The sequence below is a fragment of the Photinus pyralis genome, unplaced genomic scaffold (genome assembly GCF_008802855.1).
Source record: "Photinus pyralis isolate 1611_PpyrPB1 unplaced genomic scaffold, Ppyr1.3 Ppyr1.4_LG4, whole genome shotgun sequence".
Taxonomy (NCBI): Eukaryota; Metazoa; Arthropoda; class Insecta; order Coleoptera; family Lampyridae; genus Photinus; species Photinus pyralis.
Window position 1 is genome coordinate 40631775 of NW_022170511.1, and position 72089 is coordinate 40703863.

A 72089-nucleotide genomic window follows, 5' to 3' on the forward strand; every position below is an offset into this window, starting at 1 on the left:
TGGAAAGTGATTAATTTAAAAGAGAAGTTATATTGGTTGATGTTTCTGAACTTTATAATAAGTGTTAATAATGACAGTGATGATTCGGGTTTGTCAATTTCATCTGACGATGATTCGGATTGTGAACTTTTACAAACGTAATGAATGTTCACTAAATGAGTATTATCACCAATTGGATATTATTGTTAAGATGTTGTATTTATTTTAAATAAATGTACACGTGTAGCTTACTACAATTAGCACTATAATTTCAAAAAGAAACCCCACCGATTGGACATATGCCGAAAGGTAGGCAAGACGCGTAGCGACCAAAATTTGATATTGCACGCACACACAGTATAAATCTCGTTTTCCTAAGAATATTGCACGGATCCTTCGTGATCATGATACAAACGCACTGCATCAACATCATATAGGCCAAAATGATAATTGGAAACGAATTCACTTCCTGTTGCAACTTAATCTCCGTTACCATTACGCCTAAAACCATGCAATTAAAATTAAAATGTTGAACATAAACTTTACTTACTTACGGTTTTTTTGATATTCTGCAAGCCAGCAATGAATTCACTGCAGCACATCATGCCAAACAAGGTAAACATAGTCCCAAATTTGAATGGTGTAGCTCTATGTAATAACTATTTCAGGAATAACAATTACGGACGCGTCTATAATTATGGTAAGCACTAATGTTATTCGTATTCAATTGATAACGCAATAATTATATAATATTTAGTGAAAAAACCGCCATTTAGTTAGATTTGATTTCGCGCGATCGTGAAATGTGTCAACTGTCACATGACTTATCTGGGACGCGCTAAGTTTGTTTTAAGCGTCCGATTCGCGTACGACATAGTTGTTAATGCGATAAAAAGAGATAGAACACGTATCTTCTTGGTTAGAAAGTAATGGAGAGATGTACAAATTTCTTTGATATGTTTTTTAAAAACCGAGGTACGTTTGTTAAGGATGGCTGTATCTAGGTATTTATATATCTATGTTTTTCCCCATTATTTCTATGTTTTTCCATAAAGTCCCTAGATTACTAAAGTAGCGCGAATAGCACCCATTTTGGCTCAGTTTGTGAACCGCGAAATTTGAAATTGAACAGTTGGAAAGTATGTAATATAATGTATGTATTTTGTAGTCGCTCCTGGATTGTGCGGATACTTGGATAGGGCAAGTTTTGTGAGTGTATCGTTTAATAGCCTCTTAACATCACAAGAAAAATATAGTTGCATCGTTTTTTCAATCGTTTCTCCACTCCACATAAAACCCTTGTGTATACCCAATTCTAAATGTTTTAATTGACTTTCATTAAAAGTATTCGAAAAATTGTCTTCACTTCTGAGCAATTTCTTTTTCGGTTTCTGTTTTCTTGCAAAAGTGCCTAGATGCGCTTCTCTAATGAATTAATGGTTACATCAGTACTCTCCTGATGTACAGGGTGGCCAACTAATAATGCGAGGCACTAATCTGAGAATCTATCCATTGTAGAGGCTTGCGGTAAAAAAATTTATTACTAAAACGGCCACGAGCAAAATCTGGAAAATATTTGATGCGGTTTTCGCGAGCTTGTTTAGGCATCATTTTGCTACTTTTTCATGAAAAAAAAAATCAAATCAACGCATTTAATTTTTTTGAGAAAATTGACCATTTCTGTCGGAATGTCGAAAAAAGCCCTCAAGCGGTGATATGTGAAACTAACAAAACTTCAAATATTATAATATTTGTAGCCGAAGAACAACTCTTTTCAATTAACCCGAGTTTGTTAAAATCGGCTCAACCGTTTCGAAGATACAGGGTGTTCTTTACGGAAACCTTTGAATACCCCCCATCACTTCCTTTTTAGAGATACAGGAAAAATTTTCAAACAAAAAAGGTTCCGATTATCGTCGTCTTCAAAGACCGGACATTTTTGTTATGTTAATATAGCGGAATTCACAGAAAAATCACTTTTTTAGATTCCAGATTGCAGTTACGCCCCCTAGCGGCCATTTCAGAAACTTAAAAATATTTTCCAGGTTTTTCTCATGGCCGTTTTAGTAAAACTTTTTTTACCGCAAGCCTCTACGATGGACAGATAGTACAGATACAGTAACCTCGCATTCTTATTTGGCCACCCTGTACACATAACATACTATTATAATACAAAATAACAAATGTGAAACCTGACACTAGGTGTCAAACGGCCATTTTGGCTCAATTAGCAGTTTGTTTTTGTCTAATAAACTGGCCTAATGAATCGCGTTACTTTAGTCATCTGGGGACTTTATTTTTCTCCATAATTGCCAATTGTAAGTATAGGATAAGTGAAAATAGCATTGCAAGTTTAGTGATCATTACGGTCCTCACAGTATGCGCATCGAAAACGTTTAAAATTCGCTCCTGAGACATCTGTTCTTCTAATTTTAGCCTTGTAGAGTCTTTGATAGCTTTCAAGTGTATTAAAAAACCTATAATTTCTTTCAAAAGCCTTTTACAGAATTTTTAACCTTTTAACCTTCATGAGCGTTAGTGATCTTTAAAGTCAAGGGCTTCTAAGAGACACCAACAAGATCTAAGGGTTTCCAAACGCCTTGAAGTCCGCTCAAGGCTTTTAGAGTCGTTAAAACATTTAAAGAACCGCTAAGAGTCCTCTAAAATTAGTAAATCTTTTATGAATATTTTTAAATATCGCAAATAGTTTTAATGAGCTTCGGAGCTTCCAGGAGCACCAAAGAGTGCCAAAAGAACTTCTGTATGCTCTTAAGAACCCCTTAAGAGGTGAGTCTAAAGAACCCTTAAATCGTTTCAACAATATTTAAGTATCTTTAAAAACGGTGTACGTATTTGATCAATCTTTGTGAATATTTTGAGGTTCGTTTCATCTTTAAGGGCTTTTAATACTGGTTGCAAGTCCGGAATTTCTACGAGTCCTTTTCAGTATCTAAAAGCCTTTAAGAGGTCTTAAGCGCCGTATTCAGCCCAAATAGTCTGAAAAGAATATACTTCAGAGTCTTCCGACTTACAAGGCCTTGCAAGTTGCAACGGTTAACTTGTTACTTTTAAGGAATTTAAAAGTCAGAATTCACAGGGGGGGGGGGGTCGTTGGTACTTCATATATTTGTAAATTACAAATAAATTAATTAATTAATGCATGATGGTTTATTTATGTCATCAGTTCTAATAATTTTGTGTTGCGGAAAATCGAATTTGTGCACTTTTAGCTTAACGCCATCGCAGAAATATTTCAAAAGTGCACTAAACGAAAGCACTCGTAGGCGATTGGATGGAGGTATTTAATGCCGTTTAGTGGCTATAATAGGCAAACACACTGATTACGTTGCTTGTTAACGTTAATTTTGTGGTTGGGCTCCTTTCAAACTTTATTAATAGACAATGCTCAATCGTCCATCTCGGTTGAGTAACATTAAAGAAATTAATTGCGGAAAGAATGGGCTTGAGCTTTTGTTAGGATTGAATTTGATATAAATTGAAATGAGTTAATATAATCCAAAGATTAATTAACTAGTACTTTGCAACCCTAAAATCCTTATTGGAATCGATACCACATCCACACTAACTAAATTTACAGGGAATGTGAAAATTTCGCGCAATATATTACGGTAAACGCTAAGCCAATATTATTCCCATAAAGCTTCTTTCTTGAGCTTATTAAGTTCAGGTTCTGAGAGACTCGCATCTCCGCCATAAAGCATTCTTCTTTATGTCCAGCACACGGGTAGGCATACAATAGCTCTGCTACGCTTCCGGCAAGCAAATTGCAATGGTAGATTCTAGATGTTATATAATAGCTTCAGAGGCGTACAATGTTGAAAGTTAAAAAGAATAAATTCATTATTCATTTTCAGACGTTTATATTTATCTTCAGAACCGTTTCCAATACTTACGTTGGTCTCACTTTAACATTCTCACGGATAGCGCATTTTGCAGTAATTCAAATGCGGAAAAGATTAACTAGTTACGGCACTGGAAAACTAGGAAACAATTTTACACCTCTCACGAGAGAAATTTCCACTCCCGTTTAAAATTGGGAAATTCTTATCAGTTTGTTTATCTTAGTCAATAATGTAAACCGCCCTTATTTCATGACTTTGGCTGATTTATTTAACAGCGCTTATCAAAGAATTCATGATGGATAAAATGACACAAGCTCAAGTACTTATAGTTTTCCTACGGAAGAAACAGTGAAGCATGTCTGACAACTCACGTGTTCGGGGCCCAAGGGTGTTGTAACACGCCAGCGCCATCGCGGCCTTTCTGAAATAAGAATAATAAAGTCGACTTATGGAGCGCAATTACACAAAATATATTCACGGTTTTTTATAGCTCCTTGCGGCCAAACAATTGCTCCATTCTTTTATTGTTCCGAAGAGAACAGAGAATTGATATGTAATTGTTTTTTTTTGCCGGTTATTACTTCCAATTTTCTTTTCATTTTCTAAAAGGCTGGCACGCTCCTTCCTCCAAGACTCGATAAATTTCAATTGCCCCCCTACACGTGATAATTATAACTTCCTACTATAGTCGAAACGCGAAAATTGGCAGAATTCGATTGCCGCGAGAAAATAACATTGCTTTATGACCAATGTAAAAACGAAAATAAAATACACGTCCTGATATTTTATTCATATTTTAACTAACAAATTAAATTTACAAGAATTCTTAATTTGCTTTTTATTGACTAGTATTGAGTTGAAAAACATGAAATGAATGAATGAGTGGCAAATAAATATTAAAGTTCTTCGATCGTTTCTGATCTTGTGTCTTCGTAGGGAATATTTAGGGCCTTTAATTTCTGATTAGTGTGTTTATATAGTCTATAAGTTTGGTTGATTTTTCGAGATTTTGGATAAACTGAGTGTCTGAGGTCGATCACTTATTTAAGAGTTTATTTAGTTTTAAGATACCTAATGAATACCTTTTTAAGGATAATGGGTTAAAAATTTACATTAAAGTTTGTCACTTTAATGTAAATGTTTAACCCTTTAACAGCTGGAGTAGGTACAGATAGAGAAATTTCTCTGAACAATGCAGGCTGTTTCACACAAACCGTTAACTATCGAAGGAAAATATTATCATGATCATTTGAATCATCATGTGAATAGCACATTTCTTATTTTAAATAGAGCACCCTAATATTGTATAGCATTTTTGAAGTCTATATAAAAATCTACGTCGTTTAATACCACATTTCCCTATACCGAGCATCAAACGTTTTCAAATTATTCAAGATTTTTCACAATTTTTGACGTTTGAGTACTTTTTTTGGGCACCCTGTACCTATATGGCTCCGTTGACTTGAATTTCAAAAAGTCTTCTATAATCAACCATACTGACGTGATGCTAAATGCGAATAATTTAAATTTTGATCACCTTTCTACAGGGTGTCTTAAAATTAATGGTCAAGTTTAATAACTTCGAACCGCTTCAATCGAACCTTTATAAGAAGTTGATTTTTCCAAATGAAACTTGCTATATTTTTTGCACTTTCAAATATCGAAAAAAATTCTACATAGATCAATTATTACATTACCGTCAAGGGGGACAACTTTTTAACCAAAAACTACTTCACCCCCAGGGTAATTATGTTAAAAATTTTAAATGACAAGTGGTATCGAATTATAGCTTGTTTGAAAGCTCTTTCGAAGTCCATTATTTTGACGTTTGATTTTTAAAATCGGTCGATTCGTTTTCTGTCAGTTACCTTTGTGACAATCTTGGGTTACTAAAATTAATTTATTGATTCAGATTTTCTAAAATGGTTTACACTTCGGTTTACACACTAGCCGAAAGAGTGGAAATTATTCTAATTTTCTCGAAATCGAATCGACCGATTTAAAAAAAATCTAACGTCAAAGTAAAGTAATGACTCTGGGTGGCAGAGGATGAAAGGGGATGCAGTAGTTTTTGGTTAAAAAGTTGTCGCCCTTGACAAATCTTTTGAGGTGTCTCGGCGTTCTTTCCTTTTTAATCCAGTAATTTTCCATAAATCCGTGGTGGGAAGTTTTCAAATGAACACCCTGTACATCAATTACTGTAAGATAGTGATACAGTCTTGTTCGCTTGTATTCCAGAGAAGGATTCTCAACGAAATGACCACAGAAGTAGAGAACCATCTATACGACCACTAAATGAAGAAAACAACAAGAAAATAAATTTACTATGTACACGTAAAGATTGTTCCATAGTAGGAAGGTATAGATCACAAAAAATTAGTTTGAGGACGTAAGAGATATTAACTGTTAAAGCTGAAGGACAACGGAACACTTAAAAAATTAACAACAATTTACATGGAGACGTGTCCGTTCAAATAATTTATTACTTCGCTTCATTAAAAAATAACCTAATTTCCTTTTTTAATTGTCAAAAATGAGAAAAATGGGAAAAAGATGGAAACGCTCGCCGGTTCTTTCGCATTATTAATGTAGGCATTATACTAGCACAGACAAAAGAGTATTTTAATCTGTGATACTAGCATCTTTCCTTTTTAAATGTACCTAAGTTTGTTATTTTTATGTTGTGACACAATTAAAGTCGATAAACTCGGCTTTAACGGGTGCTTCCACCTATTTGACGATTTTCCGACCGCCCTTTTAACGTGCCGGTAATAGTTTCGTGGTAAACGTTATTGCTCTTCGCTAACTGCATTTTTGTTCAAGCACGTGTATCACGTTCTTAAAAAGGAACAGTTTATACGTGTCGGGGATAAAAGCTCTTGTTATCTACTAGTACGTAAGTAAATAATTCGTGTTGGTGGGTAATGCATCTTGTCTGAATGAGTGCGCGAAATAATTTAATAACGAAAATGGGGTTGCGGGTAGTTAACTGTTTTAAAACGGTGCTTTTGAACTTATTAGTGGCGCCTCATGTTTATAAAAGATGACTTATTGTTGATTACTGACATTTCCATTTATTAGTTATTTTAAACAGTATTATCTTATTTGCCTTTTACGATTGTAAATAAATAAGTGCACAACTCACATTATCCTTAACAATGGAATATGTAGGAAGTACGCCTTACATATTGCTGTGATATCACGCATAATTGCAGTAATCATAATTATTTTATGTTTATCAGAAAGACTGATTACCAAGGCAAGGAATAATATGCACTTCAACAGGTAGAAATATGCGCATATATATGCACAAAAATAGTGATAACTATGCATCAAATATGCATGATGTTCTTTTAAAATGCACAATTTTTCCACAAATTTTGGTATTTAAAACAACAGGTTGCAACAACTTCCTAGTATATTTTTCCAAAAAAAATGCACAAAATATAACTAAAAACTAATTAATTTCAACTTAAACTAAATAACTCTTAATCTTTATTTTTTAAGGTACTAAAACAATGTATAATTAAATGTTTTTCGCAAAAGTTTCTTGCTTTGCAATTTTATAATAGACCAGAGACAAAAATTATTTGGAAATAACTACACAGGGATCAAAAATGCTTGAATATGCTCTTGATAATATTTTATGCACGAGGGCACTGAAATATGCAAAATATGCAAAAATTAATTGGGTTATTTGAACTCTGTTCAAGTTGATCAGCACAGATCCAAAAGCACACACATGGCATATTATTAATTTAAAACATGCATTTGCATAAAATCACTGCCTTGCTGATTACATTATAGATTATTTGTCGTCGTGTTTTATTTGAATTTAGGCCATTATATATTATTGCTTTTATTTAAATTGATAAGACATTGTAAAGTGATAAAAGTGCAGATACAAGAGAGTTCAGTTCAGTTTAAGTATGAAGGCGGTCCCTTTTGCCATGTATTCAATAAGTAAAACGCCCAGTCCCAAAGATAGTTGTCATTAATACAAAGACTGGGTTTTGCATACCTTGGGAACGAAGTCACCTTATGGACCCACCGTTTTCATTACTGTTTTGTGTGTGTGCGTGGGGGGGAGGGGGTCTCGGTGAAAAACCCACGTTCCGTAAGAAATACTTGTTGACGTGCGGAGAAGCCCGCACACACACTTCTTTCTTTTCATGTGTACATATTGTTTAATTTTGTAACGTTTTTCAAACACTCGAATCGTGAAAAAACAGCACATTATTACAAAACAAACAAATTAAAAATTCTCCTAATTTCACCGCTTGTCCACATTATCAACCCACTTCGTCCCGAAACCACCAGATGCCGGGCCAAAGATCTTGAAAGAAACGACACGTTGCAGCTTTACAGCAACATTCATTCTTGGGGATTTCCACACCGGTCTCGCGTATGATTACCTCCACCATGTTGCGGTCTTTCCGCCAATCGATACCATCAAATCCTCAGTCTAAGTTAGGTACTGCAAGTTTTCGTGTTATTCTTCCTCCAATCCTGTAGCGTATTCCCCATTGCCTGATAAACTTGTTTGTCAACAGTGCTTCCAACATTAGGTAATAAACGACACTTCCGTTATCCTGCAGTTCTACTAGTTCACCCACACTCGGGTTGTTTTTCTCTAGTTCTTCCACTATGCCGAATTTCCTTTCTAATACCGACGCTATTCCTAGGGACTTTCGAAGTTCGCTAGCTACACAATGGGCTAGAGGGTATTCTGTCGACAACGCAAACAGATCGTGGCTCTTCTTCCTGGTCACACCAAAACGAGCCCTTCTGTGTTTGTGTACGACTTTTCGAACCTGAGCCAATGTCATATCTGGTTTTTCTCAGTACGCCTTTTCAACTCCTGAAAAGCAGCGAAACACTCTTCTGCCTGTGAAAATGTGGCACTTTTTGTAAAAAATTTTAGACTGGCCCACCGAAGATTCTCGCAGATTCTTCATGTGGTCTTCGAAGGTCCATCCCACTACAATGATGTTCATATAGACTAAATAAATGTTCCACCATAACCTTTTTTACCACGCTCTATTTTATATGAAACTCAAATGTCGCGGATGCGTTACACAATCCAAACGGCATGACTGTAATATGTCATAATCCCGATCAGATCGTAAATGCCATGTTTACCCGATCGTCTAGAGCTATTTCCACTTGACAATAATGAATTTTTAAATTCAAAGTCGAGAAAAACTTGGAACTGGAACGGGAACCAAGAGGATATCAAGCGCTTCGACAATTTGTGGAAGTAACCAAACCTTATGTTGAATTTCTACTACCATCGAAGGGCAGCATAACTCGTTTATGCTGGACCTTTTCCCCTAACCACAATGTTATTATACTACTTATCCAATTAGAAGTACTTTTTTTTATGTTTTTGTTCCGTAGTATGGAATTTACAAACTGTTTTGTATTAGTAGGAATAAAGAAACCTATTTATTACCTATTATGTTAGTATCTTTTTTAGTTGAGCATTTCAGAACGCCTGATCTTAAATATTCAGGGTTAGATTAGTGTCAGCTAAGCAGAATATATTAATCATAAATTGCTGAGATCGTCTTAGTGTTTCATAAGAGAATGATACTTCATCGATAGGAGTTACGCAAGAAAAATACGCCCAAAAACTACAATGTTAAAATCAGACCCAATTACCCACATACGTATTTCATTAATAAATGGGTTTCAGATTACGATATAGGAGAGAAAGAGCGGTCATTAAATAAAAAAAATAGGAATAACCTAAAAAGAAACGTGATAACAGATAAGGAATCCTGTGAAAATAAATTTACTTCGTAAAGGTTACAACCATGCCTTATTCACGTAAAGACGCTTAAATCAATAATTTAAACAATTTTAGCGCGATGGCTCTGGAAATTTTTCACTTGAGATATCAACATCACATCCGCTTGTGTGGCTCAGTGGTAGAACGTTGGGCTATATAGCCGGGAGTTCGAGTGTTCGAACCTGGGTTGAGGTGAATTTTTCGTCTGTGACAGAGATGGGAATTTCCTTAGATCAATTTCGAGCATTCTGCCGGCTGCTCCGAATTAGGTTTTCCTGCAGTTTTCCTAATTCGTAAATACCGTAGTAGTATAGAACAAGTTAAGACCTTCTGCAGGGACACCTCTAAAAAGCTTTATGCGGGTCACTCTGTAATTGGGCGAAAGCCTGTTGAGGGCCCAGAACAAGAGAGGGACATAAATAAATAAATAAATCACCTCTCGAAAATCAGAACCTATCCTTTCAACGACAAAAGCAAAAGTGATATTTCCTCTATACCAATGGTACCAACTACTTCTAACACACTAAGACCATTCCGTCAGTCACCCATTCAACGAAACAACCCGACGTTACAACCTGGACCATTCTTCTATAGATAACCCCCCAAGTAGGGGTGCGCCTTTTCGTGGTAGGAATTTTGAAACAATTTCTTCAAAATCGGATAGGCATACCCAACAACCTATTCAAAGACGTGCCACCCATCTTTGTAACCTTTATGGTTGCTGAGATGAAAATTAAAGAAGAAATGCAAATTTCACCACTTTTTTTTGGGGTGGCTCCCAAACGAAACACGTTGGACCCTCGGTTTATTTGGAAAAAGTGATTGTCTTGATCCCCTCTATCACCCAATTTTATTTACGTGCGGTCATATAACACCCTGTATATTTTAATAGAACACCTTGTACGATTTTAGTTGTTTCTGTCATTTTTTAAACTCTATATTGAAAGCTATTCACTTTTTGTTTTTTGTCAATGGTGCCATCTTATTAATTTTTTCCTTATAAGCGGGCGTTACTTTAATGAATCGTAGAGACCCTGTTTTTGGTGTTAAAAAATAAATTTGAGCATTAATATATTAATCCGAGTAAAGGGTAACACTTTGCTAACTAGAACGTTGGATTTAGTGTTACAGAGTAAAATCTTGAATTTAAAAGTCCGTTTTTATAAGAGATTTTCTGTGTCTAAACCCTGTAGTGTATATGTTACTCGATATTGTTTACAAAAGTACCTACCAATTAATTAATCAATTAATTAAATACAGAGTAGGCCGTGATAATAAAAAAATAACAAAACGTTCTGGCATTCTTTTGTTATTTTTTTATTATCAGGGCCTACTACGTTGCATAAGCATGTAATGAATTAATGCGTAGGTACTTTTGTGAAGAACATTGTATAATGCATATCCTCAAAACTACAGGGCCTAGACACAGAAATTGAAAAGAACACAATAATTAATATTATAGCAAACTAAAATGGCGGTATAGTTTCGTTTAAAAAATAGTTATATCACTTTGAAGTTCTGAAATTTTACAATTCCGTTGCGAGCACCCTGTATCAATAAAACTTTCTGATTATTAAAATGTCACTACGATTCATCAAAGTGAGGCTTGCCTTATGCGAAATTAAAATCAAAAAGTGACTAACTTTCAGACGTTAATAAATGACATCAAAACAACTAAAAATGTACAGGGTGTTTTATTTATAAAAAAACCAATTTATTTGCACTGTAAAAATGAGACACCCTGTACAATGTACGTACTATCAAGGCGCAGGCGCAAGCTGACATTTGCACAAAAGGCTTATTTTTTTTTACGAGGTATAAAGAATAAACATACAAGCTTTTTAATAGTAATATCGTATGCAGATTTTATTATGAAAAGTAAACAAAAAGATGTCATTTTTCTTGGCCTCCACATACATTATATCCTATCGGTACTAATTGTGTTTTAGTCCTGTAATTGATTGGCCCAATATACAACTCCAATTAACCGCATAATAAAATTCCGAATAAAAAAGTACATAAACCAGAAAAAAGTGCTAGTGGAAAAAATTATTTCGTCCGCGTTTGATATACGCGTTTTCGATATGAGTTATGGGACCCCGGTGGCAGCGGCGACGACTTGCCAAGGATTTCTATCAAATATGCACGCCCATGTATATGTATAGGTTCATGTAGTATACGTCCACACCTTCGACTACCCCTGCAGGACTACTGCGGTAAACTCGCAGAAGGAATGTCAAAATGCGCTCTTGAAATATATACGTCCTATTTGAGTCAGTGTTATACAGATATTGAACACGTTCATGAAGCATTTATGCTTACTTAAGATATAAGTTTATGAGCTTTCAGTGCGCGATAAAATGTAAATTGGAACGTTTTTTTTTCGAATTGAAGCTTCAATTCTTTAGTCGGGGGTAATTTTACTTAGTCCCTTTACGACGTGTATCAGCGATATTGGTATAAGAATAACGATTTCTATACATTGCGCTTTGATATCTCTTGCCAGAACAAAACACTTGGTTTCTAATCACTATTATTATGGCAAGAATCAGTGCTCTCGGGAATCGAGTGATTGGCAACCAATGAACTCGCCACATTCTGTTGCCAAGAAACCAGCACTTTTTGTATGATTTTGTCTTAATTCCATTGGTTGTTCAAATGAACTTCGAATAATACCTACTTCCTACGAATATGGCACTAGTGGTACATCATCATGAGTCATATGTTCTATTCTCGTCTAAAAAGTGAAATAATTCTCCCTCAACAGTGGGTCCAAGAAAAAAGCTTCTAACTCCAAGGTTTATCTTGTAATCTTCCATGTCGCAACTTAAAAGTTAAAACAGCAGTCACTAAGGTCGACACCTCCTTTTCTCTTACAAAATTCTGCAGATTCTATGAAAATGGCACTTGAAACTAATAAATTCAATGGCGAAGTGTAGTTTACAATCGGTTTATTTACAAAAAATAACATCTAAGTATAAATTAATCAATAAATAAAATAATCTTTGGTACAACGTAGCATACTACTTTTTTCCTATGGCTGCTGCGACTCCAAGGTAGCCTTGAGCGACAGGTAATACTTTTTCTGCGGCCTTAAATACCCTTTTCCCTGCTGCTTCCTATAAGGAAAACAAAAATTAATTAAACGAATTTCGAAACATAGAGCATTGATTGTAGGTAGAGAATTATTTAATGGTAAATCATACTTACAATTTTTTTCCACCCCTTCCATTTGGCTTCCGCATTGTTTACAAATGCAGACAAGACCAGCAAGGCGAATACAAAAATAACGCTGAATTTCATGTTGGAAGAATGTGTTGAGCGACGCTTCTTGTCGAATGGAACGAGAGCAAGGACTGATGAATTTAGAGAAGATTTATCTCAATTTATACACTAAACAGATGCGGATGATGAACCCGCGGGGAACTACTTCTGACCCGATAATCCGCGTAAATGCCGGCAATTTCTCGATATACGTTCCAACTTGTAATGTATGGAGAAAGGGATTACCCGTTTCATTCGCACTTTCTTTACAATGATTGGGAATTGACCGGCAACATACCACTGCGTATTGGATAAGTATAAAAACTACCGAATACTACGGGTGTGACGAAGAAAAATACACTTATCTGTAACGAATTATATCTTTGCAATAGTTATCAATTTGTCTATAAATAAATTACAAGTTCTTTAATATTATCATTAACTTTTAACAAACAAATATTAATTTAATGTTTTGTTCTTGTCTCGCTTGTACTTAATCCAGTCTTGTTCTTGCCGCGAAGATGGGAAGGACAAAAGTGAATTTAAGCAAGGGGCAAGATTTTTGTCAATAAATGTACACAAAACAATATTTATTGTTTAATACATTGCGCTAAAAAGTGGCGAATCAATACCACGTACAATACAAAACTTTATTTTATAGCAGAGGCCATATAAACCATTGTAAAGCTTCTGACAATTCCGAATTTAACGTAAAAAATAGCAAACTTATAGGTTCTGCCGTTGTGATGGTTTCCATAGAAACAACATTGTCATATGTTCTGAACGTCATTTTATATTGTGCTGCGGCGTCCCTCACGGTTAAAGAGCGACTTCAGCCTACTCATTCAATCCTATCAAAATGTCAATTTACCATATGCTATAAAACAAACAAAATAACTAGAGACGGGACAAGCAGCAAAAAGTCTGTTTTTTAATCAAATGATGAAGGGAGCCCTAAAGAGCCACATAATTACTGTAGAGAAACAATGTTTGGATTTACAAAAGCTGAATAATTGGCTTAGGTACCAATTAGCAGAAAAAAAATGACTTGAGAGGTTTTTCTAACAAAACAATAGAAAGAAAAGAAGTCCCTAGATATTTGAAGTACCGCAGTTCATTATGTTTAACCCAGTTATTTTGCCATTAATACCAAGTATGGTGCTATGCATCCAGGCAGTGCAGAACGAAATTTCCCAAAAATTGCAAACCAAGGGGAAAAACAAAATTTAGTTCATATGCATCAAGACAATGTGTCTTGCCTTTCCTCAGACGAAATTGTTGAATTAATAACGATTTTGCTTAAATGTGGGTATATCATCCCGAAGTAAGATGAAGAACATGTTCTACCTAGAGTACCCGTGTTCCTGGTGCGTTTCTGTACTAAGTAAAATATGTAATTACTTATCTAGAAGCACTGGCAAGGCTGTGGCCAATAATACCTATATTAAATGCATTGCAAAAAAAGATTTGTTAAGTACTCGATACTTTATTTTTTTTAATTTTTGTTTGAAACCTGAGAGCAACTTGAAATAGCAGCATTGCTTATCAAATCATCAATTCTCGTGAACTGTTTAAATTACCAGATGACAGCCCTGCATCGTTTACACAAAGTGTAACTTACATGCTAAAAGACAACACTACACAATATCCGTCTAAATACATACCTTCCTATACAACATTTTAACATCATGCATTTCAAACAAAATATACAAATACTTCAATCCAGACATAGCAAACGAAACATACAAACATATACATACTGCATAGGTATTGTACCTGGGTAGTTACACTTACAGGGGTTGAACTCGGGTTGACACTCTGCGCTCCTACAATAAAATTTAATTTCTACGGCACTGGCAAAAATGTTTCTGTAACAGTAATTAATCTATTACAATTTATTACCACGGCTGGCTCAATAATAAACCTTTATTTTATATCATATGTTAAAATGACATTTTAACAGGTTTGAATGAGTAGGCTAAGTCGATCTTTAACCGTGAGGGTAGATAGAGTGATCACTTTATCTGCTTGGGTAGATAAAATGAAACAAATGATTGTGCATTCTAATGACATCTGTCATTCTTATTTCAAATGCACGATTTAAAATGACGTTCAGAACATATGACAATTCCGTTTCTATAGAAACGATCGCTACGGCATTAAATTAGAATTTTACAATTCATGACAACAAGAAGAAATCACCAATGTTTTCGGTCTGGGTGCGCTTATCATTTATAAAAATACACAAATTTGTTCATGGGATAAACCCGCGTAAATCGACCTCTTCAGAATGACTTCAAATGCACATTCCTTATACAAAATCCCCAAAAACGATCGATTCATTTTTTATACAATACAAAAATTCAAAGAAAAATTGTTTTTGTCTATGCCTTCGAATTTTCTCAAACTTGGATTGAGCAGCAATTTGGAAAATTGGGTGGGGGGGGCATATTAGGCAACACGACCAGACCTCTTGTATTACCAGTTGAATTGGGTTACTTCTTGCAAATTAATTTCGAAAGATGGTTGACGTAATTTGATCCATGAATAAACCGTGCTGCAAGTTTACTTTGATTTAATTAATTGTTAATTGAGTTATCAACAGTAACCGATGTTCCACAATGTGCAAATGTAAAAAGATTGCCCTTGTAACTTGGGGTTATAATGTTTTATCAGCAAGCAGAAGATTGAATTAATTGTCTTTAACCTTTTTACCGGTAGCCGTTTTGTTTGTAATGTTATGAGAACCACGTATAAACAAATTATATCAGCCGTCCGATCGCCTCTTTCACGTAATGAACTTCTCTTTCTGCACAAAACCAGCCACGTATAATTAGTTTTACTTCCGATGGTAACTCTTAGGGAGTTTAGAAGGCCCCCGTATTCGTTAAACTCGTTAAAAATGGCGGCAGCGTCTTTGGTTGCGAGGCCAACGATTCTCCCACTCCACGATCTCAAAAATAGCGTAGAAAATCACAATATTCGCCTTGATTTCGTTTTACGCGATGTATAAATCGCATTTACAGTTCGCACCGAAGGTTCGGCTAAGAAATCAATACGCGATCGAAAAAATGTCCCGTTTGAGCGTCGTAGATTCTCTTCGAAGGTTTAAGTATGTCCCATCGGGTTTTCTCTTATACGACGATTGAAAATTTTGGAGCGAACCCGCTGCAAAACCAGCATTTACTCGGATTTTTAGGCATAAGCTTGCCCTTCTAATGCTGTGTTGCGACGGATTTTAAAGCCAGCAACACTGTAACGTTTCGGCTCTTATCTGCTTGAACCCTTGCTTCTTATCTTAAAGCACATTATTTCTCGAATATTAGTTCTGTTCTCTTTCATTATGAAACGATACACGTATAAAATTTCCTATACCGGCAAATTTGTACATTTAATAAAAAATCTTTCAAGCTTAAGGCTGGACAGTACACCCGTTCCGTTGCCCGAAAACGCGTGATTTCGTTCCACGATATCTTAATTCTGAGTGAAGTTGAAGAAGGGGTCGAATATTCCTGTGAAAGGTGAATGCTTTAGCTAGACAATAACGCCGGGGTTTACTAAAATGTTTTAAAATAATCTTTTTTTTAAGGGCAACGTCGAGGGCTGTTAGGGTGTCATATTTTGGAAAAGAAAAAAGGAAATAAATTTTCCTGGCGTTATTGCCTAGATATTAAGTTTACGAACGTATCTTAATTTTGGAAATTGTTCCAACTTCATTTATAGATAAGTTATCTTGGAAAAACAACTTAAAAGTTTTTCTAAAAAGCGCTAAAAGATAGCTTCCGCCGGGTGGCTGGTTTTATACAGATAGAAAATGTTCATTATAATTGGACTAAGTTTATGTTTTTACCATCGAACACAAATTAATATTATAAATAACCAAATTTGGGGATTGAGAATAGGCAACTTTACATACTCCGTTCTGTATGTACTGTCCAGCCTTAAAGCTACAAGGGTTCGCGGTTCACTCCTTTTGGGCCAGGAAATGAGGGTAAATAAAATCCAAAAATAATTGTCGAATAATGATGATTGTGAAAGGGTGTGTCAGTGCATTTTAACTAGAATGATACCCGTACCTCATTGATGAACGTTCTACTTGTTTGGTACCTCTTTGAAATTTAATTTTATTAGATCTTTACTCTTTATATTTAATCTTTGGACGTAATTCGTCTGTTTTGTAGTTTATTTACAAAAAATATTATCAATAAAAATACATAAATAAGACAATCTTTAGTACAATTTGATCAATTACTTTTTTCCTACAGCTGCTGCTACTCCTACATAGCCTTGAGCGACAGGTAAAACCTTTTCGGCAGCCTTAAGCACCCTTTTCCCAGCTTCTTCCTATGGAATCAAGAAGTAAGAGTATTGTATGCAATAATGCTAAATCTTCTACTTACAATTTTTTTCCAACCTTTCCATTTCGCTTCTGCATTGTTTACAAATGCAGACAAAACCACCAACGCGAATACAAAAATAACGCTGAATTTCATGAAGAATTGTTGAGCGAGTTACTTTTCGAATGAAACCAGAGCAAAGACGAATGCATTTGAAAAAACTTGATTTTAATTTATACGCTAAATAGAAGGGGATGATGAACCTGGGGAACTACTTCTAACCCGATAATCCGCATAAATGTCGGCTATTTCTCGCTACATACAAAAATATATGAAGAAAGGGATTCCCCCATTTGATTTCGCTTTCTTTACAATGAATGAGAATTGATCACCTACCTACAACATAAACTGCGTAATGGATTGGGTGATGCAAGCTAGCAAAGATTGTGGGTTTCGAAGAAACATACGATTTATGACTTATGTGTAACAAATTGTTTCATTATCAATTTGTCCATAAACAAAATAAAATTTTTTTCGTATTAATCATCTTTTATCTTTTTTTAATAAACAGTATGGCCATTGTTGGGAAAAAAGGGTGTTCTGAGTTAAACACATAAAACTGCACATTTTTTCCGATTATTATTACCTACCTCTTATAATTTCTAAAATCCCCATACTACTTATTAAAAAAATCTCACCCTGTATATTATTACTTTTCAGCTCATTTTTGTAAATTTATTTGTAAAAAGGTAGCTTTTAATTTCACTTTGGCTGGCTGGCTAGCTGGCAGCAAATAAGGGCCCGTAAAGATCGCTTGTAGAAGGACGAGGAGTGTACGGGTAGGTACGAGCTTTAGAGACATGGCTACATGATGTGGAGTATGCGACATTTGGGCGCCATCCCCTAGCGTGGTTTACGAACGGGGTGATTTTTCAGTTTTTCCCTATCCTATTCTTGCAGCGAAGGCTTTTCTGCAAATAATTTTGACAGTTTCCTTTGTTTTTGTAAAACGGGAAATTGCAACAAGAAAACTGTGTCATTAAAAAATTAGTCAAATGCCATCGGCTACCACTTATTATTCTTTACTCAAAACTTTACCAACTAATAACTCCCCTTGCATAGTGAAAGATCTCCCTTTCTGTAATCTGAAAATGTGGTAGAAATAGTTTTTTCCTTTTCACTTTTCAGCAAAATAATAACACCGAAAGGCTATATAAATGTATATGGAGGAAAATCAGAAAATATTAAATGTTGTTTAAGAATGCATCTTTACCACATCTTAATTCGATATAAAGTTTTTGGGATTCCTTTTTGATTCCAAGGAAAAAATGAACTAGGAGCGACACCAATTCCAGTGCGTTGTTTTAATTGCAAAATACATTGAAAATACAACATTTTTTAAGCTGATTTGAACCCTTTAAGATCCCTATTTAACATTTTAGTTCTACATATGCAACAGATTAATATTTATTTATGACAATGGATCTCAAAAGTATCTATTGAAATTGGCGAACTAAACAAATATGACTAACCTTTATTTACAATTCTTCTTGGTCATCCACGCCCTGAAATGCTTACTGCTAACATGTTTACTAGTCAACTTGGGATTCATATCAGATGTTTCCTACAGAACTGCATACTTAAACGCCCCCGTTATGGAAAATCTCCCGATTAAAATTCTTTTTCGCACTCGGTGCGTAATATATCTATTATTCATTGAAAATTTATTCACTTCTTACGAGTTGCATTGCACAACGCCGAAGTTTTTTTTGCCTTACCGGCTGGAGGATTGTCTTAAAGTTTTTTGTGAAGAACGTCTTTGCCCACCCGAAGAGAAGATGCTGCGATTACCCGATGTCGTTAGTCTAAAGCTAAAGCGTCATTTGTGTTAACTGGAAATTTTAATTTTTGTGAACTGTGTACGGATACCTTTTGATTGGATACTTGTTGTTTGTGTTTTTGTACCATGTTCCTTTTGTGTGTTAAGATTAAATCGCAGTTTTGTAATTTTCACATTAATTTCCAGCAATATCTATTGGTGATGTCAAAGCTTTCAGTGCAAATATCTGCAGAATGGAGTGTTAGAGGATTTTGAATGTATATGCCATGCGGCCTTTAAAAGTTTATGTGTAAAGAGCCTCCTCCCCATTAATCATCTACCAAGAATAAACGTCGACAGCTTATAGCCCAACCATTTACTAAGCTATTTCGGTTTAAAAAAATTCGCTTTATCTGAAATATGCAATATTTGGAGGTGTGAGATCTTTACAATTTCTTATGATATATACCTATGAATTTCACTAAGTAAATGCGATTAAGTATTGTTCTTTTGTTTTAAATAGGTTTATTTACAGAAAAGTGGTAGAAACATTGAATAAATAACAAATACAAATATAGGTAATAAATAAGAAAGCATTTGGTGTAATTAATAAATTACTTTTTTCCTACGGCTGCCGCGACTCCAACGTAGCCCTGGGCGACAGGTAAAACCTTTTCTGCTGCGTTAAATACCCTTTTCCCAGCTTCTCCCTATAAGACACCCAAAATTAATCTAATGCCCATTTAAAGTTAGAGCATACTTACAATTTTTTTCCATCCTTTCTGTAATGTATTGGGTTTTTCCCAAAATTGATATTCGACTTCGCCCTACAATTCAGTATGGAATAAACGTTGTGTAAAGTAACATGTTTGTTTCCTTCTCCGGCCCCGTGCAAATACAACATTGGCGACGTGGATTTGGATTTTTAAAGGATATGGTTAACATTTAGAAATAAATTGTGCATCGGTTAAACAATGGCTGTCAGTGCCGCAAGTGTTGGACATTTACCAGAATTTAGTTTCAAAAACAGTGATTGGACAATCTATAAAGCGCGATTAAACAATTATTTTGTGGCGAACGGCATTCAAGATGATGTTAAAAAACGTGCTATTTTGTTAAATTGTTTATGTGAGCAAACATATAAACTGGTTTATGACTTGTGTATTCCTAAAACGCCAGAAGAACAGTCATTTGATAATTTAATTAAAGTGTTAAATAATCATTTTGCACCAAAAGCGTCGTGTTTGGCGGCAAGATACAAGTTCTACAACGCCAAAAAGACAGACACTGAATCGGTGAATGATTGGGCAGCGCGAGTACGTGGTTTAGCAACACATTGTGAGTTTGGAACAGAATTACCAGTTGTTCTTCGTGATATTTTTATCATGGGATTTAATCCAGGTCCTATTTTGGACAGGTTACTCGAGGAAAAAGTGACAGTTTCGTTATCAAGTGCCATTGAAATTGCTTTCAATAAAACAGCCGTAGTTAATCATTTTGATTTGCAGAAAGTCGTTTGTAAAGAGGAACCCGACCTTCATCATATCAGTTCCGGTAGCCGCCACAAGTTACGTGGTAAATGCACGGTTTGTGGGCGATCAACCCATATGGCAAAAGACTGCAAGTACCGCGACTATTCTTGTCATCGTTGCAACAAGAAAGGACATCTGGCACCCGTTTGTCCAGTAAAATCATCTTCTCAACAATCACCAGGGTCGTCTCACCGCAAGTCTAAAAGTAAGGTACCGTCGAATGTTAATCATTTTATGGACGAGGAAAATGCTAGTGAGTTTGAAAAAATGTCATTGTTTTCAATTACTTCTAAGCAAAATGTGCCTATAATGATAAGCGTATTGGTCGAAGGTGTAGAACTGGAATTTCAATTAGATACTGGGTCTAGTATATCTGCAATTTCGTATCAATTGTACAGAGAACTTTTCTTTAAGTTTGCGCTTATCGAAACCGATAAGTCATTGTATTTTTATAATGGTGTCAAAATACGACCATTAGGATATCTTAAGTTAAAAATTACCTACAAAAATAAGGTTAATTATTTAAACTTTTTTGTTATTGAAGATGGTAGCTGTCCTATTTTAGGCAGAGATTTTTTGTATTCTTATAATTTAAATATTTGCGATAAGAATGCGAGCGTAAATTTTGTTAATGCAGATTTGGAACAAATAATTTCCAAATATTCTAACGTTTTTGCACCAGGTCTTGGTAAATTTAATAAAGGGGTGTTTACGTTGCAATTAAAAGAGACCACTGTAACACCAAAGTTTCACAAACCTAGACCACTGCCATATGCGTTAAGAGATAAGGTAGAAAAGGAATTAGATAACTTAGAAAAGTTAGGTGTGATATCGTCTGTAGATTATAGTGAATGGGCTGCACCCATTGTGTGTGTGTTAAAAAAAGACGGTAATGTACGTATTTGTGGAGACTTTAAAGTTACCTGCAATCCATATTTGATAGCGGATTTTCCTTGTATTCCACGAATCGAAGATTTGTTTAGTACGTTACAAGGTGGAGAATTTTTCTCTAAATTAGATTTATCACAGGCATACCAGCAAGTGGAATTAGACGTAGCTTCTAAACAATATGTTACTATATCTACTCATAAGGGTCTTTATAGATATAATAGGCTTCCATATGGAATAGTTTGCGCGCCAGCAAAATTTCAAAAATTAATTAATAGCATTTTACAAGGGCTACCTGGAGTCATAGCATTTTTAGATGACATCCTCATTACTGGGAGAAATGAAAATGAGCATTTGAATCGATTAAAATCAGTCTTAAGTAAATTACAAGATTGTGGTTTAAAATTAAGTCGTAATAAATGCTGTTTTTTTCAAAAATCAGTTCAATATTTAGGATTCGTAATTGATAAGGATGGTTTACATCCTACTGAAGATAAAATCCTAGCAATTAAGAATGCACCAATTCCAACTAATGTAACGCAGCTAAAATCTTTTTTGGGACTTGTAAATTTTTATGGTAAATTTGTTCCTAATTTAGCAACGCTGTTATACCCTTTATATTGTTTACTTAAAAAAAACTGTAACTGGAGTTGGACTTCAGATTGTCAAAGGTCATTCGAAAAAGTAAAACTTATTTTGTTGTCTGCTGATGTTTTGGTTCACTTCAATCCAGAATTGAAAATTAATTTGTCTGTGGATGCATCACAATACGGTATAGGTGCAATCCTTTCTCACACATTCGAGAATGGAAGTGAAAAACCTATTGCCTATGCATCACGTTCCTTGAATGAAGCAGAGAAAAAATATAGTCAAATAGAAAAGGAAGGTTTAGCGATAATTTTTGGACTGCGAAAATTTCATCAATATCTTTATGCTAAAAGATTTACTTTGGTCACTGATCATAAACCTTTAATTTCTATTTTCAATCCGAAGAAAGGTATACCTCAATTCTGTGCAAATCGTTTAAAACGATGGGCAGTAATATTATCGAATTATAATTATGAGATCGAATTTGTTCGTTCTGAACATAATATGGCGGATAGTTTATCTCGATTACCTTCTCCGTCACAAGAAATTGAGGAATCTGATTTTGATTATTGTAATTTTTTTGAAACCAACAATGATTTTCCTATCGATTTTAAGTTAGTTAAAGATAAAACTCAACAAGATGAAACTTTAACAGAAATTATAAAACGAGTTAGGTATGGTTGGCCTGAAAATGTTAGTTTGAAACATGATAATAGTGATCTTAAGTGCTACTTCATTCGTAGAAATGAATTGACCATTGAAGATGATTGCCTATTGTGGAAAGATAGATTAGTTATTCCCACGGAATTAAGGAGCATTCTCTTAAATCAATTACATTTAACCCATATGGGTGTAGTAAAAATGAAAAGTATGGCTAGATCGTATTTTTGGTGGCCAAATATTGATAAGGACATAGAGAATACTGCTAAATTTTGTCAATCCTGTATATTACATAAAAAGTCACCTTCAAAAGCAAAATTATCTCCATGGAACTGGCCAAATTCTCCTTGGGAGAGACTACATGTTGACTTTATGGGACCATTTCTTGGCAAACACTTTTTCATAATTTTAGACGCTCATAGTAAGTGGATCGAAGTTTTTCCAATGACTACAATTACCAGTAGTTCCACAATTCAGGTACTGCGTACCACGTTTGCAAGATATGGCCTTCCTAAACTGTTAGTTTCAGACAACGGTACCCAATTTGAATCACTCGAATTTAAACAATTTTTAAGGAAAAATGGCATAAAATTTATGACCTCACCTCCCTATTCCCCTCATTGTAATGGAGCCGCAGAAAACGCGGTTAAGACTATTAAGAATGCACTTAAAAATGCACTAGGTAAAAACACCAAACTTGATTTAAATATCATTTTAAGTAATTTCTTGTTTGACTATAGAAACACTAACCATTGTACAACAGGAGTATCCCCCGCATATTTAATGTTAGGTAGGAATTTAAGAAATAGGTTTAGTTTAATTAAGCCAAACGAAATTGTAACAAGTAGGGTTAAAGCTAGTCAGATTAAGCAGTGCAAACATTATAAGGGAAAAAGTGAAGTGCGTTATGAACCGGGTGAAGAAGTGTTGGTGAAAGATTATCGTGTACCCAATAAACCAGTGTGGGTTCAGGGATTAGTTTTAAAGCGCCGTGGTAATTGTACTTATATAGTTAGAGTTCCTGAAATTGATAAAATTTGGAAACGTCATTGTAATCAGCTGCTGAAATTTAAACCAGTTTGTAGTCAGCCATCAATTCCTATGTCAAATTCAGAGACTCCATCTATAACCACCCAGGTACCACATGATGTAAGTAGTGATAGCGATATTGACAATGTACCATTAGCATTAAGTAGGGAGAGAAGACAGATCAAACCACCGGATAGGTTTATGTCATACATTTAAGGTGGACGAATGTAATGTATTGGGTTTTTCCCAAAATTGATATTCGACTTCGCCCTACAATTCAGTATGGAATAAACGTTGTGTAAAGTAACATGTTTGTTTCCTTCTCCGGCCCCGTGCAAATACAACACTTTCCATTTGGCTTCTGCATTGTTTACAAATGCGGACATAACCACCAGTGCTAATACAAAAACAACGGAGAATTTCATATTGAACAAAAGGTTGAGCGTTTGTCACTTCGTTGTTTGCACAAGATGAAAAAAAAAACTGATGGGTTTGGATCGGATGCATTGGATTTTATACACATGTATGGGCTACGGATATTTAACCAGGGGAACTCCTTTCGACCGATAGGTAATCCACACACATGCCCGGCGTTTTTCGTTACATACCCATTAACACTTTTTATGGAGAAAGGGACTACCCGTTTCAATCACGCTTCCTTTAGAACTGATAACGTAAATAGCATATTGAGGAAAATATGCAATATTATTATATTATATCCGATTGTACTCAGTATACAGGGTAGTCATTTTGTGTTGAGACGGTCGATTATTGCGGAAACTAGTGGGTATATACAAACATTATTTTTATTTGCATATGGAAGGGCCAATTTGATTACGCTATGCACATTTTCATGTAACTGTCCCTTAGGATAAAGTGTAGGGCGAATTGATTTTTTCAAATAGGCGACAATAAAAGGTAGGTACGTACTTTATCCCAAATCGAGTTGCTTACACGTTATCAGGTTTACAGACATGCCGGGGCGTAGATAACGACAACAGTTGTTGCGCCGGAAAATTCCAATTAGTTGTAGAAAAATCCGGCAGGCGGCGTTTAAAGTTATCTCAAAATGAGCGCGCTAAAAAGACGGGGGATGCCGATGTCCATCTTATATTTTTCCGACAATTACAGGCCGAGTAATTATTTAAAAACCCAACTAATTTGCACCGCTTTAGTACCGAATACGGCGGAAATTCCCTATTCCACTTCTCTAAAATTCAGATCCCCTTATAAGGTAAATACTGAATTTTGTGGGCATCTTTTGCTGTTTGTAATGACCGTCATTTTGCCGTCATTTTTTATTCTTTTGGTAAGCAACTTAATTTATTGAGTAAATTTTTGCCAAAACGTACCGTAGTTTAATCTTTTGCCATTTCTAATTACTGTAAATTTGTACTGCTTGTACTTTTCTGGTTTTGCATTTTTCACCGTCAAGTTTTGTAGGTACCGAAATTATGAATTTGCTTTCCACCGCATTCGCCGATTTGTGCTTTATTGCTTTCGCTCCCGACCGTAATTTTATTTTAGTTTTGCGGAAGTGGCCGCCGCCATCTGCTGAACCCGTAGAATTCTTGGAGTTACCGTTTCTCCAATTGAGTTGACCCCAGAGGCTGCCGAGACCGGCCTACCAGTCCGTAGCTACCACCGACCTCTAGCAAACGCGAGATATTTTTAAATTTTTTTGAAATGCAAACTTACCCAAAAAAATAAACAACTTGATTTAACAGCATGTGACAAAACATCCGGCATTTATACCGAAACAGGGAAGCCAGTCAGGGCGCACATTTTAACCTCACCAATAAAGCGATTTTAAAATTTCACCGGATCTTTACATTTCAAGGTGTCAGGAGTCCAAAAAAGTGCTTTTTAACAAATGTCCGTATATACAGGGTGTTCCAAGTTGGACACTTTCTTATGGAAATGCCCTTTATTTTAAGAGATAGAAAGAAACGGACCTAGGTGTCTGGAGCTCAATTTTAAAGAGTAAATCACTGCGCAAACAGAATTCAGCTATCTCTAATCGTTTGGCCGCTAGGTGGCGTTTCTCGAATTTGGTCGATTTCTTCAATAACTTTTTTATTATTAAAGATAGGTATTTAAGTTTGACAAAATCTTTCTTAGAGCACTTAGATTGCATTTTATGCATTAAATTATTTTTATTGCAGACATCTTGGTTTCCATGGTGAACGAAAGATGGTAGAATTGATCAAAACGACAATTTCTTGATTATCTACATTATTTATTTATTTATATACTATACCTATTATGACTTTGTTTTATTCACATGAGTTTTCACGCCCTTTGTTTTTTGTGCCTTATTTGAAATAAAAAATTTTTGGAACGAATAAGAATTTCCAAATAGCCAAGAAATTGTCATTTTAAACAATCCTGTTATCTTTTGTTTGCCACGAAAACCTAGATGTCTGCAGTAAAAATATTTTAATGTATAAAAAGCAATATTGCGAATGTTAATATTTAATACAAATATAAAAATTTTTACGGTTTTTTCAAAAAAATGTAGTTTAGGGTCGTAAAACAAAAACTTGTATTAAAAACTGGGAATCGCGATGGATTCTACATAAAAAAGTGTCCTAAGAAAGATTTTGCCAAAATTCATTATCTTTAATAATAAGAAAGTTATGGCGCATTAAAGAAATCGACATAATTCGAGAAACGCCCCCTTGCCACCAAACGATTAGAGATGAATTTTGTTTGCCCCAGTGATTTTCTCTTTAAAATTACAACACCAACTACTACTAAATCAAGAAAACAACCTTGCTACTAAATATTGTATAATTTATTACATACTTAGGTATACAGATATCGTATATGTACATATAATTATTATATTAACAATAAATTAAGTGTCAAAGATTTCAACTAAAATTTGATTTCACCCACAACACCTATTTGGCCTTGTGGTTTCATTCCTTGACCCGCAGCACCCTGCACCCCAAGGTTAATTCTAACTTGCGGAGTGGAAACTAGTGGGACTGAAGCTCCGAGGGATCCTTGAATGGGACCACCACCAACTTTACTAGCCCCTATGTGCGCTGTGGCGCCCCCTACGTGCTTATAATTTGCACCGATTTCATTTATTGCTGGTCCCACGGGCTTCAAATCTCTGTTCAAGAAACGATCGTGGTGACCTTGTACATCCAGTCTATGCGTAGGTGTATCGAAGATATTGACCTTTCCATATAACGAGCTCGTGCCGCCAACTCCCGCTTGTACAGAAGCCCGTGCTCCGGCAAATCCATCGTTTGGTAGGTTGACGTGTGCACCTCCGCCAACATCCACCGGACCTAGTCTTCGCCCATCGTAACTACCTGATAGCGATCCCCATGCCGGACCATACTTGTAACCGCCCATTCCACTGATTCCATCGCTGGGTTGGAAACCTCCGAAAAACTGCGCCATACTTTGCTGCACACACACAACCACGAAGACTAACTTTAAGATGTGCTTAACCATTGTTTGAGTTTTTTTGTTTGGACTGGATCTATACGAGATGCTGTCGTTCTGATGAAGGGTGGTAATGCTCGCGGGTATTTATATGGAGGTATTGAGTCGTTAGTTAATTCCCGCCAGGGGATTCTAGTGAAGGGTTTTTACGAACACCATAAAGTTATCGCTGTACGAAGTTGTAATCTTTGACCTTGGAGGTTTCATCATCTTAGCGATAAAGATTCTTTTCTGAAGATTTACTTCTAGCAACTTTTATTATTAGCCTTATGACCATGTACTTACCTTTAAACGGTGTTCTTTTAGTACGTATGTATGAATGTGAAAATTGAGCCTATTAGAGGAATTTCCTTTAGGTAATGGCTTTATTATGCTCACTTTGTGTGGTCAATGATTTGAGTTACTTACTTTTTCATTTTTCTTTTATGAGAAAACGCGCTACATACCTACATGGCGAATCAAGCGTAACCATACTTTGGATTTTGTTCTTAGTAGTTCCAAAGTAGATATTACAACTTTAGGGAGTAATGGCGCCGTTGTATTGTTGTAAATCGTCTTATGCTTTAGCGGAAGAGTACACAGCGCAACAAGACCATGAAAGTTAAGACTTGGTCATCCACGTGGTTTTGAATTTGGCCTATAGGAAGGGCGCAATTTGAATGTTAAATTACCACTTATTTAAAATATGAATTACAAAAGCTTAATTCCGTTATTTGACACAGTAAATTTTTCCGGTTGGTCACTATTAATTGTTTCCCGTCCGTAGTAGGGTAAAAAGTTATGGAGCAAAATTTACTATTTAGGTATATCTGTTGGCGGGGGTCAAAAAATTTCAATGTTGCAAAGATATTATGGTTACGTAGTATCAAATTAGTTTTTCCGTGTTTTATTAATGGTAATTACAGGTATAGCCTACGAGTATTTTTTTTTACTCTTAGCAGGTACTAGTCGTTTGTATTCTATTTATTCAATAGCATATTGCATGTATATAATACGCACTTCCTCAAGGAAAGTATGACACACAAGTCCCTTAAAAATCACACTCCTCTCTTTCAGTTAAATTTGGGTCCCTACTCAATTTGGCACAAAGAAAGTTGGTAACTTGGGAAGGGCTCAACATCGGATTGCAAAAACACCAACCTTATAATAAAATGTATTGGCAAGCAATTAAAGCTGCTCCACAAAAAATGTCTCCAGATAAGACTGATAAGGAAACCGCTAAAGTCAAAGGTTACTCATGAAAATTACGAGTGCAATTATTTTATTATCATAGTGTAAATACCCTCTCACAAGGATTCCCTGGCGGGAATTAACAGCAGATCCATCGCATATAAATAAGGTGGTAACATTCATCAGAACATTAGAATCTGGTAGTCTGAAAGAAAACATATACAATGGTTAAACAAGTTTTCAAGTTAATTTTGGCAATTGCGCTTGTTTCGCAAAGTATGGCGCAATTCTTCGGAGGTGGTGGTTTTTTGCCGAGCGGTGGAATCGGTGGCATGGGCGGTTACAAGTATGGCCCGGCATGGGGATCACTATCAAGTAGTTACGATGGCCGAAGATTAGGTCCGGTGGAGGTTGGTGGAGGTGCACACTTCAAGCTACCGAACGATGGATTTGCCGGAGCACGGGCTTCTGTACAACCGGGAGTTGGCGGCACGAGCTCGTTATATGGAAAGGTCAATATCTTCGATACACCTACGCATAGACTGGATGTACAAGGTCACCACGATCGTTTCTTGAACAGAGATTTGAAGCCCGTGGGACCAGCGATAAATGAAATCGGTGCAAATTATAAGCACGTAGGGGGCGCCACAGCGCACATAGGGGCTAGTAAAGTTGGTGGTGGTCCCATTCAAGGATCCCTCGGAGCGTCAGTGCCACTAGTTTCTACCCCACAGGGCGGAATTAATCTTGGAGTGAAAGGTATTGCGGGGGAAGGCATGAAACCACAAGGTCAGATTGGTGTGGAAGGTGAATTCAGATTTTAGTTGTAGTTTTGTTAATTTATTATAAACGTAAATAAATTATTGTACAGTATATTCGTTGTTACTTCTCCTACTACGGTAGGTAGGCTGGTTTTCGTAAAGAGGGCCGTGATATTCCGTGGCCGATAGGCCTAAGCAAACGTCATGGTCGAGTTTTGTTGTAGAACCTCCGCTCGACGGTCCCACGAGGGGCAAATGGGGGGATTACCGCCCTCCCCCAAGACCATTCGGTCGGTGGTGAGTAATTCGCAAACGCCCAACAAGGCGCTATTACTTCCTCCGTCCGTCCGTCCGAGGCCTTAACTGCTCCCACAGTTTTGAACGTATTTTGTCCGTTCTTTTTGTGTTCGGTAGCTTAAGCTCTGGCACCTCAACCAATAAAAATCGCGACGATTAATGTGCACATGCGCAGACTGCGCAATGTTCATTTTTTTTTTTATTTATTGAGATAACTCTGATTCGCGGATACTTCTGATAAAGAAATACGTAACGCAAATAGCTATGGCCTTCTGGAAAATACTGATAAATGGAGGAAAAATGTGCTGAGTTACTCACCTTAGGGCGAAAACCTTTTTACTTCCATTTATTAAAAAGAAGGACTGTTAGTGAATAAGTTGAAACTTGCCTTGTTCAAATTCCTGAGAAAAATTGGGAATTGTTTATAGATCAATTTGGGTTAAGTCAAAGGAGCTGTTCTTTTTTTAGTGAAAAATTAATTTATGCTATTGACAACCGTTTTTACTTAAATAGTATCATCGCCTCACCTGTGTTTTTTAGAAGATAGTAGGTAGGGTCATGTGTTAGTGAAAAACCGGACGTGTCGTTTGCTTGTTTTTCTACATTGACTGTTTGAACACCTTGTACAAACGACATAACTTTATCAACCAATTATTTTCATAACGCTACTAGGTACCGGCATAATTATGTAGGTGCAAGAATGAGATTCCATCTTTTTTTGTGTGAAATAGATCGCACCCAGGGCCGTGGCCATAGGGGGGCAAGAGCGGGCTGCCCGCTCTTTGGGACCCACTTTGCCCGCTCTTGAAAGTTGCCTAATATATATTGCGTCATGATCAAATATAGAGGAACAGGAAGGTGCTTAGTATTCGGAATTATGTCACCTATTAAAATTGGATGATTTAAAATTGACCTTGCAATTCCGATGTATTTTGTTGAGATAAACTCTTCTTCTTCTAATTCCAATTGGCATTTTTTGATTTTTATATAAAAGTCTATAATTTCTTTGTTTATTAAGTAATCCGAAATGTGTTTATTACAAATATTGTTTTATAATCTACCATTTTCAAAGTAAGTTTACGAGGTCAAGAAAAAAAAGATATCGGACCTAACCTCATTTTTTAAATGCAACACACTGTATATTTTAATCTAAACAGACAAAATACTAAATTCTCTTCAAAACTATAGCACAACAGGGATGATATTAAAAAAAAAGATTCAATCGCTTCAAAGAAATTCAAAAAATATTAAAAAGATTCTTATAATAAAACAACAACAAAAAAAATTTTACACCATTTTTTAAACACTTCTTTTTATTCTTTTCGAATTGAATCCATTTAAAAAACGCGGTTAGGTCTGATAAGTTTTTAACCGAACTCCGTATACTTATTTTGAAAACAGCAGAGTATGCAACAATCATTGAAAAGAAACTTTTGTAATAAACACTTTTCCGAAATAGTTTGTTTTCTATTATGAAATGAGTAAGGTCTATTGTGTAGGTGCATAAATGGTATACATAGATTGTTATCAGTTTTACCACTTGAACCCGTAGTATAAGAGAAGGATGTGTGCGTTTTGGATCTCTATAGAAACCCAGATCTCAATGATCGTCAGTCCACCTGTGTGCACTCATTTTGTGCCAAACCACTGAACCGAAGGTAATTAAAGTTGGCACACGTGTTCTTAGGAGAAAAATGAACGGCTGAACAGCATTTGAAAATGTGCATATTCTTAGCGTATTTTCCTCAAAGTGAAAAATCGCTATTGACTGCAGTTTGACGTCCGTCCGTCCGTCCGTTCGCCCGTCTGTCCGTCACAAGTACTCCTTCTAAACCACTGCCCCGATTTTGGCGATATAAGACTCATTTGAAAAGGCTTGGTCCAAGGATTCCGTGCATACCCATATTTTTTGGTTTTGTGCATGCGCAGTGTCAAAAATTTGGTTTAACGTATGTGCGATGCTACCTTTTTTATTTATGAAGATATTTAAATGAAACTTTATATGTAAACACTACGAATATAAGTAAAATTAACGGCATTTTCAAATTTTTGTTTTGCGCATGCGCAATGCCAACTTTCTTAGTTATGAAGGTATTTAAATGAAATTTTATAAATAGGCATTTGGCATAACTAAGACAAATCTAACACCAGTTGCAAAATTTGGTTTTGCGCATGCGCAATGGCAACTTTCTTATTTATGAAAGCAGTTAAACGAAATATCATATGCGATATGTATTTTCCAAGAAAAATGAGTTTTTACAGGGGGTGATATTACCGCGGGACACAGCAAATCATTATTTCGCCCGCCCGCTCTGTAGATTTATTGACCCGCTCTTATAAATCAATCTGGCTACGACCCTGGCCGCACTAACCGTCTCAATTTAGTTTTTACATGAAAAAGGGCAAATCGGACTGGTAAGAGAAAAGTTCAGTACATAATTTGCATAGAAAAGAGCTCTAAATTCTGCGTCGATTACTTTTTCATCGAATTAAAGAAAATGATTTCATGATAATATGGCACCTCAATCACCATCAACGCCCTGGTGCATCAAGATATCCGAGGGGGGGCCATGACGTCAAATCAACCAAACTTGCACCAATACTCACTGCTCATACTGCAAAATTGGGACACGAACATAAACAGTTTTAATAATTACCAAAGGATGAATATGAGAATATGAGATCATCAGATCTATAATTGTCCCCCCATTAATCTGTCCTTGGATTCGGTTCTTTTTGTGTGTCGTTTCCAGCTATTAGATTTTCGTGCGCGTTTAATTATTTAAGATTAACTTAAAGAAGCGCCCGTCGAACGGGGAATCCTTTTCTTCAACTATCATCCGCATTATGGACATTACAACAAAATAACTACTCGGAAGTTACTTCCCCGAGTTCACTACACGCACTTCGAAGATGTATAAATTCCGATCGACCTTTGCATCTTCACCAGTCGAGTTCCTCACATATCGCGGATTTCGTAAATTAGACATGAAGATTTCCGTAATTTTTGTATGCGCATTGTTTCTCTTGTCTGTTTTTGTAAACAATGCAGATGCGAGGTGGAAAGGTTGGAAAAAACTTGTAAGTAAAATTCAATAAATTCCTTTTTCGTCTTTCACTTTTAAGTTGCGTATTTTTAGGAAAAAGCAGGAAAACGGGTACTGAAGGCCGCAGAAAAAGTTTTACCGGTTGTTCAAGGCTACGCCGGAATCGCAGCAGTTGTTGGGAAAAAATGATGGATATTATAATATCTAGCGAATGTACAAATTATATTTATTTTTTATTTATTGTACCTTAGTAGCTGATTTTTTGTTAGTAAAGCATAATAACAATATATTTAATGTTTGATTATTAACTAAATGTCTTCAGTTTATACTATTTTTGCAGTTACAGTTAGTATACTCGAAAAGCTCCATGAAGTTAGAGTACCTACAACGCAAGATTCACTTTCTGATGCTGCTATTATTTTTTGATAATTTTGTACTATTTTTTTACCACAATTTTTCACACCAATGTTTTGTCTAAAAGACATTACGTCGGGGCGCTTATTAAGAACTGCAAGGAGTCGATTGTGTCTGCATATCTGTCTGTCTGTCTGTATACTGTCTATACAAATTCAACATTGCTGTAAAAAAAAAGGACAAAGCTGAATAATACGATCAATATTGTAACCAACAGTAAAAATATAATAATACTTCATAAAATACTTGACGTAGACACGACAATCAGAACAAAAGCTGGGGATTGTGACAGAAGAGTAATTTCAATTATTCCTCCATCTTTCTTGTGCTTTCCAAACTAAATGTAGGTACCTATTACTAAATATTGTACAGTTTATTATTTAGTTATATGTGTAGCTGTAGATATCATTTGTGTTATATTAACAATAAATTAAGTGTCACGATTAAAAAACTATAATTAAAGGTTAAATTCGCCCACAATACCTATCTGACCTTGTGCTTTCATTCCTTCGCCCGCAACTTGTGGAGTATAAACCAGTGGCACTGATACTCAACGGATCCATGAATGGAACCATCCCCAACTTTACTGCTACTTATTAGCGCTGTGGCGCCCCCTGCGTGCTTATAATTTGCGCCTATTTGACTCCTAGCATTTCCCACTGGTCTGAAATCTCTATTTAAGTATTGGTCGTGATGACCTTGTACATCTAGACGATCCGTAAGTGTATCAAAGACGTTGACTTTTCCATATAACGAGCCCATTCCGCAAACTCCAGGTTGAATAACCACCCTTCCTCCGGCAAATCCTTCGTTTGGTAATTTGAAATGCGCCCCACTGTCAACACTGGCCGGATCTCGGTTTCGTCCATCGAAATTTCCTGGCAACGACCTCCATACTGGGTGATACTTGTAGCCCCCCATTCCACCGTTTGGTAGGAAACCACCACCTCCGAACAATTGCGCAATACTTTGGGAAACGAGCAAAATCGCTAAGACTAATTCGAAGACGTGTTTACCCATCGTTTGCAATTTATTTTTCTGCTGTTGTTCTAATGTAACATTAAGTTCTTAGTTATCCCACGAAGGAATTAATTCTACCAAAAGGATGAGAACCCTGCTTGGAAATAGTGTCCGTCAATTAACTTTATTTACTTACAATAAAAATACCTAAGCTCCTATTAGAGGTTTTGAGAATGCAATTGAAATTGAACTGAACTTGAACTGAAACAGCGAGTTCCTCCGGAAATGTTCACTAAACTAAACTAAGAATCGCTTGACGAAGAATGTTTAACGTTAGTGTAAATTGTGACTACTACACTTAATTTCATTAGAATCATGCATTCACAATGATCGTTAATTTAATTATGCACGGATGCAGTATAAGTTACCAATTATAGAGGACACATACATGTTTATTATTGCCATTACAATGGGCGCGTTTATGACTTAGTATACCATAATTAAGGTATGGTTTATTCCACTAAGTTTCGTTGTACGTCATTTCATAAACAAATTGACGTAGCCGTTCACTTAGAGCAAACGAAACAAAATTATCTATCACCAAAGAATACTTACTCTTTGCTATAACTACACGGTAAACTCCGGCAAAATAGTATAACGTGAGGTTAGTTCGGCGCTGTAAAACTCAAACCCCGCCGCATAAACGGCCAGCTAGCTCAGATTCTTAATTAAAAGAAGGGCTCGAGATGAGAATCTTCCACAGCGGTTTGTTCGTTTGGGCATATAACATAAGTTTTTGATCTTTGGTAGTCACTAGAAATGATTAGTTGAGCGCCACCCAATTTTGCACAAATTCTGACCTCTCCTGTATAGAAATTGGGAAAACACAAGAGAGCCAAATAATAAATTCACTACGAGCAATTCTGATTTATTAATCCTGGCAAAAACGGTGCAGGATCGGCAAATAAAATGTATCTTCAATACGACAATAACAAATACTTTAAATGACAAAAATAATCCCCAAATAAATTCATGAACACTTCCCTAATAATTACGTTACCAGACCCCTACAACAATGATCGAGCAAAAATGTAGTTAAGATTTCAATGGATTCAAAGATTGAATCAAGTTAACCCGAATAACAACTCATATAGGCAACACTGGGTACAAGTAAATTAAAAATCTTACCTTGAATAACACATACGCTGTCTTCTCCGAAAAAGAGCTCTCCTTCGAAGTTCCAGTTCTGTAACACAAAAACAAACCCCAAGCTACAACGCTCGGAACGATTATATGAGCCGGAAGGGCCAAAAAAATAGCTTACTCGTAGCCGGCTCGTTTACCCATACGTTAAATACAGGTGCGTTGCTCTTGAAGAGAGCCACGACCTCAAACACTAGATGCGAACAAAATACAAAGCTCCAATCATAAATCGTCGGAAGGTTACACTAGATTAACGGTATTGAAGCAAATAAAAAAAAGGTTGTGTAAAAGATCGTATCTTCCGAAAATTCCACAATCAGCTGGTCGCTCCCGGTATCGTTTAGGTGTTAGCGCTTATCTACTCGGTGGTACGCCGGATAGCTGCCGGCAATCAACAGGTGTTCGTACTCCGGAATATTCGCAAGATGCAAATTCATTTACTATCCCAAAATTATGCCAGGTCAATGTCCTCCGCACACAAGAATGTGCAAGGATATACTATAAACTATACCATACAAGGATTCGTCTGTACAAGGATTGACCGGTACAAGAATTCATCTACTACATGGACCCCCTGAAATCGTCAGGAGGGTAATGAAAAATACTTAAATCAATGAAATATGGAAATTATCCAACCTCAAATTGTGAATATGTAGGTAGGGCGATGAACTTCAACCAGATATAGCCTCGCAATGGAGAAAACGGCTTCTGAGTTACACTACTCGACAACGCCAATGAAAAGGTAAAATTGCCAGAGATTTCACGTGAATGATGGCAAATATTACCCACTGGTTTAAGAAGAATTCACAATGCCACGCTCTACAACAAGTACAACCTCGTTGGCTTTTAAAACGGAAATGAAAAAAATAACGCGATTCTGCGCGAGGAAAGAAACACGCGTACAAGTGACGCCATCTCACCTATATCCTACCTAACCTAGCAAGCGGTAATTTTTGAAATTTGAATATGAATAAACTAAACTGTTACAATAGAGATCGGGGTGAATAATGGGGTTCTCGTACACTATCCAAAACGAAGCAAACTGCAAAAGGAAATATAGTATACCGGGTGGGCGCCACTTAGTCTTCAGCAAATTCAAAAAAAGGAAAGAGAATACTTACCGAAAGGCGAAAAAAGGCAGACTAAGAGATCCTCGTTCTGGTCTTAAAGCGAAAGAAATAAAATACTTGAAAGGGTAGAACATAAACAATAATATTATTGTGGTCACAATCGAGGTTTCAAAAGGTTCCGTAATATATATGGATGTTACTCGATAACTAATTTAAATTCAATAGATTTGCCCAAAAGATCAACTCGTAGTCAGGAAAATAAGAGATAAATGTCGAAGTTGCCTTCTAAAACAAATGAAGCTAACTGTTAAACGACTATTCAAATAAAAAATATTAATTACAACTTGGAATACTGTATCGAAAACCAATGTACTCAACCGTTATTTCAAGGAAATGACAAAAATAAAAATATTACCTTTGAACTCTGGTCGTAACGGTCGTCTGAATTCAGAAGGGCGCTTTTCTGCCTTATCGGTAACAGATAAAAACAGACACAAAAGAACAAGAGGGGTAGTGAATAGCGCCGCACATATGTAAATATTGCGATAGAAATTTTTAACGTTCGACACCCGGGTACTCGAATACTGCAAACACTTAATAAGAACCAATAATTCAATTTACGTTAACTAATCTTAACCCAACAAGAAGCTGTCGTTGACAAACGGAAATGACAAACTAATCGTACCATTAAATAAATCAATTTACAATTCAAAAGCAATTAATTAAATATCGTGAAACAGGATATAAAACAAGTTAAGTTAGTACACGTAGACTAAATTGAACTATCGTAAGATCGTATTCCTCTACAAAAGATTTGAAAATTTCAGTTGAATTAGAAATCATTAAATAAAAATATCCGCCATTGCACAAACTAACACCAGAACTTTAATATGAATGTGTCTTACTTTGTTAGAACAAACTCTCAAATGACTCTTTTGTTTCAAAAAAGAAATATAAACAAAACAACTACTAAATACTGTACAATTTATTACCTAGGTATACAGATATCGTATAGATACATATATAAGTTATGCTAACAATAAATTATGTGGCAAAGTTTTCAACTAAAATTTAAATTCACCCACAACACCTATTTGGCCTTGTGGTTTCATTCCTTGGCCCGCAACACCCTGCACCCCAAGGTTAATTCCACCTTGCGGAGTGGAAACTAGTGGCACTGAAGCTCCGAGGGATCCTTGAATTGGACCACCACCAACTTTACTAGCCCCTATGTGCGCGGTGGCGCCACCTACGTGCTTATAATTTGCACCGATTTCATTTATTGCTGGTCCCACGGGCTTCAAATCTCTGTTTAAGAAACGATCGTGGTGACCTTGTACATCCAGTCTATGCGTAGGTGTATCGAAGATATTGACCTTTCCATATAATGAGCTCGTACCGCCAACTCCCGGTTGTATAGAAGCACGTGCTCCGGCAAATCCATCGTTTGGTAACTTGAAGTGTGCACCACCACCAAGATCCACCGGACCTAGTCTTCGCCCATCGTAACTACTTGAAAGCGATCCCCATGCCGGACCATACTTGTAACCGCCCATGCCACCGATTCCTCCACTCGGTAAGAAACCACCACCTCCGAAAAATTGCGCCATAGTTTGCGAAACAACCGCAATCGCCAAGAAGAATCCGAAGACGTGTTTAACCATCGTTTCTTTTTTCTTTTACAATGAACCTCTGTATGAGATGCTGTTGTATGTACTGATGAATGTTCGCAATGTTCGCTCCTATTTATACGCGAAGATTAAGTTGTTTATTCCCATGAGGGAATCCTAGCGAAAGGGTTTTTACTACACAAAGATATTGTTGGACTAAATATTATGAAACGACCTTCGCATTTGTGGTTCTATATCTAGAGGATGTATGTTATCTGCAGGTCGTACTACTTCAAGTAATTTTAACGATTTTACAATAATAGGAGATTTTAGAGAATGTGGCGTAAGAGCCAATGGCGATTTTGATATTGTAGGTATGTGTCCAAAGGGGCAGATCATTTAAATACTTACCTTTACGAATTGACCTTTGGAACTTGTTTCCACACTTTTTGACATTTCATTCCAATGGACTAGTCTTCGTCTCACAAATGCATTTCTAATTTGTAAAGCTCAACAATTCGTTTCTGTTGGATAGCCAATGCATTTTCAATTTTCATGCATTTAGATTTTAGTTGCGGAAATAAAAATATACTTTAATTCCCCTGTTTCATGTAATCTTAAGATAAGCTGAGAAGGTCAGCTCAATATATCTCATTGACGTTTTGCAACAGTAGGACGTTAAAACGCTAAAGAAAGATAAATTTAGCAATGTCTACTGGTATAAATAGCGTACAATAAAAGGGGATTCCACATTCCCAGAATAATGTATCAGTATTCTCTTGTCATACGGGTTATAACTGGAAGGACTATCATAAGTACATTAATTCTGTGATTAACGTACACGGTCAACAATAACAAACGATTTTTCTTCAATTGGATATCTGAATTTTACTACTTTTGCGAAAAAATGGTCTCAAAGCACCGTTTCAATCACCCTTTGTGAGTACGCTCTTCCGACAATCCGTTCTTGAGGTATAAGGGAATATAACCGATCACGATAAGAGGTCGAGACGGAGGGCTAATAATATAATGTGTTTACCCCCCCCCCCCCCCATTTTCGAAAGGCCGGAGTGGGTGCGGATGGACGGACGGACAAAACGCAAACAATAGCACATTTTTTTAATTCTTAAAAAATCTGCTAAAATAATTGATGTATCAAATTTGAAACATTAATCACAGAACTTGAGAGAGAAAATACAAAATACGAGAAAAAAATTACAACTTTGCCACCCTGTATAACGAAAACGGCGGTTTTTAGACGAAATTTGGTTAATTGAAGGCACAGTTGCCAATTTTAGTACTGAATAAGAGTAAGAAATTTAAAATATCTACAATCGTTTTGAAAATAACGCAATTTTAATTTTATTATTTCTAATTAACCACATTATTTTGACACTTTTTAATAGAGATTTCGAATATGGCATCCCGTTTTTAATAACTTTCGAGATAACAGAGAAACACGTGGCAACTTTAGTTTTTCTTATGGGTGCCATTTTGAATTTTGACATTTTGAGATAACGTCTTTTTTTTATTCACAACGAAATATCACACATGATGGTTCAGTATCACATTTTCCTTAAAAATACAGTCTTTAATTTTTTGGAAAGAGTGTTTTAGAAAAACAAAACGTTCTTTTGTTGTGAACAAATAGTATTTAAGTATGGAGAACGGTAAGGGATTTTTACCGTTCGAAGACAATTGTTTGGAGGAGGAGCGAAGCGACGACTCCAATTATTGTCTGAGAACGGTAACCCTTAACGTTCGACGTGCTTATAACATTTTTTGCGCGACCGAAATTAAAATTATGCAACCAATATCAATATGCACTAAGACAGTGTTTCCCAAATAGTGGTCCGCGGACCCCCGGGGGTCCGCGATATGTTTTTCGGGGGTCCACGAACCGTCCGAACGCACGATATTTTTGCTTTTTTAAATGGATTGAATCTACAATTACAGGGCAAAAGTATAAATGTTTTTAAGACTGAAGAAAAAATAGAAGCCACCATACAAAAATTTGGGCCAACCGTGTGGAACAATCATCTTTAAGTACCTACATTTCCGCCTTTAGATTCGTTTTTGAAATCCGAAGAAGAAATTTTGCCACAAGAGGTTCAACTTATAACTTATGAGCATTTGCGGAATATAGTTATAAGTTTTCGTGAATATTTTCCGGCGCCAAATAATGAAAACTGCTGGATTAGAAATCCGTTCGCTACCTCCAGAATTGAAGAAAACGCTAGTCTTACAGAAAAACAACAAGATCAGCTCGTCGACCTGTCTTGTAGCAGTTCTAAAAAAGATATTTTTAACGACAACAATTTAATTCAGTTTTGGATTAAAGTTAATTCTGATTACAACGAGCTATCCGAAAAGGCTATGAAACATTTGAGTCCTTTTTGCACGACGTATTTATGTGAACAGGCTTTCTCTGTATACGTTCTTTTAAAATCAAAACAAAGAAATCTACTGGATGTTGCTTCAGATATAAGGTTAAAAATTTCAAATATTAGACCTGATTTACAAAAAATTAGGCAGTAAAAACCAGTGTTCCATTCTTCTCATTAAAATCTGAAACTGTTAAATTTGTAAGTTTTATAATGTATTGATTATATTTTCTTTTATTTTTTATTATTCATAAATTTTCTATTAATTATTATTTACAAATGACATATTTAAAAAATGCAATAGTTGCTTTATTTTTTATTGAAACTGTTTCTGGGGGTCCTCATGATACTAGTGTCTAATTTTGGGGGTCCGCAATTTCGTGACATTTGGGAAACACTGCACTAAGAAATTAACGAGCAGAATAAATCGAAATGATCGAAGTGGTATGGTGTACATCACTAGATAACCAGTTTATTTGTCAAAATTGAAATTAATAATTTCATAAAAATGTGCATGTGTCTGATGTAGTTTACTAGCTTTGCAAATCCTTTATGACTTTATGAGCGTCTTGCTATAGGAAACAACAGCACAAATTGTACGTTTAATGTACCTAACAATAATTAAAGATTAAATGTAATGTAAGACTGTTGATTTTTAAAAAGGCGTCTGGTAAGTATTTTTGCTGTTCTGTTTTTAGATCGGTAAGTAATTTTGGCGTCGTCGTAATCATAGCAACTGGTAAATTCTACGTACTGTCATGGAAACACCCATGGTAAATAGTCAGAAATGACCGATCGCGCAAAAAGGTAATATTTGAATAGGACGAAACTCTAGTGATAAGTCAAAATTGAAGAGCCACCATTAAAGTCTTAGCTTAGCCATTATTTGGGTATTTAGTTTCCAGTTCTTTGTCTCTTTTTGGGCACATACATGATACAATTGTTGCAATCAAAATCGCCATCGGCTTTTCCGACACATACTCTAAAATCTCCTTTGGTGTAAAATCGTTAAGGTTATTTGTAGAAAAAATCCTGGAGATAACATTACGTCAAGATATAAAACCACAAAATGTTAAAGGTCGTTTCACAATCTTTAGTGCAACAATAATTTTGTATAGTACCTAAAAACCCTTTAGCTAGGATTCCCTGGTGGGAATCACCAACTTAATGTTCGCATATAAATAAGTGCGATCATTGCGAACATTCATCAGTACATACACCAGCATCTCATAGAGGTTGATTGCAAAAGAAAATAACAAACGATGGTTAAACACGTTTTCAGTTTATTTTTGGTGGTTGCACTTGTTTCGCAAAGTATGGCCCAATTTTTTGGAGGTGGTGGTTTCTTACCGAGTGGTGGAATCGGTGGAATGGGCGGTTACAAGTATGGTCCGGCATGGGGTTCGGTATCAAGTAGTTACGATGGGCGAAGACTAGGTCCGGTGGATGTTGGTGGCGGTGCACACTTCAAGTTACCAAACGATGGATTTGCCGGAGCACGAGCATCTGTACAACCGGGAGTTGGCGGCACGAGCTCATTATATGGAAAGGTCAATATCTTCGATACACCTACGCATAGACTGGATGTACAAGGTCACCACGATCGTTTCTTGAACAGAGATTTGAAGCCCGTGGGACCAGCGATAAATGAAATTGGTGCAAATTATAAGCACGTAGGGGGCGCCACCGCGCATATAGGAGCTAGTAAGGTTGGTAGCGGTCCCATTCAAGGATCCCTCGGAGCTTCAGTGCCACTACTTTCTACTCCGCAAGGTGGAATTAACCTTGGGGTGCAGGGTGTTGCGGGTCAAGGAATGAAACCACAAGGCCAAATAGGTGTTGTTGGTGAAATCAAATTTTAGTTGAAATTTTTGACACCTAATTTATTGTTAATATAATATAAGTATGTACATATACGATATCTGTATACCTACTAGGTAATAAATTGTACAGTATTGAGACATGAACCCCTTAAAACCTTAGTGATCCCTACAACAAAAGACCCTAGTCGTTCAGGTGTTCATCCTGGAGAATGTGTTCTTTCTGATTGATTTTTCGTAAGCCGAATTTTACTAAATGTCATTAAAAGTACAATCTTTGAATTAAAGTTGTCACCAGAGATCTTTTACAATAGTGGTTTCACGGTTATATGCAAGTAATATGTAACTCGTAATTCTGTAATTTCTTGCAGTGTTTCTTTTATTAAAAATATTGAAGATGGAAATTTTAGAATCCTGGACCATCTCGAGACCAGATTAGAAATATCACCGGTATCCTTACAGGCCACTGGATGGTCAACTACATAACATTGGACCCTGTGAATATTCATTATACATATAGGTACAACACCTATATTTATTTATTGTTCTGCTTGACGCTTTAGAGATGCATAATTGGTCATTTTCTAATTGTGCGAGTCACTCTATAATTGGGTGCAAGCCGGTTGAAGGCCCAGAACAAGAGGGACAATAAATAAATAATTCTCTGTTTCTGTCTTTCTGTCTTCCTCTTAATCGAAAAAATTGTAAGTTGCCATAGATACACACAATTACCTACTACAAAATCTGTTCTAGACATAAAATATTGAAAAGCATCCTCTTCACTATTTATGAATGTATGTTTCATAAATCCACGTAAAAATCGTCAAAATGAGGCACCAACTTTATTATTTCCAGAGTGACCATAGTTAACTACGAATCTGATCTTCAGGTTGAAATATATCCATCAACGCTATGATGATGAAGTGTTCCCTAGTTAGGGTTTTTGTGTGTACTTTGTTGAATGCGTGCTCTGTTGCCAGCTACACATCTTTCCCATTTGTTGGCCGATTTATGGATCTACGCCGGTAACGACCTTCTTCTTCTGTCACAGCCTTTCATCGAGCCATTCTTTTACTATTTCGTATATCGGAACGCTGGAAATGAGAAAATTTTGATGAGTAAGCACCATGGATGGATCTTCTCAAATGAGCTTCCAACACATTGATTGATGATTTACCTCTGATTCTGTGGAAACGGCTTGTTGGCTAAAGCTCAATCGTTCTAGAAGTTGTCTTTAATTCCACCTTTTTGGTGGTTTTCCGTATTCCTTTTGCCATATACAGTTTCAAAACACCGAAACCATCCTTTATACGTAGGTATATAGCGATGGATCATGTTCACCATAAGCTCCACAACAAAATGGTGTGACGTTTCTCAATTTTAAGCTTTCGGAACGAATTTTGCCATCTCCCATTTATTTTATTATCAGATCCGTATTAGTTCACAAATACAGTTGATAACAACGTACACGTCCTTCACATTTTCTTTCAAATTGAAAAAAATGTACCTCTCAAGTATTATATGTTTAAATATAATTACGTTTGGGGAACAAAAAATTAAACTTAAAATAACTTTTTTTATTATTATTTCACAATCACATGAATTGAACAAGAATTAAGCTTAGAATAATATTACGATGCTATGAGTAGTTACCAGACCGAAGTCTATAGTAGTACTTGTATTTTGTTTCCCATGCATTCCTATTTATGACTACCTTAAGCTATCCTAGGGTTAAATGTTACATCCCATAATTGATACAGAAATAAAGTTAAAAGATATTGCTAACTAACTTCTGCCCTTAAACAATTAACTCAATGATAATCTATTTCATTCACATTCACATTTTAAGGGTGACGTGTAACCTTTCCCTTTAAGAAAATAAGTCAAATGAAGTCTAAAGTTTTAGGGGTATCGTTAGATAACCTTTTCGTCTGAGGACTAAATGATTGCATTTAACGAATTACTTAATATTATTCTACTGGAGTAATAGCCAAATGGACATTGACGTAATTATATTTTAGAATACTAATCGTAACTGCTATCTAATTAAACTCTAGTTTAACTAATATAATCAAATATTGACATAGTTTTATGCGACAAAGCAACTTTTTGAGCCAAAAGCACTACTTATGTAAGTATATTTCAATTCACAAACCCTGACAGTCAAACGCTAAAATTTGATAAGACACAAAAATTACCGGAAGCCCATTATATGGTATGGCTAAACCTTGAGCCTGTGGTCTATCAGTATTAACCTTTCCAATAATCACTTCAGATTGATAATATACACGTCCAATGTGCAGAAAATAATTAACTTCGGAACCGCCATTGACTAAGTGACAGTTAGCCAATTTGTATGTCTCTCCTACTGTTGTTGGAATCCATCTAAACTTATGTTGTTCATTACTGCATAGTATCTATGAATAGGCGAAATATGTTACCCCCAAAGGTGTTTTTGGTATCGTATAACTTACCTTAATATTTTTATCAGTTTGTATGGCAGAAACGTGCCTGGTACTGGTGGCATTTGGCGAACCGCGTATTATAGTGGCGGGTAATAGCTCAAGATCTAGTCCGTAAACTTGTCCGATATAAGTTGGGTTACCAGCTCTATCTCTACCTCCGGCAACTGCATCGGATGGGATCTGTCCGTTTGAAAATTCTCTCCAATAATATCCTAAGATGTTTCGGTCGTATAGTCCGTCGCATTGTCAAGATGGGAACTTACCAGAAGGTTGAAAATAGACACTTTGTGTTAGTACTGCTACCGCGTATGTGCAAAGAAAAATGATAACCCTGGTCGCCATGTTAACTAATGCGTGGAATGGCAAGAAGACTCTGCTTTTATTAGCAGCACAGGGTCGTCAACAGTTTGAGATAGTTTGTGACATCCTTATCTTATTTGCTTTAAGATATTCACCTGCTCGGCGGTTTTTCCATATTTAGAGGATGTGCGGTTAACAGACTATCAAATATTAGTCGAATGTCTCATTTCCGAGCGTATAGGTACTTTTGCAAACATTGCCACCAATCACCATAGAAACAGATTAAGGCCAGTTTTTCATGTTTGAGTTAATCTTAATTGACAGTTAAGTTCCATGGCTACTAATGTTCACCGAGGTTATCTATCCGATGTTGATAAAGTTCAAAAATTTGATAAGATTTGGGGTTGTTAATATTAAATAATGTATGACTGTTTTTTCCAGCTGTGGAGACAACTTGTTCAAGCATGGCCTAAATAAACAGCACAAATGTTTATACCGACGTTCTAGATTGTAAATTAAGCTGTCACCACTAGTTTATTATGAGAATAAGCGGTTACTAAGGTACCATTTTCCAATTAAAGGCGCTGAAGGTCTTACCAGCAAATTTCCTGTTATCCTTATTTATTAGGTGATTTTACCAAAAATGCTACAAGTATAATATGTGTTCACTATTTTACGTTGTGTTGTGAAACCAACAAATAGGAGACAGTACACACAAAAGTGTATAATATCCCAGGTCTCGCCGAGAAGCGACGCGACGGCGCAACTCAATACCAAAAATCAAAACTATAAGTGAAACCCATGGTACATTACCGTGTAAGTCGCTCTAAGTATCGGCCAGCATAAATAATACGCAAGAAATGGGGAGAATGAAATTTAAATAAAAACTTTAGTAACAAAAACCATCAAATCCAAATTCAAATCAGGGCTATTGAAAAGCTTCCCCTTCTTTTCTGTGATTTGAGTGGAAGTGAGTTTCTAATCAAACAAGTGAGTAATTCTTTTAAATGTGTTTGCTCCATTCAGGACCTATCGCATTACCAAAAAGTTTGCTCCTTGGTTAACGCCATGCATTCGGGAAATGATGAGAACTAGAGACAATGCACTATCTCGCTATAAACGTTGTAAACTGGAGGTAGACTGGGTGTCTTACAAGCTACTACGAAACATTGTCAATTCTGCTATTGCTAAGGAAAAAAAGGCTTATTACAAAACAGTGCTAAGTGCTTCCGATAGCAGGAAGATGTGGCAAGAAATCAGAAAACTTAATATTTGGTCCAATAATAATGTCATCTTGCCGGATCATTTTACTGATGTGGAAGCTCTGAATAATCACTTTCTGCAGTCCACTGCTTCATTACAACCTGATAAGGATTTATTGCTATTTTACAATAATAACAGGTGTAATATTTTAACTATTCGTTTATGTCTTCCTTTTTTGTTACCATATTTAACGCACATCTACAACTACTGCATGCGTAATGGGGTATTTCCTTCATCCTGGAAACCAACAATTGTTGTCCCTATACGCAAAACCTCTGAGGTGACTGACTTTAAACATATTCGTCCCATTAGTGTTTTGCCCGTACTTTCCAAGGTGCTGGAAAAAATTATGCTTACTCAGTTTCAAGAACATATATCAAAATATAATATACTTCCGGAGTGCCAATCTGGCTTTAGACCTAACCACAGCTGCACTACTGCGCTGTTAAAGATAACTGAAGACATATTAACGGCTAGTGATCTCGGCAAGTTGTCACTTTTGGTGCTATTAGACTTTACCAAGGCATTCGATATGCTGAACCACCAACTCCTCGTTTCAATACTAAGGTACATCGGGATGTCAGATATATCCGTACAAATGCTTAACAATTACCTATCGTTCAGGACGCAAGCTGTGAAATATGAAAATCAATTGTCCTCCTACCAAACCGTACTAAATGGAGTCCCGCAGGGGTCCGTACTAGGCCCTATGTTGTTTTGTATATATGTTTCTCAAATGCACTTATATTCCTCCTCGTCTACATTACACTGCTATGCAGATGACACTCAATTGTATTTATCCTTCTATCCAACCGAAGTTCAACAAGCAATAGCGGCTATCAATTATGACTTGTATAACATTGAATAGTTTTCCATTAAGCACTGTCTACAGTTAAATCCAACCAAATGCATGGCGATATTGTTTGGTAAAAAAACCGATCGACTCAAGTCTTTGAATGACATCAAGGTAACTTGTTGTGGGACTCTGATACCACTAGCTGACACGGTTAGGAATCTTGGTGTTGATATTGACTCCGCTCTAAGATTTACACCACACATCTCATCTTGTCTTAGAAAATCTTATGCGTCGCTTAAAACGATATATCATATGCGGAATTGCTTGGATTGGTCTACTCGTGTGCTTCTCTGCTCCTCTTTGGTTTTGTCACAATTTGACCACGCGGATGTAGTATATGGTCCTTGTTTAACTAGTTTTGATAACAAACGTGTGCAGAAAGTACAAAATAGTTGTGTGAGATTGATTTTCGGAATGAGGAAATATGATCATGTAAGTCACAAGTTGATCGATCTAAAATGGTTAAATATGCATAATAGAAGAGCTGGACATGCTGCTAGCACGTATTATAAAATTTTAGTTAATAATCAACCCACCTATTTATACCGCAAATTAAAATACAAAACTGATGTACATACGCTAAATTTGAGAAACAAAGGTTTGCTTACACCTCCCTCGCACGCCACAGCTATGTATGAAAGATCTTTTACCTACAACATCAGCAAATGGTATAATTCCCTAGCTATGGATATCAAAAGCATGCCTTACAAAACATTTAGATTAGCTACCATGTCGAGGTTATTGCACGAACAATCTTCTTCTCAATGATATTTTACAATTTAATTTGAGGTTTTTTTTTGCTAGATATATTATTTTTATTTTTTTTTGTATTTTCTGTTAATGAACGGAATCACATGGGTTAGATGGAAGAGCAGAAATGGTATGTATGTTTCATTCCATTACTGAATCTCGCCCTTTGTACACATTTCTATGTAATTTAACCTACGTACTTATTAAAGACATTTATTATTATTATTATTATTATTATTATTATTATTATTATGGTCGGTGTTTCTTGTGAGAACTCAGGTCTAGCCTGGTTAACTAATCGCACGGATTAAATCAAGTAACGATTAGTGTCTGTGTCTGGTGAAGTTATGTAGGGTTCTAAAGAAAAATAAAAAATAAAATAAATATTCACACACTCACATTGGAAATCTAGGGATAGTATGTAATTCATACTTACCAACATAGCTATTAATGGCCACAATAGTCAACGCTATCAGGAAAGAAGAAAACAAAACAAAAATATCATTATAATAATTCCTGTAATTTTATTAAATAGAGTTTATTGTGTAAGTGTTTCTTTGGCTTTGCGTTTGGGTTGAATACGAGTGGGTTGTGATAACGTGGTGTGTTTATGTGAAAAGGAGTTTTGTGTTTTTTAATTGTATTTATGGTGTTTCTTTGTTCCTGAGGTCGTATTTGTGAGGTTGTTTGGGTTTTTGGTGGAGATATTGCAGTATTTTGTGAGCCTGTGGTGCTGTTAAGGTTTTTGCGCTTCGGTTGTATACGAGTGGGTTGTGACAATGTGGTGTGTTTCTGTGAAGAAGGAGTTATGTGTTTTTTAAGTGTGCTAGGGCGTGTAACTTTATTGGGTGGACCTGTTTTTGTAGTGCATGTTGCGTTACTTGTATTTATGGTGTTTCTTTGTTCTTGACGTTGTATTTGTGTGGTTGCTTGGGTTTTTGGTGGGGGTATTACAGTATGTTGTGAGCATGTAGTTCTGTTAAGGTTTTCACGTTTCGGTTGAATCCGAGTTGGTTGTGATAATGTGGTGTGTTTCTGTGAAGAAGGAGTTTTGTGTTTTTTAATTGTGCTAGGACGTGTAACTTTATTGGGTGGACCTGTCTTTGTAGTGCAAGTTGTGTTACTTGTATTTGTGGTGTTTCTTTGTTCTTGAGGTTGTATTTGTGTGGTTGCTTGGGTTTTTGGTGGAGATATTGCAGTATTTTGTGAGCTAGTAGTGCTGTCAAGGTTTTTGCGTTTGGGTTGCATACGAGTGGGTTGTTTCTGAGAAGAAGGAGTATTGCGTTTTTTAACTGTGCTAGGACGTGTAACTTTATTGGGTGGACCTGTCTTTGTAGTGCATGTTGCGTTACTTGTATTTATGGTGTTTCTTTGTTCTTGAGGTTGTATTTGTGTTGTTGCTTGGGTTTTTGATGGAGATATTACAGTATGTTGTGAGCGTGTAGTTCTGTTAAGGTTTTCGCGTTTCGGTTGAATACGAGTGGGTTGTGATAACGTGGTGTGTTTATGTGAAGAAGGAGTTTTGTGTTTTTTAACTGTGCTAGGACGTGTAACTTTATTGGGTGGACCTGTCTTTGTAGTGCAAGTTGCGTTACTTGTATTTATGGTGTTTCTTTGTTCTAGAGGTTGTGTTTGTGTTGTTGCTCGCATTATTGGTGGAGACATTACGGTATTTTGTGAGCCTCTAGTGCTGTTAAGGTTGCTGCGTTTGCGTTGAGTACGAGTGGGTTGTGATAACGAGGTGTGTTTCTGAGAGGAAAGAGTATTGTGTTTTTTAGCTGTGCTAGGCCGTGTAACTTTATTGGGTGAGGGCGTCTTTGTAGTGCATGTTGCGTTACTTGTATTTATTGCGTTTGTTTGTTCAGGAAGTTGTGTTTGTGTGGTTGGTTGAGTTAAGGGTGGAGATATTACAGTATGTTGTGTGTCATGTTGTGAGTCTAAAGTGCTGTTTAGGTTTTTGCGTTTGGGTTGAATACTAATGGGTCGCGATAATGTGGTTTGCTTCAGAGGTGAATCTCTGATTGTAGTATAATGTTGTATCATTTGTTGTACTTGTTTGTTCGGTAAGTTGTATTTGTGTGTTTGTTTGGGTTAGAGGTGGAGATATTTGTGTATGTTGTGTACCGTGTTGTGAGGGAGTGCTGTTGTTTACATGTATACGTTGTGGATCATTTCTGTATGTAGTATCTTGTGTTATGTTTAGAAATTTACGAACAATATGGCATGTGTTGATAATGACTGCTTTTTGTAAATGTTTGTATGTGTTTTTGTCCAAACCTAATAGTTGTAAATTGTGGTGTATTGTCTTTGGTATAACTCCGGTAGCACTAAGAATAATGGGAACTATAACAGTAGATTTCATTCTCCATTGCGTCTTAAGCTCGATAGCTATATCGGTGTATTTGCGGTGTTTTTCTGCATGTGTTTTAGTTAAGTTGTTAGTGTTGGGTATGGCAATGTCTATAATACAAATGGATTTTTGTGTTTTATCTATAAGTGTAATATCTGGTCTATTATTGTGGATAGTTTTGTCTGTGAGTAGTGTCCTGTCCCAATATAATTTGTGTGTGTTGTTTTCAAGTATGATCTGTATTTGTAGTATGGTGTCTTATCTGTTATGAGATTGTGTTTAAGTGCTAATTTTTGATGTATGATTTTAGCTACCTGATCGTGTCGATGTTTGTATTCAGTTTGTGCAAGTCGTGTGCATGCCGATATTATATGTTGGATTGTTTCTGATGTTTGTGAACAGAGTCGACAAGAATCGTTTGTCACTGTTTTGTCTTTATGTATGTGTTTTTTTATAGTTGCGTGTATTAATGACCTGGTCTTGTATTGCTAACATGAAACCCTCAGTCTCCGGGAAGATATCACATTCAGACAACCAAGTGTGCGTTGCTATAGAATCAACACAATCCTGACTAACCTCTTGCGGAAATCGTCCATGTAACGGCTTTTGGTTCCATGTCTGTATGTTATTTGTGATGTATGTAAGTTTGGATGGAGGTGGGAGTATATTAGTTATTATTATTATTATTATTATTATTATGCCGTTTGGATTATCATGAGCGCATTATACAGGGTATTTATTTTCGACGAGGCCTCACATAATCAAGATTAAACTTCACTCAGGTAAGTTTGTTTAATCTTTAGATTATTACCACTGAAAGGACAAACCTGTGGAGTAGATATAGCAAATTTGGGTGTTTCGGAAAGCATTGTGTAAATTACAATCTTAAAATTACCAATTGTGGCAATGTCGACTAAAATAATGGTTTAATTGGCTCTTAATTAAAAATGCAGCATTTTTATTGAACAACAATAAGTGAGTGAAATGTTCAGTTCAGAAAACACTGCTACACTACTAACCATACACTCATCGTGCTGCTATTATGTTTTATTTAAATTAGTTGATAGTATTACAAATGCAAAACAATCGAAAATGATCACTTTAAAAGTCGTCGAAAAGTATGCTTACACAGCAGTGTACATAGTAACTATCCTGTTAGCATAAAATTATAGCACAGTAACTGAACGAAGGATTGTACAATGTACATCAAAAAGAACAAAAGGAGACTATCTGTAATAAATTCCTCTCTTCTAGAAGCACGCTACTCTGGGCATAGATTAATTAAATTTTAATATTCAAGATAACTACGTGCTAATTTCAATGGTTAAGAAACTATTAAAATTTACTTGATTACTTACTATTTCTTTTTGATTTATGCAGAGGTAAGTAAGTAAGTAAGCGTAAACTTCGCTGTAATGCTTTCAATGTTAACGCGATTTTGAAATAATCCGTTATCCCAACGTATTATAAACTTAATCCTTTGTGTAGAATGTGCCATTTTAAGAATGGCAGCTGGATTACATCGCTAACTTTCTGCGTAAGCAATAGTTAATGACGTTTGTTGTAGGCCAGGGAAATAAGAAACCGCGCGAAAAGAAATTTGCAAAGCAAATGTTGTAAAGTTGAATGGTTTAAGACGGCCGACCAGTAAATTTTAGAGGCGTTGCTAGTTTACATTTTTATGTCTAATCTATTCACTTTGTACTTTTTCATTGTGCATTAACTTAAATCAGAGAACTTAGAAATAATGCCATATTTTGAACATATCAGCTATAGTAGCAATAAAAGGATCAAGACGAACAAACAATAAAAAATATGACGGGGCATTAGGGCGTGAAAAAACGATAAAAACTTTTCAATGGCGCAAACAAATGCAACCATCAGCGCCGTTTGGTCTGACTGAGTCTTATAAACGCATCTACGACTATCAGAGCTGCGATAAGTTTAACGGCTTTCAAACCCTAAACCAATTTTCGAACTTGATGGCTTGCTTCCTGTTAGTTTTCTTAATGGTCGCTGGTGAAATCGAAAGATCATAGACTTTCCAATTACAGACTTTCCGCGGAGCTCTTAAAATCCTTATTAAATGATGATATCCCACAATAAAAGCAGTAACAAGTAGTTTGGCTTGCGCGAAATTCAACGGCAATTGATGGCTGGAAAATTCTACGTTTCATTTTCGCATATCTAAAGGTAAGCTTTTTTTAATTTATGCGTGTGTGGACAAATGCAGCCCAATAAATAAAAGGAATAGTCTCATTTGGGAGAAGTATTTCACTACCTACTAAAAACTGAAAACGGTTTATTTTCCTCTAATATCCTTTCAACGAAAGTATTGTGTATTTGTTCTTTAAAACCCTTGACGACAAGCTGGCTGTCTCGCTTGTGATAAACGGTTGTACTAAATCATGTTATAGACTTAAATCTATCCTGTCTCCGTACAAGTATCTTCCAACATTTCATGTCTCGAACGTTTATCGCCATGGTTGTAATATTAAAATTGCGGGTTATGGCTCGTAATTCTGTATATTATTTACGAAAATATTGCATGTCAAAACCGCAAGGCTTAAAATCCGCAAGGGAGGACTTTTGTGATTTTAATTTTTGTAAATCAAATAATACGCTTTTGGCAGATATCCAAATTGCGTGACGTTTACTATGTAAGTTATATAAACTTTATAAAATTAGGACACCGCTCCATACTAAGTTTTAATTAAGCCGACATCTTCTTGAGGGTTTTAGAGAATGGATGGAATTGCATTTTCCACCATCATCATTATACTTACGCCATTTACATGTTTATCATTTAGGTGGCGTTCCCCTTTGTTCCTTTACATAGTTCCAGATTTTTTCCAGCTAAAAAAGCTCGTTCATTCAGGTGCTTATATTAATTTATCCGTGAGTGACTGTAGCCGCTATACAGTTAGTTTCGTTGTCGGGAAACCTATATCACAGTAAATCCGTGCTGCATACGGTGCTAATTTGAGCTCAGTATCGTAGTACAGTTTGTCAGTGGTAATGCGATGTGTTCCATTATCTTCATGGCGGATGTAACTGTAGAACTCTAATAAGGGCGAACAGTCCTGACTATATCCTCAATACGATTTGCCTTAGGGCAAATTAGATACCAAGATTTTAAGACTACTTACAATGTATATTATCTTCTTACATCAAATGAACGTGTATCGAACAGAATTTTTTTTCATTTAGTTACCAGAAACGACTTAACTAGAGATATTACTAAGATTTGTAACGTTTCCCGACCTACAGTTGATAATTGTGAATCACAAGGTAGCCTAAAATTGTATTAGTTAAGCTGGTATAAAAAAAAAACTGCAAAAAAGTTGTTACTATCCATAAGGTCTTCTATTAATTCTCTTAATTGTGGGGTTTAAATTTTAGCATCATCGATGTCCTTAATTACTAGTCCGGCATATATGTGTGTAAGTGAAAGCTTATCAATACAACTGAGGTAACGTACGCCAAAATTGCAACGTAGAATTGGACAATTCCACATTGAGTTTAGTTTGGGATGAAACTTATTTGGTTAGATTTACGAAGTAGAAAAGGCGGTAATCAAAAGGTCTCGGTCCCTCTAAAGAAAAAGTGATATGTTTTCTTATATCTCTACACGACATGGGAATTAAGTGAATTGAAAAATTGAAACTATACCAGAACGAGAAGCATATCTTGGTTAATAATAATGATATCCTTAAGAAAAAAACGCGTAATACAATGCATTTAATCTCGCATCATAATTGAACAGCAGTGTATAACGCAATAGCCCTTTCAAATAACATCGGTAAGACGGAAAATTTCGAATGCAAAAGCCAAATAAATGTATATCTACCCGAATTTCGTGAAAAATTATATTCGAATAAATATTTACAATGGTAGAATATTTTTCTTGTGCGCGTTATTCGGGTAATATCATAAGAAGAAGAGAATACGTAACCTCGTCGCATCATCCATAAATGTAACAAATTGATTTTGTTGATCAAAGGCTTACCGGACGCGAATTCTGAGGAAGGTTTTGACAGCTGCCACGTTTCACGAAATATAAGCGATGTCATCAATATTTTATAGTTTAGACCTTTAGAACATATTTTCTGTTGCATGCATTCTCATTTTACAACGATTCTGCATAAGCATACCAAAGGAAACCAATTTCACGAATTATACTTCCATATATGGTGTAATTCAATTTAATTTTCTAGAGCGATATCAAGTCACCATCAACTTGATAAAGGATTACTCACCAGCGATAAGGAATGAAAGCGAATGTGGCTCATTCTTTCCATAAAATATGAGATTCTGATTCGAGGTTTCTCTAGAAGCTCTTTGTTTGGTATATAAGCAAATTGAATTGTGTTTAGTTTCAGTTCCAACATCGATGCCGAAGAGATTCGCGTTATTAATGTACTTGTTATAAATTGTGATAGTGATAAATAATAAGTAACTGTTATAATTATTGGAATATCCCTGGTTGTCGGAGAGTTCCCCGTGTTAAACATTCTAGTAGCATTATTTTATTGTGACAATTTCATTGGATTTTTATTAATATGACATGACATAAGTAAACTGATAAAAATACCCACCCCAACATACTCCCTCCTTTAAAAGGAGTTTTAACTCGGAACATAGATAACATTATTGCTCCACAGGAAAAACGCACACATTGCGTAATCCCGTTCGACCACTTGGTTATTAGTTTTAATGGAAACCACTCACTCTCACAATAGTGTCCTTTCCAGCATAAGTTTCCACTACTCTTCCCATTGGCCAGTGTCCAACTGGTACGCCATCATCCTTGATCGTAACCAATGCACCATTTTCAAGAGATATGCAAGTACCCTTTTGTTGCAGAGATATGAAGATAATCTCGGCGTCATCGCGGCCAGAACTCTTAATCTCTGAAAACATTTCTTGACATACGGTTCATCTGAATGTCTTCTGCGATAGGATTTGAAACTGTGGAGCGGATTTTTTTCAATTCCTGTACCAACAGTATATTGAAAGGGCTACATGGCCAAGGTGACAGCACCAATACTTTCTGCCTCAGCATGGTGTAATATGCTATAATAGCCTAACAGCCAAATTAAGAGTTTGAACTCAACAATAAGTTCATTCAACAATTTATTAAACGTTATCCGTAGTTCAACAGGAAGCAGTTTCCATTTTTCTACGATTCCACAAATCAAAAACAGTTTTTTCCTCTCATACTCCATTCCCCGAATCGCGGATAGGGGGAGGCCCATACATACACCTGAATGATCGTAAAGTGACTCGTGTTTCGGTGTGGGTAGTGACGATTACAAGTGACTGGTCGGTGCTAAAACCCAGACTGGTAGCGATGAAGATCGTCGGCGCGGACCAATCTCCCAAGTCAAGGTGTTAGCAACCGTGTCGAGGACTGCATGGCACTGAGGTGCAGTGTCGAGAACGGTGCCCCTCGGATACCGGGCGACATCTGAGTGGTGGCCCCCTTTCCTTAGGGACAAGAAGAATAGGACTGGCGCATAGAAGGGGATTGCCAGTAAGCGCCGGCTCGATAATACAAGCGAACTCTGCGCCAAAGCCTAAGGCTGTGTCTGGGTGTCTGGCCAGGGGGACAACCTGACTGTGGTAATATTAAATAGGTAGTTAACTTTATACTACTGTAGACAGCTTTGATTAGTATGTCAAAGTTTTATTTGATTAAAGCCAAAAGTTCAACGGTTAATTTATTACACCTGGGTCAGGGACCAAGCGTCTCATATCGAAGGGAAGCACTCCAAGGTCTGGCTCAGGGCTGCTTGAGAAGAAGCCTAGAAGTTCTGGACCACGATCCAATGGCCAACTAATCGCCGAGCTTCAGTCGAGGTGCATTATGGCTTCATTAAATGCAGTTGTCGATGGAGGGGATGGCCCCTTTCCTCGTTGGCAGGGTTCGGTTGGAATCCGAAGGGTGCCATTGTGGCCGAATGCGAAGACCAGTGGATCTTGGAGTGGTTGGATAGGGCCGCCCCTCTTATTAGCTCCGCGCGAGACCCAGTGTTGCGCGGAAGGGGGCTCGATCCGGTGTTATTGACCTCGAAGAAGCGTCGAGATTACGACTGGGGCCCTCAGAGATCCAGAAATATGTCGACGAACTTTTGTCTCGTGTGGCGGTTCCTGGCTCCCACCAGAGGTCGAAAGCATCGCTAGGGGAGGAGGGAAGATAGTACATCAGTTAAATTTTTTTTAAAATAATTTTTCTACTATAATTCTAATACAATCTTTTTTTTTCTTTTTTTTATATATGTAATGCACCTTACCTTTAGCCTTTTGGTATAGTAGGGGAGCTAACACGAAATCCACTGAACGAGAATGATCAAAATTTTAACCGATGGAGTTCCATTTTGCCCTATCAGAGTATGCTAAAATCGATCGTCTGCCGCCTCAGGTCATACGACTTAAGGCGCTGCGGGTACTTCTTGTGGTACCAATTCTGAAAGGTTGTTTTTCGAACAAATAAGTTATATACCAAATGAAAACATTGATAATAGCTCTTAAAAAAATATTTAAAAAAATCCCGCGCATTTGATAACTCCGTAAAAAAACAATTCTTAGTCGGTTTTTCACGAACTTTCTACGGATATAACTAGGTTAGGGTGGGACGAATGAAGCTGATTTTTTTTACAGACTCATGATAAGCACTACTAATGACTTAACGGTGTTTCGTTTTTAAATTTTGTCTCTAATTACAAGATTATCTTATTAGCTTAACATTATAAGATATCTAATAATTAGAGAAAAAATTTAAAAAAGAAACACTCTCATAGTCATTGGCTGTACCTATCATTGGTCTGTAAAAAAAATCAGCTTCATTCTTCCAACGGTAACCTAGTTATATTCGTAGAAAGTTCGTGAAAAACCGACTAAGAATTGTTTTTTTACGGAGTTAATGTGCGCGATTTTTTTAACTATTTTTTTAAGAGCTATTATCAACGTTTTCATTTGGTGTATAACTTATTTTCTCGAAAAACAACCTTTCAGAATTGGTACCGCAAGAAGTACCCGCAGCGCCTTAAGTCGTATGACCTGAGGCGGCAGACGATCGATTTTAGCATACTCTGATAGGGCAAAATGGAACTCCATCGGTTAAAATTTTGATCATTCTCGTTCAGTGGATTTCGTGCTAGCTCCCTTACTATTACGGCGGTACGTTCAGCCGACGCAGCTGTTAACCGTTGAGTACAGCCGTTAATCCAAAAATTCAAACTTACTGTCACAAAATTGCGCAGCCAATCACAAAACAGCACTGTGACGTGAAAAAAAAAGGGGGAGGTGATAACGGGCTTTAACTACTTAAAGTAAATAAATTAAATTAATATTTAATTTAATTATTGACTCTACCCACTTAGCGATATATTGCCTACCACCTATGAATACTGATGTGTTGCAGCTACATCTGTAGTATGCCAAAGATCGCCACAATTTAGATCATTCAACTTACCTAAGCTCGTCTCAGCTGTAAATGAATGCTTGGTACCGCGATTTGACTCAAAAATAAACCCAGCAAGCTCTTCACGCAATATCGTCGCCTGCTGCTGACCATCTGAATTGTGAATATGAAGCTCGGCATCTTTGCGCGACGTCAACGACCAATTTCCCACAACAAGTCGCGTCGGTCCAGGTTTGGACAGGATGGGTTGGGACGTTGTGGTATTTTTAACAACCGCGCGGGCACGTTGTAACTTTTCCAAAAATTCTCCTCTGTTTTCTAGACATTGGTAACGTTTAATGTACAGTAATTCAATTACGCAGCTACAAACTAAGGTACTAAAATGCAAATTAATCAATTCTTACCTTCCGTAGTTAAGGAATCAGAAGCCCGGCTTTTGCCTATCGACACAAAAGATAATGACTTTAGCGTCATAGAAAATAGAAAGAGTTCCGTTGTACTCAAATAGTCGATTGCATAATCACAGAGATCGTGACAACGCAGTCGATTCATGGTATCTCAAAAGGGAATCTGCATGCATGAGTAGACAACATTGAAGGGAAGAGGTTAGGGAGAACTCACCACAGAATTTGTGGAGTCTGGGGTCTTTAACAGATGAGCACACAAAAACTACTACAAATTGGCAAGGCATGCAATAATTAAAGTAATTAACACATACCTGAAGTATCAGCGCCACCTTCTGGTGAACCACTTGAATACATAGTAGCCAATTTCCCATCCAGTATAAAGCGAAACCAACCGTTTGATCCGTTTGACAACTCTAAGGCTGCCGCATCCGACCATATATACAAACAGTCCCTGCCACGACACAAACACCAATCCCTCCAGTGATACGCTTTGCCGGGTAAAATTTCTTTTGCGTCTTCGATCACGTCGGTCACCTCAGCTACAAGAAATTACGGTAAAATTGTAGTTGGTATTTCGAAAGTTACCTTGTTCTGTGATATTTTGATCGTTTTCTTCTGGTTCCACAATGACATCTGGTGGTCCTGCTAAGGCTTGCACCTTTGAAAAAACTCCCAATCTGGCGAAGTGGTCCAAAAATATATCTTGCGCTTTTATCATCAGATCTTGTATGATAGATAACACGATTAGGTGGCCATCCTCATCCTCCTATTAATCAAAGGCAAGTTAATGACTTGATTTGGTAGATGTATACACCAACACACTTGTTAATGGATTAGTTAGGTAGAGATGATCCGTTAGAAAAAACTACTAAGAAAACTAAAAAAGCAATTGCAAGCAGGCACATAAGTTACAAAATTTCAACTAAACTAAGCAAATTAGCAACAACACACGAGGTAAGTATTAAAACCAATAGGGGACCAAAACAAACTAACCATAGGTGGAGGACATTGAATTATGTGCCTGCCATGCAAAGTATTGCGCAAGAGTACAGCGAGCGGGGTCACTATGGTGTAGCTGCGTGTACTTGGCCAGCAGTAACCGATCTGCAAAATTGTAGTATCGGATAAAAGCCACACATATCTGATCAACATAACTGTGAATATAACATTTTTAATTATGACAACAAACAATTGATACTATATATTTGGAAAAAGATGAATACAAACCTCATTGTCTAAAACGGTTGCAATCACTTCCACTAATTGTGTACCAAAGTTATTGGACACCTCGGATGTGCACAATTCCTCCAGCAGACTAGGTTGAATGTAATGCACCATCTTCTTTATTAACCCTAAACTCGCTTTCCTTACAGATGCGAGCATAGTCGATTGAAAAGTAGCACAAAACACAGGCAGTAGCTGACGAAGATAAAGTGGAGCCATTTCAGGATCACCACGCGGCTCGACTTGTTCTTCACTGTCAGATTCCGATTTTCTTTGCCTTTCCTTATCCAAAGGTATCATCCATTCGCCCGGCGACTGAAGGATTGCAGCTACCTCACGATGGCCTGAGCAAGTACATGTCAAACGACGCGCAATTAAAAAACAAACATCATTACCTTCGTCAATGCGCTCTCTAGCCTTATCCAAAGGGGTTTTGCCGTCTTCGTCTCTGAGATCGGGGTTGGCGCCGTGACGTAGAAGTACTTTCGCGATAGCCGGCCGTCCGAAACAGGCGGCGTAGTGTAGGGACGAACTTCGTTGGCCTTTATTAACGTCGGCGCCCTTTTCACAAAGATACTCGACCATCTCTTGCGTCCCAAACGCAGAGGCCCAGTTCAGTAAGGTTTGTCCGACATCGTCCATGAAATTTACCTATAAAAAATGTTAAAGTAAATGACCGAGGTTCAAATATTTCAACCTCATCATCATATAACCAAACAATCAATTTCCATCTCTGAACACAAAAAAACCAGGTGTCAAATTCTTGACAGAATAGCTTCCTAGCTGAAACCAAAAATTGCCAACATATGTACGCACTTACAGACGGGAAAAATTTTTTTTTCAAAAATCCAGCCCGTTATTTTTCTGTTCGGTATGCCTAATATACATATCCGAAATTTGAACAAAATCCGTCGAGCCGTTTTCTCAGAAAATTGCCAACAAACGTACGTACGTACATACAGACGGAAAAAATAAGAAAGGTGCATTTTTTACGCATGCATTTTGTTTGCTTTTATTAGAGGGACCTACCATCCAAATTTCGTTAAAATTGCTCCATAAATAAGAAAGTTGGATGTTGCACATGCGCAACACTATTTTTTGCGCATGCATTTTGTTAGCTTTTATTAAAAGGACCTACCATCTAAATTTCGTTAAAATTGTTCCATAAATAAGAGTTGCATTTCTGCGCATGCGCAACACGATTTTTGCGCATGCATTTTGTTTGCTTTTATTAGAGGGACCTACCATCCAATTTTCGTTAAAATTGCTCCATAAATAAGAAAGTTGGATGTTGCACATGCGCAACTCGATTTTTTGCGCATGCATTTTGTTTTCTTTTATTAGGAGGACCTACCATCCAAATTTCGTTTTAATTGTTCCATAAATAAGAAAATTGCATTTCTGCGCATGCGCAACACGATTTTTGCGCATGAATTTTGTTTGCTTTTATTAAAAGGACTTACCATAGAAATTTCGTTTAAATTGCTTCAGAAACAAGATCGTTGCGTTTTGCACATATGCAACACAATTTTTTGACTTTGACAATTTTTTTCTCCGTTTTTTGATAATATAACCCGGCCCAATTTTTTGTAGGTTGTACACAGGAAAATAAGGTCTTCCAAATAATAGAATAAAAATTTTAGGTTGCTATTTGAAAAAAAAAGTTCGATGCCGTTACGGCGCTCCAAAATTTTTTTTCAAAAATCCGGCCCGTTATTTTTCTGTTCGGTATGCCTAAAACATATATACAAAATTTCAACAAAATCCGTCGAGCCGTTTTCTCAGAAAATTGCCAACAAACGTACGTACGTACGTACGTACATACAGACGGAAAAAAATTTTATTCTTTAAAAGTTGCTTAAAATGGTCTAAAACGTCGACATTTGATGAAATTTTGAAATGTTCAAAAAACGGCTATCGCAATAGCTACCTAGCACATGCTAGGAAGCTAAAAATTATTGTTTAATAATTTGTATGTGTGTGTACAAATGATAATCCAACTTTTTTTAATTTGCAGCAACAATACTCACAAATAGTAGATGAAAATATGTGAAAACGAAGGACATTGCTCTAGTGCCCCCCCCCCCCCTCCACAGAGATTCGATCCATATTCGTGTTTTTCAACATAGAGACATAGCTGAAGGAGAAACGGGAAGACTTACGATGATGGCACAGTGGCTGAGGAGGGTAATCAATAACATGTGCAAAAAAAACAATAGAAGAGGAGTTTTTATTACCTTTTTAGCATGCTGCCATAAGGAATGTAAAAAAACGTATTTGTAGACATGGAGGAAGATATTCAACAAGTGGGCCAGGCACTGTGGGTGTCCGTAGCCGTAAGGGTACGAACTGTTCAAATTTTTTTTAGTCCAGTGAAATCGCCTCGGAAAGCAAGGGCAGGGTGTGCATGGAAATCTTTTTTGAATGAAGTGGGAAGTTTAAAAATTCGTAGCAATCGACCAGGGATGACACAAAAAAAACTTAACATTGCTCGAGATTAGTTCCATAGTTAAACGAATTTTATGTAGGGAAAAATAGAAATTGGCGATTCTGGACGGCGACAACGGCAAGATGCTTTGAATGCGCTGTGTGACGGGAGCGCACCCCCCCCCCCCCCCCGACGTTGCCTCCGCGTGGTGGTCAAGCTTGAACGCTGTAACTGAAGAATGGCGAGAGGGAATTGCATTTTGTCGTTACCTTTGCCGTTCACGTTGCCTCCAAAGCTGGGGGTCGAAGTTTGCTCGAGGGATAATGGGAATAGGCGTGATTTTTTATGACACACTCACGATTTGCAAGCGTAATTAAAAACTTGCATCTACAGAAGTTGATTACAGCTGTAGCAGACAAAGCTTTTCAAAACTGTTACGACAGATGGTTAAAAAGAACAATTACAGTTAATAAAAAATGGCCACATACCTATCCAGAGACCTACAGCACGTGCCTAAGGTGAAACAAAAAACTCAAAATTTTTTGGAATAGTATGGATGGAAGTTTTTGTTTTGTTTTGCGTCTGTACAATTTGTTAGTCAATAATTTTAGATGTAAAAAATGCATTAATTTTCCCACCCACATCTCAAGTAAGGTACGTATGCCTCTTTTAGACATACAAGAGTAGGAAGCACCTCACCCACTCCTAAGTCAATAAACGATCAGTAAAAATAAAATGCAAGCGAATACTACCATTTTTGTCACAATTATTTTTAATTACCTCAACGCCACCGGTCTCAATTGCTTCGATCAACGCGTCCGTATCTTTCGACCGTATACAATCAATCAACTGCCTGTGAGACTTTTCCGCGGCGGAATCCATCCTTCGAATTCGAGGCACGAATGTTCCCGAAGAGCCGGCACCTCCGGTTTTACCCAGAGCTCTCCGACCCTCGAACAATAACACTAGAAGCAAGTCGACTAAACGCATGGAATCGAGAATGCACCTTTCATCCCCCTTCAACGCCTTTTCTATTGCCTCGGGAAGATCTGATCTAAGTAGGTCCTAGAAACAAAGACACATTCAGTTGTTCTAAACAAAAAGGATGCATCTAATTTTTTTTAGTCTTTGAGGATATTAATTTTCAAAAACTTGAAAAAAATTAGATGTCATCGAGGACAGTAAATTACGTGTGTTATCGACGGTGAGCCACGACAAAGTGTTGACAGTAAGCTTATGATTGTTGACACCGAGGCAGCGGTCGCTTTCGGGTCAGGTTGATTTGTTGAGGTGTTGGTGGTAGAGGTTGCTTTCCCTGGCGTACTTTGAGTACCACTAGCAAGAGCTGGACCGGCCGCGTTGGACAGGCGGGTTAAAAGCTCTGAGACTAGCCCTACACACACAAATTTAATAAAAATGTCTCGGGAGAAGGGGTTTAACTGTACCGTGTTGGGCTAATGGAGCGGGGTCGACACCTCGCCTTGTGAATCGATCTGCAATTGACGCAAAACAGCGCAACGCGCCGTCGGCTACGTGTTGGTCTTCGTGGCGTAAAAGAGTGCTAAGTGCTTGCACGCAGGTTGGTAGTTGAGTATCGGCCGGTTCCATTTTTGTGCACAAACGAGACACAACGGCCATCGCCGAGTGCAGCGTATCCTTGTGTACACGATTTCCATTGTCTCTAATAAATGGTAATATGCAGCTGAGACCGCCCGAATCGAAAACGGCCCCCGCTTCGCGCGTGCAGATGAGCTCGAGCACCTTTACACATTGTTCGGCTAAATCTTTACTGGTCCGTGATGAGAGTTCAGCAACTACTAATCTATTACAAATCGCCCTAATCGCACCATCCATCGCCATGATGCGTCGCGTACACTCCGCCGACACATCTAAATAATAGGTAATTGCACGCGCCGTAACTTCTAGAACGTTTTCAGGCGCATGCTCGTCGAGGAATATCCGACATAACGCAGGAAGAAAGGTTCTCGGAGGGCAGCTGCAGTAAAAAATGAAGAGCAGTTCAAAATGAAATTAATACAAACCTTTCAAAGCATCGGTCTACATTGTCAGACATCAGTAGAAGCATGCAGAGTTGTTCCAGAGCGATAAGCTGCATGTCCCTCTCATCGCCTAGGCCACTACTCAGCCACTCCAATAAAGTTTCAGGATCGGGATCCGCCATCTACATAGAACACAAAACGATTATTGTTATTTGCAATTTTCTAATTATATTGCATAGGTATCCATTATTTTTTAGCGTAAATGCTGTACTGATTACAACTGACTAAATTTGAACGCAATATGAGTTCTGTATCTCTAATAGTTCGAAGGGGGCGGCACTACCTAAGGCCCTACGTAACTATTTATGATTCTTGTATCATATTAAATCTGCAAAATTCCCTTGAAGTCTGCGTAAAATACTGAAAGTCACACAAATATGTTGTAGATTCCAAAAATCGAATAAAGTAGGATATTCCAAGTAAAATAAATAAATTAGGTAGCCCCACTTGGCGATGACCAATTTAATTAAAAAACTTTTCATCATAAAATATACAGGGTGTAGAAACAGTTTACGCACCATAGGGATTTCAATGCTAATTTCGAAATATTTTGTCCCTAATTAATTAAGAGTAAAATTGTAAATAAGAGCTTGAAAACTTCTACGTCTGCTCATGTCCTCATTTATTATTTTTCAATTCGGAAAACCGGAAAAAAATGAAATTATTGAAACAAAAATTTGATTTATTATTATACTTCTAATTTATAATTTCCTTAATTTCTCCAATTTCCCACAACAAAAATTACAAATGACATGAATAGACGCAGAATTTTACAATCTACAAATAATGTATTTACAACTTTGCTGTAAAATAATTAGGGCAGAAAATATTTCAATATAACGAAATTACCATTGAAATCCCTATCGGTATCTAGACCCTGTGTGGCCCTAGATTACATTTACAACAAAGTTTTAAGAATTTTAAAATCTGCATTCGTTTCTGAGATGTCGCGCTGTCGCATTCCTTGCTGAACACCCTGTATAAGAGTAGGTATAAGTGAACATACAGGGTGGAAATTGTCTGATACACTGAAATACATATATTTTTATGGTATCCAAAATTATAAAAATTTTCAAACAATCTACGTACTTTAAAATTGTGGTCAGTGGCGTACTTCTGCACAGTCAAGGGAGACAACCACTATTTATTCTTAAAGTGCACTCACTTATGCTGCTATATCCAAAAAAAAGTGTACTCTATAATAATATGTAATGAAAACTAGTAGGTAGTGCATTAAAAAATTCTTCCCCCTTGACCATGGGGAAGTATGCAGCACTGATCACAAATTTAAAGTATGTAGATCGTAAGCAAACAAAAGCATCTTTTAAAAAATATTGTTGAAGGTATATCCAGTGTTCCAGACAACATTTTCACCCTATACACGGCAATCAAATTTCTACTGTTCCATTAACAAAGAAAAGACCAAGGTTATTTCATTCACGAATAGAACAGAGAAAGAGGAAGCCAACAGTGTCAGTGAACTATTTGACCTGAAGGGGGCACATTGCGCAAATAGCATGTACATGGTGCTTGACCCCTAGACTAGTATATTGGCTTGCCACTGCAGTGGTCAGTGCAATAATATTGTACAGTACACTTGTATGGTGGCCTGCCATGCGAAGGGCAACCTACAGGAAGCAGCTAAGTAAGTTACAGACTCGCCTGTCTGGAGGAGCCATGAAAATCATGCCAACTTTGGTCGTGGAAGTACCTCTGCGAATACAGCTTTTACACTTACCAGTCGAGGCGGAGGCTTGAAAAACACATGGAGCAGTGGCTGAATTCAGACCGCCTGTTCCTCAACCTAAAGGGCCTAAGAGGAGGGGGAACAGATATACTACGCGTCTAAGATAAAAATGAACAGCACGAGGATTTTGGATACCGTAAAAGTTGGGAATATGTATTGGAATACACTCTATACTGCTACTCACTACTTCTCCCAATGTACTGACGTTCCCTACAGTGTGAGGTACCAAACAAACTATCAGTGTATGACACCATATGCCAGGAGCAAAAGGTTAATTCTATAACTTCATGGTCTTCATCACCATACTTCACCCCTTGGCCTGATAATTTGTACTTACACTGTACTGCAAAAAACTGCTGAGTAACAACTACTTACTGAGTAACAAGTAAGTTACTTTAGGTATTTAAATTGCTGATTACTTACCAATTATGTACAACTCGTAACTAATATTTATCCCATAGGAACCTTAAATTGCCAATGTTCAGACAGCAGTATCTCAACTATTAAAAGGTACAGAGCTTGATCTGCATTCAAAGTTTTGGAAATTTAAAAGTCAAATCAAAAAGTGGGAAAATATTGTGGGTTATCGGCTACTGTGCAGCTAGTATTCGTACATTTGGTCCTAACAATGTAAGGTCAAGTATGTATGGCTCCGACTGGGTAGCAGGGTAGCTGACCTTTTGAAAAGTTTGTGAACAGTACTTCGGAGAGGGCAGTTACAATGGAGTTCAAATGAAAAGGACATATACTAAAATAGAAAAGGGAAACAAAGGAACCACTTGCAAAACATTGGCATTTATTTTTAGAAGTTTCAAACAATAGCCATAAATAATCAGCTGATTGGATACCTTTGGCAACACTGCTCGCAATAACATGGCAAATATTTACAAATTTTTAATCTAATCTTCGGTTTCCTTTTTGAAAGTGAATAAATTACGTGCGCAAACCTTTAATAATGAGCCAGTGAAAACGACTGAAAAAAGTACAAATAGTGAAAGCGTTTGTCTAATAAAATTTACTTTGTAATTGCGAAACACATGGCAGTTTTTTTTTGCACTAAAAGTGCACAAATATTATGAGGTCAAGTTTGTAACGCTACTTCTTTGAGGTCATTAGTCTCGAGCAAAACAAATTAAGGCAGGAGTGATAGGAAATCATTTCTGTTTGCCTATATAAAAGTTGCTAATTGCACTATTGTCTATTTTTATGACAATTCTCAAATGTCAGTCAGTGTATAATAAATAACGGTACGCAATCATCAAGGCAATTACACAAACGAGTTCGCGTTTAATTGCCTAAAACTACTTTTTTTTTTTATTTTAGAAAGGTACTACCGTAAATTGTAAAAAAAATCATTTCCTTACCTTAAGGATGACCTTTTTGTTGTTGACGACAAATGCGCGGGGCTCGAGCTCGTTGATTTCCTGCAATTGCGATTTTTTTTGTATTCAAATATAGTTCTCAACATCGGCCACACGTAGGTACTTGCAAAGATCAATATAGATATTAAATTACTTGAACATGATACACGCGCGATTTCGTTTTAAACAAACCAAATTGTTATAAAAGCCAACAAAAGAAATTAGATAAATACCTTCACTTTTTGATGTATCAATCACAATGACCATTACAATGCACGAGTACGTAAAAATAATGGAAATCGGATTCGTGTTTTTGTTAATAATTGCACTCACCTTTATCGATTAATTACATGTTTGTACGAAGTCATACACAACTGAAAATCTAATATTCACAATTTGGAGAAAAGAAAACGGGGAGAAACTCGAAAAATATTTCACAACATCGAATTACGTTGCAATACGACTTCGCTGTCTTTTGTACTGATTTTGGACGCAAGCGCCATCTTGAAATTTACACATCACTTTGCGACAGTAGCGCCATTTTTAAATTGCGGTATTGTAATTTTTAGCTTTTTATCGAAAATCGATATTTTTATTATTATACGGAGATTGTTTCTTTAAATAGATCGTCAATGGCATTTCCCACCTTTAGTTTATTAGAAGTCAGCTCGTTAATAACACATTGGTACTATCACAAATCAGTAGCGTAGAGGAAGTGGTCCGCATATGGGCAACCCTTTTGTTTATTGCTCATGACACTCTTAAAAATTATATTTAAAGCAAGATAATAATGGTAATAAAGTGTAATTAAGTACTTATCACAAATTCTGTTGTGCCAAATTTAAAAATGAAGCACTTTTGCCTGGATATGGCCTCTAACAACGCGGCTACTAATACCCCCCGCGTAACCATCCTTCTGGTAGCTAATCCCGCGTTGTGTTATATTCTTTAAAATTAAATTAATGTTAGTCGTTGCGAAGAGATCTGACATCTGAGGGCACAGTTTTCTAACGGGGAGGGTGGATGAGTGAGGGACCATCCCTGTCTTCGTGCTGCCGAAGAAGTGGAGTGACGCTTGAAACATTGATGTCTGCTTTCTTTAGAAGCTCCTTTACCCACCTACTCAGAGTTTGTTTGCTCGCTAATTTATGTGGGGCTTTGGTTTTTATACAGAGAAAATCCTGGTCGACTTTCCTTATGTTGCTAGTATAATAACTTGGATGTATAGCACACATAATGATGGCTTTTCGTTGATTAATTAGTCTTAAAATGCGGTCCCAGATACAAATTTGGATTTTTTGTGAGCTTTCACCGATCAAAGTCTTATTACAAAGATATGGTTTGTAAACGTCCAGCAGTTGTTAGAGCCAAAAGAGTCACTAGCTATTGAAACAAACTTCTTAGACCCAGAGGTTCGGCCTTTGGCCATGTTACTTATGTAAACTAAAAGTGGATGAGGGTTCCAATTATTTATGGTCGTTAAATATGTTCTGGGCTCTCTACGTTAAATGTACCATTGATTGTTGATTGTTGTGTGTAATCAATGAATGTATGTACCTATCTGAAAACTGATTTCCAAGGAAGCAAAAAAAGCACCCTGTATACAGCAGACAAGCCCCTTTTAAACAACATTTGGCCTGTGTAAATCAAGTTTAAGACGGCGTTTACAGCACAAAAAGTCACTCAATTTTCGCGGTTAAATATTAAATACGCCATTTTATTTCTACCTGTCAACTCACTTGTAAAAATTCTCTAAATTACAAGTTGTATTTACAATTAATTAAAGTAGTTAAATTATTAAATAGTTTATAGTTGTGCTACTCAAAATGTCAGAAGAAAATAATACCACCCTCAATGAAACTGTGGAAGATCCTGAGCAGAGTATAGTTACCCTTGGTGAAGTTTTACAGAGTGAACAAGAAATGATTGATGATGTCAATGCTGTTCTAGGAGCAATTGATGATAAAAAGTGCACTTATTCTGAGGTAATTACTTAGGTATCTTACGATAACACTATACCTACACTTTGCATTTAGGGTTACATGAAAAGACAAGCCTTGTACTCCTGCTTGACCTGCATTCCTGAAGCCAAATCTGATATCACGAAGGCAGCCGGTGTTTGCCTTGGTTGCTGCTTTCATTGTCACGAGGGCCACGAGCTCGTCGAGTTGTACACCAAGCGAAACTTTCGCTGCGACTGCGGTAATACCAAATTTGCCAATAAATCCTGTAAATTAGAAACGACCAAAACTGATGCCAACGAATTTAACGAGTACAACCAGAATTTCTGCGGCACGTACTGTAGCTGTAATCGACCGTATCCTGATCCCGAGGATTCTGTAGAAGACGAGATGATCCAGTGCATCCTGTGCGAAGATTGGTATCATACGCGTCATTTGGGTGTCGAATTTCCTCGCAATGTTTCTTATGCGGAAATGTGCTGTGAGTCTTGCATTAAACAGCATCCGTTTTTGTTGTACTACGGTGCACTGTGTGTGAAAGCAGCGGATCCAAATGCAGAAGCAGAGAGTAAAGAGGATGAAAAAGATGATAATGAAGTGGATGTCGCCCAAACTGATGAGAAAACTGATAAAGAGACTTGTACCAAACCTAAAGATAAGTCTGGGTTGGTAACCACCAAGTTTTGGACCGACATAGAATGGCGCAAGCAGCTCTGCACCTGTCCCGAATGTATCCAAATATACGAGGAGGAGAAGGTAATGTTCCTATTAGATCCACAAGACACAGTTCACGTGTACGAAGAGAAAGGTAAAGCCAAAGCTCGCGAGTTTGAGGAAAAACAACAGGAAAACGGCATGAAATTTTTGAACTCGCTAAGCAGAGTACCATTAATGGAAGCACTTGCTGGATACAACGATATGAAGCAACACCTGATTGAGTATTTGAAGAAATTTGCCGAAAATAAAAAGGTGGTACGTGAAGAAGATATACACGAGTTTTTCTCAAATTATGATGCGAAAAAGAAACAGAAGAGTGAAGTTCCCCATTTCTGTGGTTAGCTTTTACTACAATTATTAACTTATGAACCAGGATGTATTTTAATGTTTTTCAGTTTTAGTTTTCATTTTTTATAAAATACATAAGTTAATAATAGAGAATTTTAAATTAATTTTTAATTATGTAAAAGTCTTCTTCAAACTATCTACCATCTATTAAATTTGAGTTATAAAAACTATTGTATTTATAATCATTTCTGAGAGTTTTCAACATTTTCTCGTTTAGTAAGTGAAGTAAGACATCTGGTTTTCGTCTATTACATAGCTGTACAACTGCCCTTTTGCACGTTACAGACGACCGATTAAAAGCTTGTGACAATAAACAACACACCATCTTGACCTAGAGTTTAGCGAAGCTTTTGATACCGTTCATCACAAATAACTATTGGCTATTTTGAAATCGGGTGGAGTAGGTATCTTATTCGGCCTGTAGAATGATTTAAAACCATTTGTCTAATATGCATCAAAAAGTAAGTCTTAAGAACTATCTTATCGCATTCTCGAGTAGTCATTAGAGCTAGTGTACCACAAGGATCAGTTCTCTGCCCATTGCTCTTGTGTCTTTACACTAGTAATATTCCCAAATGTCTAAGTTCCAGTAAAATACATATGTATGCCGTATAATTATGTACATTTTGGTTATTGCACCATATTTTATAGTTACACAGTTTTCTATATATCTTTTGGAATTTGGGAGGCAGTAATTTCCTGATAGTTTTGAAGGAGAATCTTTAAATTAAACACATTTATTAATATACGGTCACAATTGCAATTTTTTTTTGACATGACAAGGTATTTTGATCCTACAATGAAATACTCCATTTTTTTTCCTCCAAATGTGGACTTTAATATTGAAATTGCTGAGCTGATTATTTACTGGAGTACAAAAAACAGCGTATATGCCACAGGACTAGAAAGTGCGTCCTAAACCTAATCCCTGCACCTGCACCCTCGTGATTAAAACACACTTTAGCCCCTTGGTTATTTCCACATTGTTTGTACATAAACGTAACAGACGGCCGTAGTCTCCGCCGAACTGAACTTCGCCTTGTAGTGTGTTATTTTATTTCTGTACTTTTGTGTTTGGGATAATTAATGGCAATGTTATTATTATTATTCTAAGGAATGCTTTGCCCCTTTGTATGGAGCTTGGTTAACTGTAGATATGGTACAGAGGATTCAAAGATTGCAAAACGCATGCTTGATATTCGCAGAAGAGACCAAAGTAATAAGGCTAAAGATACCACAGTAAAATATTACCGAAAAAGGTCTGTATCTATTGATCACCTCCTCCGCAAATTAGGTTTTTTTATTTCTGCAGTTTATATCCAAATTTACTTTAACGCCCCAGAAGGCCAGTATAAGGTAGGATCTTCTATGATGACTAAAGATTTTAGTCTTGCTTAATAGTTTCTCAAAGGCTTAAGGGAAGGGTCAACTTTATCTAAACATTAGTAGAAGAAGGTTAAATTTGATCGAGGATGAGGTTGTCTTATGCGAGTGTATCTTATAATTTAGGCTACTGAGATGGTACAGATTAATTTAAAGTAATAGTGGTAATAGTCAGAGATGTCTAAACAATGTAATAATAATAACGAACGCAGTAAAAATTACACGGGATTTAACATAAATGGCAAGTCTAAACTCCTTTTACCATCTCCAAAATACACGCTTCCGTAGTTAGGAGTGCGAACAGTGTGGTAGAATACCATTCCCGGCCAGTATAGCGAATTTATAATAACTACGGCGCCGGCAGCACAAACGTGAAGAATCCAACAACCTTCAGGTATATCAACATCTATAGTATCCAAAAAATCTAGGGCGTAATTATAATCGATTCTGGCCAACAAATTTGTGTTCCATTTTCTTTGAGGCGAACGGTAATGTAAATAACACGCCAACTCCTGAGAGTCTAATTGAGACAGCCCCTCAAAATTTTGATTTTCCACAACGACAGCATCTGGTCGCTTAAATAGGGCGCCACGTGGCACAATCATTGCCTCATTAGTGATGGCGTGGACCGTGGCCGATAGACGATCTTCCTCTTTAAGCTTACGCACTGTAGGTTTATTGGATTTCGTACTCAATACATCATCGTCCTTATCGATTAGAATTTCAATAAGTAGTGCAGGGTTCCCCTGAAACCTTGTCGTACATAGCGGCAGTAGGGATATTGCCTCCTCGGTGGGCGTAGGTAGTAGACCCCAGTCCATGCAGTTAGTGCTATAATAATAAATTTTACCCTCCAAGGCGTTTTTAACATAACCAAAAGCGACGAAATAATCCTTTTCCGCGCCGAAGATTCGTCCCCAAAAAAAGACGTTGTGGAAGTGATTTTCATTTTGTAAGAAAAGCAGTGTGTTGGTTAGTACCATGGTTTCTTCTGTGCTGATAACCTGACCGTAATATCCGAGGGTGTCCAAACTGTTTGCTAACGAACTCAAATTCATGGCTGAAATTGTCACACTGACAGATCCCTAG

General features: G+C 36.7%; 4 protein-coding genes and 3 long non-coding RNA genes across 11 annotated transcripts; 1 reads left to right on the forward strand and 6 right to left on the reverse strand.

The window, feature by feature from the left end:
• Positions 1–12570: 12570 nt before the first annotated feature.
• On the reverse strand, positions 12571–13010 carry LOC116169238. Its single transcript, XR_004144909.1, has 2 exons — positions 12847–13010; positions 12571–12755 (listed from the first exon to the last, which is right to left on the reverse strand). It is a non-coding gene; the product is annotated as an uncharacterized LOC116169238 (long non-coding RNA).
• A 4055-nt stretch (positions 13011–17065) lies between these two features.
• On the reverse strand, positions 17066–17616 carry LOC116167541. The gene is made up of 2 exons (XR_004144562.1): positions 17301–17616; positions 17066–17244 (listed from the first exon to the last, which is right to left on the reverse strand). It is a non-coding gene; the product is annotated as an uncharacterized LOC116167541 (long non-coding RNA).
• A 15389-nt stretch (positions 17617–33005) lies between these two features.
• On the reverse strand, positions 33006–34252 carry LOC116169898. Its single transcript, XR_004145109.1, has 2 exons — positions 34075–34252; positions 33006–34021 (listed from the first exon to the last, which is right to left on the reverse strand). It is a non-coding gene; the product is annotated as an uncharacterized LOC116169898 (long non-coding RNA).
• Positions 34253–43878: 9626 nt separating this feature from the next.
• LOC116169922 lies at positions 43879–44843 on the reverse strand. Its single transcript, XM_031486130.1, has 3 exons — positions 44683–44843; positions 44429–44631; positions 43879–44371 (listed from the first exon to the last, which is right to left on the reverse strand). The coding sequence occupies exons 1-3, from the start codon at positions 44759–44761 to the stop codon at positions 44102–44104; spliced, it is 552 nt and encodes a 183-aa protein (XP_031341990.1). The 5' UTR covers positions 44762–44843; the 3' UTR covers positions 43879–44101.
• Positions 44844–57159: 12316 nt separating this feature from the next.
• On the reverse strand, positions 57160–67115 carry LOC116167831 (E3 ubiquitin-protein ligase HECTD1-like). 5 transcript variants are annotated; one of them, XM_031483375.1, is made up of 13 exons: positions 66925–67114; positions 66595–66654; positions 63466–63605; positions 62869–63419; positions 62614–62816; positions 62204–62488; positions 59391–59646; positions 58999–59339; positions 58765–58875; positions 58357–58537; positions 58083–58310; positions 57769–57804; positions 57164–57682 (listed from the first exon to the last, which is right to left on the reverse strand). In XM_031483375.1, the coding sequence occupies exons 3-13, from the start codon at positions 63603–63605 to the stop codon at positions 57342–57344; spliced, it is 2673 nt and encodes an 890-aa protein (XP_031339235.1). In that variant the 5' UTR covers positions 66595–66654; positions 66925–67114; the 3' UTR covers positions 57164–57341. The 5 variants fall into 5 exon arrangements, with proteins under 5 accessions (XP_031339237.1, XP_031339236.1, XP_031339235.1 ...); XM_031483377.1 differs by lacking the exon at positions 57769–57804 and having other exon boundaries at positions 57160–57682; positions 66925–67115; XM_031483376.1 differs by lacking the exon at positions 66595–66654 and having other exon boundaries at positions 57162–57682; positions 66925–67115.
• A 1138-nt stretch (positions 67116–68253) lies between these two features.
• LOC116167832 (putative E3 ubiquitin-protein ligase UBR7) lies at positions 68254–69785 on the forward strand. Its single transcript, XM_031483380.1, has 2 exons — positions 68254–68576; positions 68628–69785. Exons 1-2 carry the CDS (start codon positions 68418–68420, stop codon positions 69609–69611), a joined length of 1143 nt encoding a protein of 380 aa, XP_031339240.1. The 5' UTR covers positions 68254–68417; the 3' UTR covers positions 69612–69785.
• Positions 69786–71167: 1382 nt separating this feature from the next.
• Positions 71168–72063, reverse strand: LOC116169863 (radial spoke head protein 9 homolog). Its single transcript, XM_031486044.1, has one exon. It carries the CDS (start codon positions 72056–72058, stop codon positions 71219–71221), a length of 840 nt encoding a protein of 279 aa, XP_031341904.1. The 5' UTR covers positions 72059–72063; the 3' UTR covers positions 71168–71218.
• Positions 72064–72089: the final 26 nt, after the last annotated feature.

Bases quoted from the DNA above. Each gene is read 5' to 3' on its own strand.
- LOC116167831 (XM_031483376.1), bottom strand. From the start codon at position 63,605: ATGGCGGATCCCGATCCTGAAACTTTATTGGAGTGGCTGAGTAGTGGC. The intron at 62,489-62,613 runs GTAATTTACTGT...CTTTGTTTCTAG, and splicing joins GCTCACCGTCGATAACACAC to GACCTACTTAGATCAGATCT. The intron at 59,340-59,390 runs GTAATGATGTTT...GTACTTGCTCAG, and splicing joins TAGAGAGCGCATTGACGAAG to GCCATCGTGAGGTAGCTGCA.
- LOC116169863 (XM_031486044.1), bottom strand. From the start codon at position 72,058: ATGAATTTGAGTTCGTTAGCAAACAGTTTGGACACCCTCGGATATTAC.
- LOC116169922 (XM_031486130.1), bottom strand. From the start codon at position 44,761: ATGGCGACCAGGGTTATCATTTTTCTTTGCACATACGCGGTAGCAGTA. The intron at 44,632-44,682 runs GTAAGTTCCCAT...GAAACATCTTAG, and splicing joins TGTCTATTTTCAACCTTCTG to GATATTATTGGAGAGAATTT. The intron at 44,372-44,428 runs GTAAGTTATACG...GCCTATTCATAG, and splicing joins AAACTGATAAAAATATTAAG to ATACTATGCAGTAATGAACA.
- LOC116167832 (XM_031483380.1), top strand. From the start codon at position 68,418: ATGTCAGAAGAAAATAATACCACCCTCAATGAAACTGTGGAAGATCCT. The intron at 68,577-68,627 runs GTAATTACTTAG...CTTTGCATTTAG, and splicing joins AAAAGTGCACTTATTCTGAG to GGTTACATGAAAAGACAAGC.